This window comes from Podarcis vaucheri (genome assembly GCF_965113315.1).
Source record: "Podarcis vaucheri genome assembly, chromosome: 1".
NCBI lineage: Eukaryota > Metazoa > Chordata > Lepidosauria > Squamata > Lacertidae > Podarcis > Podarcis vaucheri.
This window is the reverse complement of record NC_138759.1, coordinates 9,244,748-9,316,836: the sequence shown is the minus strand read 5'-3', so window position 1 is coordinate 9,316,836 and position 72,089 is coordinate 9,244,748. Positions and strand designations below refer to the sequence as shown.

Below are 72,089 nucleotides of genomic sequence, written 5' to 3'. Positions count from 1 at the left end.
CTAACCACAAATCCCTTTTGTAAGAGCAACACTAGAAAACTGGTTCTGCCAATTGGCTCCTTCAGCATCTCCCTTGATATTTTCAAATATAACTTTTCTCACCTTATATGTGGGGTGGGGCAGAGGACTAGAACAAATGGAAGTCCTCAACTAACTTCAACCCAGGTGGTGTTGATTCTGAATGTACTGTTTTCCAGGTCTTATACTTTCAATCTATAGATTATACACAATATAATTTAAACAAGCTTATCCTGCTCTAGAAAGGTGGGTGGGAAGAGAGACTCCTTTCATTCCTATAACAGTTTGGCTAAGCCAAGCAATTATTTTGCTACTGTGTAATTAAGGCTTGCCAAGCTATCTGCTTTGATTAACAAGACACTCAACATCTGCTCATGGAACCAAGGATTAGTAACCTCGAGACCTTTCCTTACTTGTGTGGTGAATTCAATGTGGGGATGTTCTTAAGGCAGGCTTCTCGAATGGGAAAAACGATATCAAGCAACTGCTTATTCCGGCTGGAAATTTGCAAAGACAGCAACAATAAATTACAATGTTAGGGCCAAACAGCTTTAAAGTGTCAGGATGGCATGATAAGTGAGGGGCAGGGTTCCTAATCCTGACATCCATGTTCTATCTCCACTGTTGGAGGGAGTTATGCTTCTGAATACCAGCTGTCAGAAACCGCAGGAGGTGAGAGTGCTGCTGTGGTCCCTCAAGTCCTGCTTGCAGGCTACCCATGGGCACCTGGTTGGCCACTGTGAAAAGAGAACACTGGACTAGATGGGCCACTGGCCTGATCCAGCAAAGGCTCTTCTTACGTAGGGTGCTTAAATGGTGGGGAGGGAGGGATGATGGCAGTAGACCACTCAAAAGCACAAGGTCTCCTCTGGTTGCATCTCTGGTGCCTCTAGCAAGAAAGAAGCCATGTTGCAGGGATGGGGAAGATTCCTGCCTGAGGCCCTGGAGGTCTGCCTGTCAGAAGAAACAAGAAGGCAGCTTCCTGTGTTCCTAAGTCTCCCCTGCCACGTCTGCCTTTCCATTTGCTTTCCTTCTAGTCCTTACAGACATGCACCTGGAAGCCCTAGCTGGGGCAAACGCCCCTGGAGAATGGGGATGCAGGAAAGATTCCAAACAGGCCAAAGTTTAGAGTACGGTGTGCAGTAAACTGTGGAGCTTGCTACAAGATGTAGTGATGGCCACTAGCTTGGATGGTTTTAAAAGAGAGAAAGGGTGGTCAGAGAGTGTTAGGGAGTGTGCCCTGGGGGAAAGGGGGCTGGAGTCTGACTCGGGAGAAGGGGCGATGGTTTATGGGGACCTGTACCAGCCAGGAGGTGAGAATCAGAGGCAGGGGAAGCTTCGGAGCTGGAGGAAGAGGCAGACCAGGTATGTGAAAGACCAGGTGCTTTCCCAGGCTCTCTTGCACCACTGTCTCCCAGAACCAGGAGGGGATTGGAAAGGGAGGAGCAGAGGGAGTTTCCATGCAGGCCTAGTCTCTGGCTGCATGCATGCAGCCCGTTGGGGGAAGGTACGTAAATTAGAACATGGACCTGGGAATAGCTGCCTAGCCATTAGATTGGTGTGTGTAGATATCCAGAGCTGTAGAAGTAACGGTAAACATTATCTTTGACAATAAATACTGTTATAGATTTGACCAAAAAAATACTAAAAATTAATAAATGGTAGGATTTTGATTAGACAGAGTATTGAAGGGAAGATTGCAAACTAGTGGGAAAATACAGCTTCCTTTCCAAGCCAGGGCTTCACCTGAAAAAAATAGAGGCATTAACATGACAAAAGGTATTGATGAATTCTTTGGCCTCGGCAGACAGAGATTGCCATGGTGGTGGGGTGGGTGTTTGAGGTGTCAGGAAAAGAGAGTCTTTAGAGCAAGGTGTGCTGTGAAGAAGAAAAAGAGGAAAGGGACAGATCCATCTTGGGCAGGCTGGTTGAAGGCTGGCTGGGAGAGACAGGAGCGTAGTGGGGGGGGGGCTAAGGAGGCTGTGACTCCGGGCGCAAAGTCTTGGGGAGGCAAACTAGGCGCACCCTCCATGCCCAGCTCTGCCCCCATCGTTGCTTGGGTGGAGAAAGAGCACAAAGCGTGCTCATCTCCTTCCATGCCCCACCTCCACTCACATGCTGGGGGTGGGGTGGACAGGGCACAGAGAGTCCTCTGTGCAGAGTCAATCTGGCCCCCTCCAGCAGTGGCAGCGGCCTCCGTCCCTACTGGAGAGAGATGCCTTCTTCCACGGCTGAGGGGAACAAGCCCTGCTTGAAATGACCATGTTGTAAGATCTGGACTCCCTCCATGAAGACTGAAGGTGTCAATATGTGAGTAAATCATATTTCTTAAAGCTACAGCCGTCTCTGCCGGGTCTCCAATCCACCAATGGAGCCCAATCCCTGGTTGAGTGCCTGGAAACCCCCTGGGATCTTGATGGGAGGGGTGTCCAACTTCTGGAACACCTTTTAACTCTCCGCCATGTTCATTCATTTGGCCGGGAAGCATCCTTGACAACCATGGCTATCACTTTGGTTGATTGTGTCCTACCCTCCATGGCAGGAGGCCTCTGAATACCAGCAGCTGAGAATCACAGATGGGGAGAGTGTTGGTGCACTTGGTGTGGGCTTCCCATAAGGGTGTCTGGTTCGCCACTGTAAGAGCAGGACTGAGTGGGCCTGATCCAGCAGCGCTGCTCTTCTCGTGTTGAAAACAGCAAAGTAAAACTACCAGATGTTGTTTGTTGCAGGAACAACACTGCCTCTCCCTTGTGAGACATTGAAAAGAATATGGCGTTTAAGCAGAATCTCTCATTAGATCCTCTCCTGCTGGAGGATTCACAAGAGGCAAGAAGCCTCCAAAGCTAATCATACTGATTTTCTCCTCATCTTCTATTGATCCTAAAGACTCTCAGATGGGAGGCAGTGAGATTCGAACGCTAATCCACTTGGATAACGGATATCCCCATATGGTTACTCACCAGCTTTGCCTTAAGCTAATCAATAATTACTCTGATGAAGAAAAACAATGTATTGCCCTTAAAAAAACAGAAAAAAGGGGGGGGGAACTAGGCTGGAAGGTTAACAGTCGATCACTAGATCTTTGACAAATGCTGTTTGTGTGCTGAACGGGTGCTTAATATTTCCCATTTATTGGAGTTTGGAATTGGAGTCTTTAGTACAGAATTCTCTTCCTCCTCCATCTCCATCATGGAGTTTTTGAGAGTGGGGTGGGATGAACATGCCTATGCCCCCAAACAGCTACATTAAAATCTTTGATTTCCGATGCCTATGGGGCGCTCTCTTGTTTCCATCCCTCGGCAGGACTGGCAAACAGAAGCAATTGGCTCAGGCTGTGGGTGGGCAAGGTGATGAATCAGAATCCTGCTCGTGGGCCCACTGTGCCCTGCCTACCTGTCACGCCTCTCTGCCTCTTTCTCCACCTTCTCCCTGCAAATTTAATCCCCTTGTAAGTTTAGGCAGCGTTTTTTGCCAGCTCAGCAAACCATGAGGGCGGTGCAAGTGCTCTCATGGCCCTGCTGCACAGAATGGCTTACTCTCGGGAAGGGCCATGCCCCACTTCAAATGAGGCAGAGAAGGAGGAGATGAAGAAGGAGGAGAGCTCCCTACCAACTCTACACTTCTATGATCTTACAATCTTGTGAGAGTCTTGCTGCTGCTGAAGCAGTGACGAGACCAAGCAAATTAGAATCAGGGAAAGCTGTGTCTGTGTGACTGTGTGTCAGTGGCATAGCGTGGCTTGCCAGTGCTTGGGGCCATGGAGAGATCACTTCCTGGTTTGCATGGAGAAGCTGTTTTCACCGGAGCCCAGTAACAGAAGTGTGCACCTGTATTGAGGCAGCACTGGGTGTTGAAATTTTGCACCCCTTACAATTTTGTACCTGGGGCAACTGCCTCTGTAACTGCCCCTCCACACACCATGCTATGCCACTGGTGTATGTGAGTGAGTGAGTGGAGAAACGATGTTTCCATCAGCAGGGAGGATAAAAGGTGGCAAACTCTTCAACCGACCCTGCTGACGTTTTAAACTTGCTTATCAGTGTGAAGCAGGAAATGACCTGTCCAGACCACGAGATGGTTCATTCTACAGGGCGGTATCCAATCATCACCATTAACAACTTTATTGCACTAGGCAAAGGCCATGGCATCATTCACAAAGGAAATAAAAAGAAAAACAACAATAACCATAAAAACATCAGGCACTGCAAATACAATGAACCACGGTCACGTCTCCTAGAAATTATTTGTTGCATACAATATAATAGCAGGGGGTTCTCAGATAGAATGTGCCAGCTTAAATGTGCAAATCACCTTTGCAATTGACCGCTATTTTATCTAGTTCTTTTCTCCTGATCTTCTTAGCTGCCAATGCATATAGTGCTACTTTATAAGTTACGAAGTCATCAGTATCACTCAGCAGCCATTTCACGCCCTGTTTGAGTGTGCTGCATTCTTGTGCAGGGGTTTTATAAATTGGTCTCTTGGTTGTATATATAGCAGGCATTGCAATAAATAGTGGTACAGGTCCTCTACGCAAGGTTGCCCACACAGACAAAGTCTCTCCTTGGACTGTACCTTGTCGTACCAATGTGTCTTGGAAGTGCAATTGTTTCTGCTTTCACAGTGGGACTTTCCCTGCTCTCTTTCCCTGCAAGCACCCCACACCCACCTAGTGGCGGAGGAAGTCTCTCCAGCACCCGGGGCAGGGCGCCAAGGGGCGGGGCAAACCGTCCAGCGGCGCATCCGCAGCGCCCATACAGACTGCACGTGCGCGGCGCTCGAGTGGCAGCCCATATGGGCACGCCCTGGGTCACTACAGCTGGGGGGAGGCAGCGGGCCATTGTGGCACCCGGGGCGAAACCCCACCCCACCGCTTCATATGCCCCTGTACAAACCCCAGATCTGCTCCACAGGTTCAGGGGAATCCCTAGAACAGATTTCGCTGACGTTTCCCATGAGAGCAGTTCTTAAATTGTGCAGCTTCCTGGTATTGCTACTGGATTTTGTACCAAATGCCAGGGTTTGCATGCTGACTACACTTTCCCTCGAGCATCTTTATTTGAGAACTGACATAACCTGGGGATTTTCAAGGATGGCATTTGTGCCCACTGTGCCAACCAGACCCTGCCTTCTATTTCATGTCCCTTGTCGTGGAACGGTCTCTCTCGGGAGGTTCCTTCCTTGGAGGTTTTTAAGCAGAGTTTGGGTGGCCACCTGTCGTGGATGCTTTAGCTGAGATCTCTGCGTTGCAGGGAGTGATGCCAGTGTGGGGTCTGCACAGCTTTCAGATACCTACCTTGTGCAGCCACATGCGTGGAAATGTAAGCAGTGGAAACCAGACAAGAATCACAAAACTGTAGAGTTGGAAGTCCAACCCCTTGCAATGCAGGAATCTCAAGGCTTTTGCAACAAGATGCCTTGCACAATAGAATGCGCTTATTCTGCCTTGGTGAAGTTCTGGAACAGGAGACGGATGCACTCCCCACAGTCCCTAATTATCTAAATTCCGTTTTTTAAAAAGATGGAAAATGTAGATTTAATAGGATGCCAGTAGACAAGGAGTATCAACTAATTGGCCCATTACACAATAAATGTGTCATCGTCATTAGCCAGAGGGGAAAGAAGTCTAATTGAATGAAGACTCTTGATGGCTTCATTATGTTTCTGCTAAGCCTGGCTCCCTTTCTGGGTCTTGACCAAAGAATGGATGTTTTGCAGAAGGTTTTCCCTCCCCTTTCAAAAGACAGTTAAGACTGTCAGCTGTTTGCTTAGCTGACACTGAAATGATTATTGATAAGCTATTGGGTAGTCTGCTGCCTTTTAAGTGACTAATCAATTATATGTAAATAAACCTGCATATTACCAGAACCTCAGTGTAGGTGCTTTTTAAAAATATACTGAAATGGCTTAAAGTTTAAGTCTTACAGTTTAAGAAACAAAAACAGACACTTTCCAGTAGAAGGAAAGACCCGTAACAAAATAACCTTAAAAAAATAAACAAATGTCACATTTCCCTCTTTTTGCTATTAATTATCTTCAAATGCTTTAAATATTTAACTTGGTGTTTTAAAAATATTTTTAGTATTTCACTGCTTGGAGCTTTTACTACAATCAAGTGGTATATCATTTTTATTAATTAAATGAATAGTAATAAAACTTTTATTGAGGTATCTAAATACATTTTACTAAAATTAAACATAGGCCATGAACTCACAGCTCCACCAAATAAAACTGGGCATCAATGATTTGATTCATCTTCACCCATTATTTACTTCATTTGCCTCCCACCCATCCTCCAAGGAGATCAGGGGTTTCTAAACCAAGGCCCGTGAGCCGGATAAGGCCCAAGGGACTCGTATATCCAGCCCGCAGCTGCCCGCTGCCACCGGTGCTGCGCTGCGCGGCTGCCCACTTCCGGGTTGGAGGAGACCAGAAATAGCTTGTGCGCATGTGCAAGCATTATTTGTGCATGCGCAAGCGTTATTTCCAGTGCACATCCGGGTCGGAGGAGGCACGTGCACATGCACACAAGCGTCGGAATTAGGGTGTGCGCACTTGTATGGGCACACGCTGCTCCACCGCGAGATTGGCGCTGGAGACACAGGCCCGAGGCGCAGTAAGTTTGCTGATCCCAGACATAGATGGTCCTTCCCAGTGGCGTAGCGTGGGGGGTGCCAGGGGTGCCAGCCGCACCGGGCGCAACTTCTGGGGGGGCGCGCTCGCTGCCTCCGGAGTCGCCGAAGAGCCTCGGGCGCAGGCTGTAGTGTCGAGTGCCAGCTCGACATCTGAAGAAATCAGTCTCACACCATGATGGGTTGAAGAAATTTGGCTGCTCTGGCTCCGGCTCTCTTAGAGCTACTGCAGCACAGCCTTTATTGTGTGAAGTCAGAAAGATACAAAATACAAGCAAAGCAATTTGTTCTCAGCCAGCAGATAAGGACCATCGCACTAGACCATGCGAGCATCAGGCCATGCTACGTTAACCAATCATTTGGGACAGCACGAGCTATTCACGCGCTGTTCATGCTCCAAGGATACTTCTAGCTATGAAATCACCCTGCAGTAATAAGAACTTTGCTCATGCTCTCATGTACAAGCGATCATTTTCCCACACTGTAGCTGGCAGCGGCTCTCAGCGCTCGCCGCGGTCCCCGCGCGTCAGGGCCACGGAGGGCGCACCAGGCAGCCCCTCCTCACCGACGGGCAGCGTTCGCCTGCGGGGCTCGGCCAGCGCGCTGGGCTGGCCGCGTAGAGTCGCCGAGGAGCCGCCGCCGCCTGCCATGCCGCCCTGGCTACTTCAACCGCGTCCGACAGCCGGCTCGAGGCTCCTTCCGGCCGGGTCTCCCGACGGGGCGCTGCGGGTGGAGGCTCCGGCACCAAGTGCCACGCCGCCCAGGCTCGGGTCGCTGTCTGGACGCGCGCAGCCTGCCAAACGCGCCATCGGCGGCACTCTAGTGCCTGCGTGCCAAGACCGCCCACCCGCCCCGACGGCCCCCCCCCCGCGCCGGAGGCCGGCCGACGCACTGGCCCCAGAGCCGCCCCCTCCCCGTGCCAGAAAGAAGCCCCCTCCCCGCGCCAGAAAGAAGCCGCATCGGGACTAGCCGGGCCGGGGAGGGAGACTGAGAAGGCTGCGCCGCGACGCCCAAAGACGCGCGTCTTGGCGTATTAATGACCATGGTTAGGTGTTAGGGGGCGCAAATTACTTGCCTTGCCCCGGGTTAGGGGGCGCAAATTACTTGCCCCGGGTGCTGATAACCCACACTACGCCGCTGGTCCTTTCTTGCCCCATTTTCTCTTCACAAGAGCTGCAAGGTAGATTGGGCTGAGAGTGAGGGACTGGCCCAAGGTCACCCAGTGAACTTCACAGCTCAGTGGGAATTTGAACCAGCAACACTATATACCACATGCAACAATACCACATGCTTCTGTTTCCTTGACACACACACACACACACACACAGAGAGAGAGAGAGAGAGGAATTCCCCACATACTCTTTGAGAAACCAACTTGTCTAGGGTTGCATATTTCAAAAAGTAAAAACCAGGAAGACCCAAAAAAAAGCCCCCAAATGCAATTTTTTGATTGACTTGCCTAAGATCCAATGTGTCGACTTTTGGAAATTCCCCCCGTATGTCAATTCCACCTTTTAAATCCCGGTAATGTCTAGGGAAATCTGGATGTATGGCAGCCCTATACTTGTCTAAAACAGCATGGTCATTATCTAGTTTTTTAAAAAACATATCATTTTGTTCTGCTCTTTCAGCTATGTTTCCTGGTAAGAGCCACATAGGAATTTATTTCTGGCTACTTCCGAATAACTATAGTCAGGAGATGGGGTTTTTTTAAGCAGGAACTCGGGGGAACTGAGTTCACATACCTTAAAAAAATTAAATAATATATATTTTTTGTCTGTGGGGGCTGGGACGGATATAGTCACAATGCCTGGGCCAAAGATCCACCTGTATCTGTAATCAATAAAGTTGTGGCCATTTATAATCCAGATCATTGTCTGCTTGAGTTTATTAATCACATCGTACATTTAGCCACCCCACCGCGACTGGGCCAGCAACAAGCGAACAAACTCCGTGGTGAGATCCTCCAGCTTTTCCCCAGAAAAAAAGCACTGACTATAGTTCAATGTTACTTTTAATCACAGAATATATTTTTTGTGTTCTGGAAGACAAGGTGCAACCAAGAAGTGCATCAGCGAGGGCGTCCAAAATCACAAGAACACCACAAGGAGGCTGTAAATGCAGGCAGTTTTTATTAAAAACTTGAGCTAAACCCTAACAAAACGGTTGTGACTGCAAACAACATTTTCCTTTCCAGTTACGGTTTCATACAACTTATATCCACATTTGCTAAGGGCAAAGGTCTCCTCTTGAAAGGTGAAACACTCCTCCTCTCTAATCTTAATTCCTAGGGAAACACCCAATTACTTGCTCTCTGTGTGTTTTATTACCTGTTTTCTCAGGTGGAATTTAATCACACTTCTTGACCTACCTAGTTATTTTAAAGGGGAGTTGGCCTGGGTGGTAATTATCATCTTGGAGTCTTCAGTGTTTAACCTTTTGTATGCCTTAGGTGAACAGAAAACAACGCAAATGTTTAGAAGAGGTTGTGCTTCTTTTTACATTTTTATTTTAGCCAATATAGATAATGTATAAACACATAAAGCATTAAATAGACTATAGCGGGCTTCAGATTTTTAACTGGGTGCTCATTTGTTTCTTCGCCTGGGTGCAATGTCTTGCAATGAGCCACAATGTGTTGTGTGCATCATAGAATCTGTGGGACACTTAAAGGCAAAATTGCCTGGCTCACGTTTCCCCAAACCAGCCATCCCCTCAAATTTACACATTTCTGAGCTTCACAATGCCATTACATACCCTCCAACATACCACGGACCCAAAGTGGATGTCCGTTTTTGGGTCCTGAGCTCTTGCGGGAGGAAGCCAGCTGACTCGCCCCAGAGCACCAGACCCAAAAACGAGACGTGCTGGGATTCAGTCAGAAGCCAGGATGGTGCCTGTAATTCTGGGATGCACCACTTAAATCAGGACAGTTGAGGGGTATGCAAGCAGTGTGTACGAAAATAAATAATCCAGGGGGAAGGGTGCATAACTATGGATATATCTGTGAAAACAGCAAACCCAGATGTGTTCTGTTTGTGGAAAATTGCTTTGTGAAAACTTCTAGATTAGGAAAAACTGTATGCCAAAACATGTGTATTAGTAGAATTCACGCTAAAATGCAGGTGGACTGTTTTATTTTACCAGTTGAAATTGATGTGGAAGTATGCAGAAATGAACATAAGATTGGAAAATCAAGAGGAACTAAAGTGCAGAGATTTGCCCATTTGTTAGTGGGGCGGGGGGTTACCTTTGCCCACCCCCTACCTGTTTTCCATTTGTGACTTGTTTGGAATTACAACCCATGTCCCTGATCTGTAAGGCCATGCAAACTATATTTTCATAGGCTTGGCCTTATTTTCAGGAATCCAGTAAACGTCAGGCAGGAGGGAGTGAACAGGTGTGAGCTCACTGCCTGGCATGTGTTGGTTACGCTCGACGTTGCCAATGTGTGAATAGGACTTGTGATTCTAATTAGATTTTAGGGTGGGCCAACTTACAGAAAAGCTACCGTGGATTATTGGAAAGGCGGTGATTAACAGGGCAGCGAGATCTTTAGCAGACACAAGGGGCATATTGCGACAATCCTATTAGGGCCTCCTCCTCATTAGATATACTTATGTCAATTAGCTGAGCAATGTAGCAGAAAGGTGAACGCAAGACTTGCTTTTTCCGTCTTTTTCTTTTTAATCAGCATAGATTTCGAGCTTTGGCCAACCACCAAGCATCAGGGACCATTAATGAACATTATCTGACACTAATATGGTGTAATTATATTAAGATGTCCAAACTGATTTAATAGTTGTAAGCGCTCCCTAGTTCAGAAGTGAAATACCAGTTTTGATTTGTCTCGTTTGGTTGGGAAAAAAGAGTGGGCGATTCCAAAGAAACGAGGGCTGGGACTTTAAAGAGAGCCAAAAGCGGCGGGAAAACTTTCACTTCTCGTTGGAGAACTTCAAAGGGTGGGGAGCAGGTGGCCCTCAAAACGTTGCTGAACGGCCCTTCCCTGCTGCTGCTCCACTTTGCTTTGACATAAAAAAGGGCTTTGCGTGAGTGGGCAGCGTGCTCTGCCCTCTGTGTGTTGCTTTCAGAGCCCTGCTTTGAAGCATGTGCACATGAAGCAGCTCAGCGCTGCCCCATCAACATTTGGAAGGCAGGGAGGTCAACAGCAGGTGACGCCAGAGCCACGGATAGATGGAGCCAAAAGAATCTCTTTCTGTTCCACTTCCTTGCTGAGTTCTGTAAGTGCTAACCCTGGGACTAAAGAGGAGGAAGCTGGCAGGCAGGGCCTGTTGGAATGCATCCGGGAGACGGGGGCAATTGGCAGGCCCCCAGCTGGCTCCAGCCCACTGGCCGGTTGCCGGGGGAACTCCGGTTTTCCGAACAGCATCAAAAACTGCAACTCAAGCCTCAGAAACCTTTAGAGACTGAGCACACAAGCCAGCAGAGAAATCTTTGCAACAGAAGTAGTGGACAGAGGTATATGTAAGCATATTTACAAGCGTTTATTCAGCATTAGAACAAAGGAAAAACATGTCTGCTTCCCTTCATGTCCAAGCAAACAGCATAGACAAAAGCTATGTACAACGGAAGTTCCCAGCAAACTGTGCTGGAAGTAAACAGACATGTGACATACAACAACTCCACATGCCTGTTCTAAAGGTGGAACGGAACTATATCCTAACAGGGCCAGCCCCCAGGCTAGTTGTAAGTTGGCAGGTAGAGGGTTTGCTGAGGTTGACGAGGTTTGGGGTAGAGGTTCCTGAGCTGCTAAAGTGAGTCCCACTAACAAAAGGGTACAAATCTGCATATACTATTGGTTGAGTCCAGAGAGGGGAAGACTGAAAGGCCCTATGACAGCCATCTTCAAATATCTCAAGGGCCATCCCATGGAGAATGGAGCAAGCTTGTTTTCTCCTGCTCTGGAGGGTAGGACCCAAACCGTTACCCCATAATTAAATACAATATACTCCCACAGAGACTACCTTACACTGCGTTTAAAACCTTTTGTTTTAGATCTTATGATTTACGTGGAAATTGCTTCCATTTGGTTGTGTACTTTTGATGTGTTTTGTTTATTGTTTATGACTTCTGCTATGTTTGTAATTATGTAAATCTTGTCATGCTGTAGGCCGCCTTGAGCATAGTTTCAACTATGGAAAGGCGGCATAAAAATAAAACGATGATGATGGTGGTGGTGGTGGTGGAGGAGAAGGAGGAATCCCTACTTAACAGTGAGGCCTCCTTCTTAAGTGCATCCCTGGTTGTGCCAGAGACGACCTCCATGCTGTTATCTGCATCTTACAGCCCTCATTCACACTGCTTTGTTCTGCTAACTAGAGGAAGCAGGTGTTACGGAAAAGGAGCAATGCGGCCACGAGCTGCTGCTAGCTTGGAAGCAAAACATAATGGGAATGTTGGAACTGTTCCATGGGAAACAAAGGGACAGTCTTTTCACAGTGCAAAGCACCGGAATTAGCTCACAGTGTAATATGAGCTGGACAGGAATTATGGGTGGAGTCTTTCTCTCTGCTGTTGGAGTTTGAAGAGAGCAGACGTGTTTCTCTGTAACGCGGCAAAGACAGAAATAAAGGCATGTAAATACGTTTCTGTCTATCTCTTTCCCCTGCCCCTGGGGGGGGGGCAGGAAAGAGTGGTGTGTCCTCTTCACGCTGGGGAGGATCGCCGATCGTGAGCTTGCCTGGACCTTGCCGGGAATGCAGACAGGGAGGTCAACCGGTGATTCAAGCCGGGTGCCTGGAGAGTGGCCAGTTTATCATGAAGGCAGGCTTGAATCCCGACAGCAGGGACACCTACCCAAACACAACTCCAAGTACTAATGGCCACAGAGTGGCAAAGCAATTTCTGAGTGGGCACGACCTAGTTAAAGGAATCTATAGCAGAAGAGGGCGGCAGACACCGTACGCCTGCCTGTGCAATTTTTGTCCCATAAATAATACAGCATTCTTGTTTGCAGCTTCTATCCCCAGTACATTAAATTTACATCACCCATCTCAAGAACTGCAGTCACACATTGGATGAGTTATTTAACTGTGGAGAGGGAGGAGGAAAAGATGACATATTTCCCTTCTCGGCTGTTGCCCACCCCCCCTACATGAGCACAATATCATTTTACAAACATCATCAAGTGACATCCTCCTCCTCCTCATTTTTTTGTTATTGTTTCGATTTCTACTGCTTTTGCAGTAGTGTGATCGGCACTTTATACAGTGGTACCTCGGTTTACAGACGCTTCAGGTTACAGACTCCGCTAACCCAGAAATAGTACCTCAGGTTAAGAACTTTGCTTCAGGATGAGAACAGAAATCGTGTGGTGGTGGCAGCAGGAGGCCCCATTAGCTAAAGTGGTACCTCAGATTAAGAACAGTTTCAGGTTAAGAACAGACCTCCAGAACGAATTAAGTTCTTAACCTGAGGTACCACTGTACACTTTTTAAAGACCCCCTTCCTCCATCTTTTAGTGTGGTAGGCCCCTCTCTTTGGAACTACCCGCCTCTTGACGTCAGGCAGGTGCCTTCACTGTACAGTATCTGGCGACTTCCAAAAATATTTTTGTTTGGACAAGCCTGCCCAGATGCAGACAGGTCATAGTGAAGAGTTTTGACCAAATGTGATCCACCTGGAGCAGGAACAGGCAAGCCACTCCAGTATCCCTGCCAAGAAAACTCTATGGACAAAGACAACAGGCGTATAAAAGTTATGACGCTGGAAGATGAGCCCCTCAGGTCAGAAGGCGTCCAACATGCTACTGAGGAAGAGCAGAGAACAAGTACAAGTAGATTCAGAGCTGCTGAAGCGGCTGGGCCAAAGCCGAAAGGATGCTCAGTTGCGGATATGCCTTGAAGCGAAAGGAAAGTCCAATGCTGTAAAGAAGAAATGGAGGCAGTGAGAGGTTTTACTTTCTTGGGCTCCATGATCACTGCAGATGGTGACAGCAGCCACGAAATTAAAAGACGCCTGCTCCTTGGGAGAAAAGCAATGACAAACCTAGACAGCATCTTAAAAAGCAGAGACATCACCTTGCCAACAAAGGTCCATATAGTTCAAGCTATGGTTTCCCCAGTAGTGATGTATGGAAGTGAAAGCTGGACCATAAAGAAGGCTGATGGCCAAAGAATGGATGCTTTTGAATTATGGTGCTGGAGGAGACTCTTGAGAGTCCCATGGACTGCAAGAAGATCAAACCTATCCATTCTGAAGGAAATCAGCCCTGAGTGCTCACTGGAAGGACAGATCCTGAAGCTGAGGCTCCAATACTTTGGCCACCTCATGAGAAGAGAAGACTCCCTGGAAAAGACCCTGATGCTGGGAAAGATGGAGGGCACAAGGAGAAGGGGGCGACAGAGGACGAGATGGTGGGACAGTGTTCTCGAAGCTACCAGCATGAGTTTGACCAAACTGTGGGAGGCAGTGGAAGACAGGAGTGCCTGGCGTGCTCTGGTCCAGGGGGTCACAAAGAGTCGGACACGACTAAACAACAACAACACCCAGATGCAGTGGCGGAGGAAGGGGGCAGTCCGCCCCGGGTGTAATCCCTGAGGGGGGTGACATCACCCCCCGCCCCCCTGGGATGCTCGCCGCTGGCAGCTAGCCCCGCTTCCATGGGCTACTAGCCCTGCGCACGGGTGCACAGGTTATGCACCCCTCCAGGTGCCAGAGCAGCAAGCACCTCCTCTGCCCAGATGTTTAGAAAGCTGATGCGAGTTTTAATCTGTTTTTTTAAATCATTTTTATTGATTTTCCAACAAAAAACATCCAATTAATATATCCAATCATAGTAATCCAATTAAAATAAAAAACTAAAATAAAAAGACCAATTTATAATCCAAATTATAATTATTGATTTTTCGGAGCTCCCCACAGTCTGGATCTCTGAAGCATATTTCCACATCTCAGTTCTGCCTCTCCTCGTTGTTTCCATATTTTCCACATCTCAATTTGAACGCTTTAAAATTCTCCATCCCTGGTTCCACGATTCTCAATCATATCAAACATCATATATCCTTTCATCCGTCAAATACAGCTTTATTTGTGTCTGTCTGTCTGTCTGTCTGTCTGTCTGTCTATCTATCTATCTATCTATCTATCTATCTATCTATCTATCTATTTCCAACTGCCTTTTTACCAGCGCAGCTTCCTCTGACTCCATTCCAATCCGGGATGTTGTCCAAGTCTGTTATCTAAAGTTTAATGACGCAGCAACTCCCAGTCATTGATTGTCCAAACCTTCCTTTTGAGCTTTAATGAACCAGTACCTTCCATGTTAAATTGTTGGGCAAAACTGTTTGCAATATTGCAGTGTAAATAAACTGTATTCCACAAATATAAGCCATTTGGCCACTGATCAGTTTTAATCTGTTTTTAAGCTGATTGTTAGTTTAACATTAATAAACTCCAGTCATATTAACGCCTCCCTTGTTCTCTTAGGATGGCGATGGCGCCCAACTGAGAGGTGCCGGCTGGGGGGGGGGAGCCCTGATAAACTCTTAATTTAGACTTGCTAATTTTCCTTATTAATAATGTTATAGCTTTATTTTTAAACAACAACCACCACTTTGATAGTTGGTTTGTTTTCTCAACAAGTGGTGAATAAATTTTATGAAATAAATAAACGTCATTGTTCCCCAAAACAGGCATGTGCAACCCCTAGATGTTGTTAGACTCTAACTCCCATTACCTCACATTGCCAGCCAGGCATGATGGGAGTTGTAGTCCATCAACACCTGCAGGGCTGCGGGTTCCCCATCTCTGCCTTAACTCACCCCTCTCACAAGTTCTTGGGATCCTGGTTGTTGCCAGTACCCAAACAGACATGACAAATGGGCGACCGCATTGAACATTTTGACCTATAAAGACTTATTTATTTTATTCATTAAATTTGCACACTGGCCTTCATCTGTAGATCTCTTGGGCGGTCCACAGCACAGAAATACAATGTGGGTCAGGACCTCCTCTCCCCACGTGAACCACCCTGGACCTAGTGTTTGTCACCTGAGGCTCTCCTCTGCGTGGTCCCTCTGAAGGAGCTGAGAAGAGCGGCAACAGGAAAACGGGGCCTTTTCCGTGGTGGCTCCACATGACTGGAATGTTATCCCCAGGCAAAGGCACATGATGACATCCATTACTGCCAGGAAAAAAAATGTTTCTCTTCAGCCAGGCTTCTGGCCTTTAGCTCAGAGAGTTTTAGACATCGTAACCTCTTTTTAGTAGTTGGGATGTTTTAGACTGCTTTTTTCTTTTTCTTTTTAGTATACAAATGTTTGCAGCTTTTGGATCTTTTTTGTCTTATGTTGGTTTTAATAAATTTAAAGAACATGGGTTGTATGCAAGGAAATTGTCCTCTCCAGACTTTTAGAAGACATCTGAAGGCAGCCCTCTTTAGGGAAGCTTTTAATGCTTAATAGGTTATTGTATTTTAGTGTTCTGTTGGAAGCCGCCCAGAGTGGCTGGGGAAACCCAGCCAGATGGGCGGGGTATAAATAATTCTTCTTCTTCTTCTTCTTCTTCTTCTTCTTCTTATTATTATTATTATTATTATTATTATTATTATTATTATTATCCTCATCAGGACTTTTGCTCATGCCAATCAATTTCCTCTCCTTCTTCTTGCATCCAACCCCATTAAAAATCTGGAGGGAAGTGAAGGGATTAATTGAAATTGTTAAAGATTGGTATAGTATTTAAGGGATTTAAATTTATATAAAGATTCTATAAGGAAAGCAGAAAGCAGCAAGAAATATCAAGTAAAGGTATTGGAGAGGAGATCAGTGTAAATGAAAACACAAGACTTATGGTTTTGTTACATATGATTTTATTTTGGAGTTGTCTGCTTATTTTAGAATTGTTTGTTGTAAAGAATGTACAGTGGTACCTCGGGTTACATACGCTTCAGGTTACAGACTCCGCTAACCCAGAAATAGTGCTTCAGGTTAAGAACTTTGCTTCAGGATGGGAACAGAAATCGTGCTCCGGCGGCGCGGCAGCAGCAGGAGGCCCCATTAGCTAAAGTGGTGCTTCAGGTTAAGAACAGTTTCAGGTTAAGAACGGACGTCCGGAACAAATTAAGTACTTAACCCGAGGTACCACTGTAATTCAGTGGCAGAGCATGTGCCTTGCATACAGAAGCTCCCAGGTTCAATACCTGGCGTCTGCAGATAGAGCTGGGAGAGACTCCCTGTCTGAAACTCTGGACAGTCTCTGGCAGTAAGTTTAGACAATACTGAGCTAGATGGAGCAAGGGTCTGTATAAGGCAGCTTCACGTGTTCATACCTTTCCATTCTACCACAAGCAGATCCAAGGATCAGCTTCTTCACCTACTGTGATTTTCAACAGGATGCTCTTTGTCCCATACACAATGTGATGACAACACGCCATACTGGAAGTTTGAGTTGAGCATCATACAGTGGTACCTCGGGTTACATACATAAGAACAGTTTCAAGTTAAGAACGGACCTCCGGAACGAATTAAGTTCTTAACCCGAGGTACCACTGTATATTATGTGAATTTAAAAAAAATTAATAAATCTGGAGGTTTGGGGGAACCCCTGGGACACATTTGGGAATTGAACAGGGGCAGGAGAAGGACGGGGGAGACGCAATTGCAATTTCACCGGGTGCAACCCTATATGTCCCTCTGCGTGTTTTGAAGATCGCTCTCCGGGGCACCCGGTGAAGAGGGCTCTAATCCACGGAAGCTTATGGCACCGCAGCTTATACCTGGTAGAAGTACAGGAAAACACAGCTGTCCTCATTCAGCCAGAGACAGCTGCGTGCGTCTGTGCGTGTTTGTGTGTGTGCAGGGAGCCAGCAAACCAGGCTGGAGTGTTTCCAGTGTTTACGCCTCTTCGCGACGGGGGATGCGTGCCGGGTGCTGGGAGACCGAAAGAGAGGCCTCAATCAGGCAGCGTTTTAAAAAAGAACATCCTTTTCACTGCGTCGTCAAACTCAATTAGAAGCAAAGGTTTTCTCTGTCAAGCTTCCTCTGCCCACCACCACCCGAGCCTGTCCAGGCCTCCATGCGGCCTTCCCTTTTGTGGCGCGGAGCAGGCCGTCCGTGGGGAGCAGGGCACTGTGTACAGTGGATTCCTGCCTCCTCCATTCTGCCGGCATAATGCGTTTTGTCAGGAGAACAGGACAACATCCTGAGCAGATTTGGCGAATTAAAGAGCGCAGCAGGGGAAGGAAACTTGTTGCTAGGTGACTGACAACCGCTGCATGTCACTCCATTTTGACGCCGCCGGAGGTTCTCCTCTCCCCGCCTCCCCCCGCTTTTATCCTCTTGCTCTCCCAGCTCCAGCCTGGCCTTTTCATCGCCCTCCATAATTAACTCTGTTCAGGCGATTTCTCCATTTGTCTCCCTTCTCCGCCAAGGTCTCGGCTCGGGGGGCTTCCCGGTCGCTGTTACCTCCACCCGGAGATGCAAAAGACGCACTCCAAGGCCTGGCATTCTTGCACGCCCTCGCAGGTGAAGACAGGGAGGCAAATTCATGGAGGAAAGGGGCCATAATAATAATAATAATAATAATAATAATAATAATAATAATAATAATATATTATTATTTATACTCCACCCATCTGGCTGGGCTTCCCCAGCCACTCTGGGCAGCTTCCAACCAAATACAATAACCTATTACCTGACTTTTAGAGGACATCTGAAGGCAGCCCTGTTTAGGGATGCTTTTAATGTTTGATGTATCACAGTTTTTTAATATTCTTTTGGAAGCCGCCCAGAGTGGCTGGGGAAGCCCAGCCAGATGGGCGGGGTATAAATAATAAATTATTATTATTACTACTATTAAACATTAAAAGCTTCCCTAAACAGGGCTGCCTTTAGATGTCTTCAAAACGTTTGGTAGTTATTTTTCTCTTTGACATCTGGTGGGAGGGCGTTCCACAGGGCGGGTGCCGCTACCGAGAAGGCCCTCTGCCTGGTTCCCTGTAACTTGGCTTCTCACAGCGAGGGAACCGCCAGGCGGCCTTTGGCACTGGACCTCAGTGTCCGGGTAGAACGATGGAGGTGGAGACGCTCCTTCAGGTATACAGGACCGAGGCCGTTTAGGGCTTTAAAGGTCAGCACCAACACTTTGAATTGTACTTGGAAATGTACTGGGAGCCAGTGTAGGTCTTTCAAGACCGGGGTTATATGGTCTTGGCGGCCGCTCCCAGTCACCAGTCTAGCTGTCGCAGTCTGGATTAATTGCAGTTTCTGGGTCAGCTTCAAAGGTAGCCCCACATAGAGTGCATTGCAGTAGTCCAAGCGAGAGATAACTAGAGCATGCACCACTCTGGCGAGACAGTCCATGGGCAGGTAGGGTCTCAGCCTGCGTACCAGATGGAGCTGATAAACAGCTGCCCTGGACACAGAATTGACCTGTTCCTCCATGGACAGCTGTGAGTCCAGAATGACTCCCAGGCTGCGCACCTGGTCCTTCAGGGGCACAGTTACCCCATTCAGGATTAGGGAGTCTTCCACACCTACCCGCCTCCTGTCCCCCCAGAAACAGTACTTCTGTCTTGTCAGGATTCAACCTCAATCTGTTAGCTGCCATCCATCCATCCATCCATCCATCCATCCATCCATCCATCCATCCATCCTCCAACCACCTCCAGACACTTAATGGCGGTTTATAGATGCTCTGATTATAGCATATATATATATATATGTGTGTGTGTGTGTGTGTGTGTGTGTGTTTTAACATACCATTTTCAACAATAATTAAACATACTTTTACATCTTATTCAAATTATTTTTACTTCCATCAGTCCTGTCTGAAAATTTTCCAATCTAATCTCTTAGTATGCATTTCTTATTTTCCCTATTACATTTCAAACTCATAACCAATATCTCTATCTTTTTCTACTTTGTAACACTTCGTGTATTTCTCCTTACAAAACTTCTTGTAGTCCTACTAGCGTAATTTGTTGATTACAGTTCCTCTTCAAATAATTCATATACTTCTTCCAATCTTCTGTAAATCTCTGGTCCCGCAGGTTTCGAATCCTTCCTGTCATTTTGTCCAATTCTGCATAGTCCATTAATTTCATCTGCTTTCGTCAGAATTTCTTCTTGCTTCCATTTCTGGGCTAACAATACTCTTGCCGCTGCTGTTGCATATCAGAACAATTTAACATCTTGCCTATTAATGTCTTAGCCTATAATACCAAGTAAAAATGTTTCTGGATTTTCTAAGAACGTATATTTCAACATGCTCTGATTATAGCTCGGTTGGTTTGAGCGTGGTGCTGATAATACCAAGGTTGCAGGTTCGAATCCCCGGGACAGCTGCGTATTCCTGCATCGCAAGGGGTTTAGCTAGATGACCCACAGGGCCCCTTTCCAACTCTACAATTGTATGATTCTAAGAAATAAATTGTCGACTTCCTTAGATGCTCCAATTTGATTTTTAAAAAAATAAAATAACTTGTGGAACTTTTAATTAGCGCATTGCTGCTCCGACCCCACCCTGCGATGAGGTTTCTCAGGGGAGGATTAGCCGACGTTCACTTTTCACCAGTTTTGCTGAAAAGGTTAATAGTTCAGGGAGTGAAGTTAGTAGCAAACAGAATTCCCCATGGCTAATCCCCCCGCCTTGAAAGGCAACGGGGCTTTTGTGCTGACAACCGAGGGTGGAGGTAATGAGACTCTAGTACATTCTTAAAGCTCGCTTCATTCACTCCTCCCTGAACGAGGCCAAGCAAAAATTAGAGCCTATAGGTGTTTTCCGTGGCTCTTTCACAAGCAGGCCTCCTGACACCAATTAAAGAGATTATGTCATCCGCTGAAAAGAAAAGCCGTAACTTTTGTGTGCTAAAGCCCTGATTAGGGGAGACGGGGTCACCGGGCCCAACAGAATAGTGGGTGACCTTAGCTAAATTAACTTCAGAGCTCAATTCCTAATTAACTGTTTTCAATGAAAGAATGTGTAATTTCAGGCAATTGGCCACAACATTAACTGTTTTTCCAAGAAGTTGAGTAACTAAGCAAGCAGGTGGGACTTTGTTTGGACTTCCACGCAATGCAAAAGCTGCAGTCAAGGAGACTGGCAAGACAGGGGGAGGCAAAACAAATGGTTGGGGGAGGTGGGGTGGGGGGAGCAGTACAGGGAACAATTGGAAACGGCGGAACTCCTTGCCACCGGAAGGTAGCCAATTTCAAAAATATTCACCAGGGAAGTAGGTGAACCTGTCTAAATTACGCCCCACAATACATTACTCAAACTAAAATTTGTACTTTTCCGAATTTTGCAGTGCCGTTCTGCAGACATGCAGAAATGCACAGGTAACACGGGTAAATAAATCCATAGATTAGTTAAAGTAACATACAAGATGTATTATAACTGGGGGAAATAGCTTTGCAAAAATGTGCACGTTAGGCAAAATGGCAAAGAAATACATGTGTATTGGGGGAATTTGGTGCTGAAATGCCCTTGAATTTTCACGAGGGCTTAAAAAAATAATGCAAACTGGTGTGGAAATGTGGAGAGCGGACGATTAGAAAATGATAAACTGAAATGGCTAGCTGCACCCCCACCTACAGGGGAGTCAGGGCTCAGTGGTAGAGAATAATAATAATAATAATTTATTATTTGTACCCCGCCCATCTGGCTGGGTTTCCCCAGCCACTCTGGGCGGCTTCCATAGAAACCAAAAATACAGTAAAATATCACAGATTAAAAACTTCCCTGAACAGGGCTGCCTTAAGATGTCTTCTAAATGTCAGGTAGTTATTTATCGCTTTGACATCTGGTGGGAGGGTGTTCCACAGGGCGGGCGCCACTACCGAGAAGGCCCTCTGCCTGGTTCCCTGTAGCTTTGCTTCTGGCAATGAGGGAACCACCAGAAGGCCCTCGGCGCTGGACCTCAGCGTCCGGGCAGAACGATGGGGGTGGAGACGCTCCTTCAGGTATAGAGAAGTTGTTTTGTGTGGATAAAGCCCCCGTTTCAAACTTCCTGCACCTCCCTGCCTGCTTGGCCTGCAGATGGAACTCAGGATCAAGGCCTATGATGTTTCTGGGGAGCGAACCAACCATATTGAATCAGAACAATATCCTGCTCTATTCTTTTATTATTACATTTTTAAAAAAAATTATTCACTTGTTGTTGTTTAGTCGTTTAGTCGTGTCCGACTCTTCGTGATCCCATGGACCAGAGCACGCCAGGCACTCCTGTCTTCCACCGCCTTCCACTGCATCCCACACTGTCCAACCATCTCGTCCTCTGTCGTCCCCTTCTCCTTGTGCCCTCCATCTTTCCCAACATCAGGGTCTTTTCCAGGGAGTCTTCTCTTCTCATGTGGTGGCCAAAGTACTGGAGCCTCAGCTTCAGGATCTGTCCTTCCAGTGAGCACTCAGGGCTGATTTCCTTCAGAATGGATAGGTTTGATCTTCTTGCAGTCCATGGGACTCTCAAGAGTCTCCTCCAGCACCATAATTCAAAAGCATCAATTCTTCGGCGATCAGCCTTCTTGATGGTCCAGCTCTCACTTCCATACATCACTACTGGGAAAACCATGGTTTTAACTATACGGACCTTTGTTGGCAAGGTGATGTCTCTGCTTTTTAAGACGCTGTCTAGGTTTGCCATCGCCTTTCTCCCAAGAAGCAGGCGTCTTTTAATTTCGTGACTGCTATCACCATATTACTTATCACATTTTAATTCATAAAAATGTCTGCCTCGCCCTTCACTGCCAGCGAATCCCAGGGCTAGGTCCATCATAAGCAGATAATAAAATCACTGAGATAATGTCAAATCCCCCATGGAACAACCTAAGAGCTTTCGCTCGCTTAATCTGCTCCATCCTAATAATACAACATGATCTCATATAGTTCCACTTTATTCTGCACTTGTCAGACCTCACCTGGAATTCTGTGTCCAGTTAGGGGCATCACACTATTAGAAGGATACAGTCAAATTGGAATGGATTTAGGTTTACCCGGACCCTGAGATCATCGTCTGAGGCCCTCCTTCATGTGTCTCCTCCATGTGAGGTCCAGAGGGTGGCAACACGAGAACGGGGCCTTCTCTGCAGTGGCTCCCTGTCTGAGGAATGCTCTCCCCAGGGAATTTTGCCTGGTGCCTTCATTATACACCTTTAGGCACCAGGCAAAAGCGTTCCTCTTCAATCAGGCCTTGGGCTGCTTAATATCTTATAACCTTTTAAATGTATTAGTGGGGGAGGTTATTGGTTTGTGGGGGGGTTGTTCTTGGTTTTGTTATGTATTTTGTGTTTTTATCTTGTGTTTTTACGTCAACCACCCTGAGATCTACGGATGAAGGGCGATATACAAATTTAATAATCATTTTGAAAGACAGTCAGGGTATCTATGTATACGTAGGTGTACATAGATGCATACATGCGCCAGTGCCTTACACAGAGTCAGTCCAATCTAGCTCCAGCCACACCTGGAGATTAACTCCAGAACCTTCTGTATGTTTCACTTTTGAGCGACAGCCCCTCCTGTCTCATTTATGGAAGATGGGTTTTTCAATGGATATGAGCCAAAGATGGCTAAATGGAATCTGCATGTACAGGAGAAGCCTACCTCAGAATATCAGGTGCTGGGGAGCTTCCAGAGGCACCAGACTGGCCTTTGTTTCTAACAGATTTCAGGAGTATTTGAAACAATGACCAGTGCACACCTTTGTAATGTTAGAAAGGTCAGACGTTAGTGAGTGAATTGCAAGAGAAGCTCCGGATTTTTACAAGGTGTGCATCTCCTCCGACCCAGTTCCATTTCTCTAGTTGCTTGAGTGTTAATTCCAAGCAGAGCTTCGTAGAACTTAACTCTACAAAGGTATTTAATTTCAGCTTTGAGAGCCATTTTTCCAAGTCCCTGAGACAAGGTATGGGAGCCTCCTAGTGTTCAGTTGCGGTTCAGTATATTAAAACACCGTTCAGATGCTTATAAGCGTCATTCCCCACCAATATTCCTACACAGAGAACTGGCAAATTCAGTGTTGCGGGAGTTTCGAGATCATCAAAGGAAGTGTTATGCCACTCTTTCCAGTGCATTGCATCATAGTTTTCGTTGTCACAAAAAATCCAGCCTTTTGCAAAAGCAGGTTTGTTTCACAAAAGTTGTGGCAAGAGGTCCTATAGGCTGAATGAGCAGAAGAACATAGGAGTGGGATCTTGCTCTAGATGTGATCTTGTTCAACACATGGTTTGATAAGAAGGAGATCCTTAGGGTGGATAATCCTCCCCCCCCCCCCGTTTGCATTTTGCACTTTCGAAATCAAATCTGCACTTCTGAAACCAAGATGCAAACCCCAGCCCTCTAAAAATGCCACAAACCTAGACAGAAGAGTTTGCTGGGCGGGTTAGCACCACCATGCTGGCTTCCTAGCAGGTGAGCCACGGTGGCTTACCAGGAAATGGAGGGATGAAGTGGCAGAGAGGTAGACAGGGTGCAAAAGCCAATTCAGTGTTCCTGCTAGGGCTTTTGCACCACGCTGACCTCCCTGCCTCCTGCTAAGAAACAGTGATGCATTTACCAAAAGGGTTGCACAGTGGCCCCACCCCACCTGCTAAGCTGTTTCTGGCTAAATTAATGGAGGAGGGAGTAAACCAGGGTCGCAAGGTGATTTTGGACTACAACTCCCATCATCCCTAGCTAGCAGTGGTCAGGGATGATAGGAACTGTAGTCCAAAAAGCAGCTGGAGACCCAAGTTTGGGAAACCCTGCTTTAAATGGATAAAACAACCCCACTACTTCTATTTTTTATGCATAATAATAATAATAATAATAATAATAATAATAATGGCTGTTATTGAAATATTTATCCTCTGCCTTGCCATTTTTAAAAAAGTGTTCCAGGTGGCTTTAAAAGTGCTAGTTTATAGCTATTCACATACATTCAGATCTCTCTCGAGGTCATTATCACAGTCATCGTAACCTATTGCAGATAAAAGACGCATCTTTGACTCTCTAACAAACATGTGAGCAGACAAGGTCCTTGCCTTGAACGCCGCACAGTCTAACTCACAGAGACACAATATTGTCTTCGGCGTGGGAACACAGGGAGATGCTCCCGCTCTCTGCCCCTGGGACATAGGCAACCATAATCTTCTTCACAGAGATATGCAGAGGTGCGGATGGGAGATCAGAATCGGTGGCATCGTCAGGGCAGGAAGTCCAGGGCCCTACTCAGCAATGAGCCTCTTAAAGCACCAGAGCAGCTGACCACATTTTGGATAGCTCCGTTGGTTAGAACATGCTGGCGCTGATAATGCCAAGGTTGAATATTTCTGCATTGCAGGGGGTGGGACTCAGCCACTCAGGGTCCCTTCCAACTCTATGAAGAAAATGAAGACATAACCATTCTTATTCTTCTTCCTCCTCCTCCTCCTCTTCTTCTTCAGCGATCTCCTGTAGCCAAGTAAGATTGTCTTCCATAAACATGGTTTTAACAATGAGTCCGTAAGTGACTGTGGGGGCCAATTCTGGATCCACACGTCCTTCCACAGTGGGGACATTGGTTGCCAGGTGGGAGTTGGTCACAGTGTGGATTTTCCACGCGTGCCTTCCTCTTAGCACTTTTCTCCCTTGCGTCCTGAGTTCAAGTGTCTTCAAAGACCATGACACCTTTGGCAAAGGCTGTTCTCCAGCTGGAGCGCTCACAGGCCAGTGTTTTCCAATTGTTGGTGTTTATACTACATTTTAAAAGATTTGCCTTGAGACAGTCTTTAAACCTCTTTTGTTGACCACCAGCATTACGCTTTCCATTTTTAAGTTCGGAATAGAGTAGTTGCTTTGGAAGACGATGATCAGGCATCCGCACACTTGACCAGAGTAAAAAAAAAAATCACTTAACTGCAGCACTGATCCAAATCAAAGAGCTGAGACAATCCTGCATGATGCCAAGCTAATTTTTTTTTTTAAAAGTTGAGGATCTTCACCTACTAGGAAATTGTCTTGCCTGCTCCACGAGGCATCACCAGGGGGTAAGAATTAGAAAAATCCCAACCTATTGGGTCAAAATAATTGAAAGTGCATCTTCAGATTCCCCCTTTCTGCACTGAATTATGGGCACACAGGAAACCGTACCAGATCAGGCAAAAGAAGAAGAAGAAAAAGAACAAAGATCCCAATCCTTGGGGGACTCCACGTCCTATTTCTCTCCAGTTTGGGATTTCTACTCTCCAACCCCTCCGGCCACCCATCTAATTGCCACAGACCAGATAGCCCCAAGCAGATGACGTCGACTTCCTAGGCACTAGAATCCTCCGCTGCCTGGGCTGCCAAGTGCCTCAGATGCTCAGCGACATAATGCGTTGGGTCCAATTGCCACAATGGCACAGCTGAGTCGGAAGTAATAGTTGCTGATCGCGCCTCCGACTGAGCCAGAATCCCTAATAACACATGAAACAACAGCCGTGCGTACGGAAGACGCAGAGGTCAGACAAAGCCAAGGAGATGGGGGCTGGGGAGGTGCGTGACAGAAAGCATTATTCTAATGGCTCTTCCTGATCAGAGCGGAGCAACTGTGTCGCAGTTGCTGTTATTGCGGTTACCTGAATCCGGCCGCTCCATTTGCAACGTGTAACAGGCCCTATTTGTGCTTGCGACGGTTTGCGACAAGCTCGCACGCCCAGCTTACAACACATTTCCATTTACCCCATCGAGTCTAAACACGGCAAGCCTGCTCCCCTGGCAGCTACCCGGTAGGCCTCTCGGAAATCGCAAGCACGGTGCTGACAAGGTTTACCTCTTAGGAGCATCTTTGGAACAAAAGCATTTCTGGCTCGGCCTTGAGTAAAAACACCGCCGTCTTGACAAAAGAGTGTTCAGAGCAGAGGGTTGTTAGGCACAAATGGGTGTCGTTCAGCACTGGTGCGTGAGGACGGGGCGGGGGTAAAAACACAGAAAGAGACATGGATGCGCAAGTAAACTGTCCCCTTTCCCAGCTGCAGCACTCACAGTTTCCTGCTCTTTAGTGGCAGGCGGAACCTTTGACTGTGACGGAAGGTCTTTCCATGCCTTCATAATAGCCAGCCCTACTCTCTCCATTAATCACAGAGTTAAGGCAATAATAATAATATACCACTCTTAATCAAAAGTTCTCAGGGCATGATGAAAGTCTGAAAATTTATCAGGACAGGTTATTTTTTCTGTAAGTAATTTTTTATTTGATTTTCAAAAATATAAACATACAACAAAAACTCAGGGTCCTGAGATTGCTCTGAATCTCCTGGCTCCCCCCCCCCAATCCCTTCCATGGGTCCTATTGGTAATATTTTCATCTGTACAGTGGTACCTCGGGTTAAGTACTTAATTCGTTCTGGAGGTCCGTCTTTAACCTGAAACTGTTCTTAACCTGAAGCACCACTTTAGCCAATGGGGCCTCCCGCTGCTGCTGCACCACTGGAACACAATTTCTGTTCTCATCCTGAAGCAAAGTTCTTAACCCGAGGTACTATTTCTGGGTTAGCGGAGTCTGTAACCTGAAGCGTATGTAACCTGAAGCATATGTAACCTGAAGTACCACTGTATATCAATACTTCTCCGATTTTTTGTCTTTCTAAATTATCCATACGTTCCATTATATTACAAGTGCGGTTAAAATCCTGCCAATGTTTTAATCTGCTTACAATGATCTCGTATATAAATTACAAACTTTTCCCATTCCTTTTTAAAGTTGCTGTCTTCTTGATTTCTGAGCTTCCCTGTTAATTTTGCCATTTTGGCATAGTCCATCAACTTGGTTTGCCATTCTTCTCTAGTCGGTGTTGTCTCTTCCTAAGTTATTTGTTGTTTACTGTTGTAATAATTCTTTTCTCAAAATTTATCTTCTGTACCTTGAAAATAAAAACTATCTATCTATCTATCTATCTATCTATCTATCTATCTATCTACCTATCTGTCTATATCTGGGCAGTTCACAGAATAAAATACAAGATAAAACACCAGTAAATTATTAAACCAAGACAAAAAAACAATACCCCCCACACGTACACTTAAAAGGCTGTAGGATATTAATGAGCCCAAGACCTGGTTAAAGAGAAATGTTTTTGCCTGGCACCTAAAAATATATAAAGGCACCAGGCGAACTCCCTGGGGAGAGCATTCCATAGACAGGGAGCCACTGCAGAGAAGGCCCTGTTCTCGTGTTGAAGCCCTCTGGACCTCACATGGAAGAGGCACACAAAGAAGGACCTCAGAGGATGGAGGCAGAATATGGGATGTATATATAGGAATGCAGGTGGTGCTGTGGGTTAAACCACAGAGCCTAGGACTTGCCAATCAGAAGGTCGGTGGTTCGAATCCCTGCGACGGGGTGAGATCCCGTTGCTCGGTCCCCGCTCCTGCCAACCTAGCAATTTGAAAGCACGTCAAAGTGCAAGTAGATAAATAGGTACCGCTCCGGCGGGAAGGTAAACGGCGTTTCCGTGCGCTGCTCTGGTTTGCCAGAAGCGGCTTAGTCATGCTGGCCACATGACCCGGAAGCTGTACACCGGCTCCCTCAGCCAATAAAGCGAGATGAGCACCGCAACCCCAGAGTCGGCCACGACTGGACCTAACGGTCAGGGGTCCCTTTACCTTTTTTATATAGGGAGAGGCATAACACCAGAGCGGCCCAGGCACTCATCAGCAACAAGATGCAAACTGAGCAATTTTTGTCTGTTGGGATGCGAAGATGATAAAGGAGGATGTATTTATTACAGCGGTACCTCTAGTTACGAACTTAATTCGTTCTAGAGGTCCATTCTTAACCTGAAACTGTTCTTAACTAGAGGCGTACCTTTGCTAATGGGGCCTCTTGCTGCTGCTGCTGCTGCGCCACAGGCACACCATTTCCATTCAGCTCCAAAGATACTAAAGTCTAGCTTAAAATGGAAATGGAAAGAGATGAAAGAGTAAGAATGTGCCCAGGCAGGTAGAAGAATATATAGCTATGCCTTCCCACACCAGGGCACAGTGGGAATGTCTCTCACAGAGTCCTCTCTAGCAAGTTTACAGAAAAACTCTGTGAGTTTCCGCTCCTATCATGTGCCTATCTGGCAAAACATAACTTGTTAGTTTGACTGCATTAAATATCCCACAGAATACCTCAAGGACTGCCTCTCCACGTATGAACCAACCTGGACTTTGCAATTATCATCTGAGGCCCTCCTTTTTGTGGCTGCTCCACCAGAGGTCCGGAGGGCGGCAACATGAAAATAGGCCTTTTCTGTGTTGGCTCCCCGTGTGTAGAATACTCTCTCCAGGAAGATTCGCCTGGCGCCTTCATTACATCTCTTTCAGTGCCAGCCAAAAACGTTTCTCTTCAACCAGGTTTTCGGCTGATTAACATTTTATGGTCTTTTAAATGTATTTGTGGGAGGTGGGGTTATTGGTTTGTTTCTGGTTTAATACAGATTTTGTCTTTTTCTGCTGTGAACCGCTCTGGGCTCTTCAAATGAAGGGAGGTATACAAATTCTGACAGCAGCAACAACAACAACAGGGTCAAAGCTCCAGGACAGCCGCAAGTGCTGCTGATACAACAACAACAACAACAGCAATTCATTTATCACTTTATTTGTAAAAAAAAAGTCTTAAAGCTATCAAATATTTTTAAAAATGCATGAACATAAAATTAATTAAAAAATGAGCAAAACAAAACAAAACAAAACAAAACACCCAATGACAATACGTAGGGCAAGTCCTATACCATCCCACTAAAAGTTCAGCACCACAACAGAGACTACCCACCCCTCAAAGTCTGGATGAATAAAAAAATTATTGGACGGGCACCTAAAAATGGACAACGATGGCACCTAGCCCATTTCCTTGGGAAGAGCCTCTGCAAGTAGGGGGCCACCACTGAAAAAGCCCATTACTGTATAACCACCCTCCACACCTTCTTTGGATGAGGCAAACATGGAAGGGTCTCTGATGAAGACGGCAGATTATAAACCATGAGTGCAGAGGGCAAGAACCCCTTGCCTTTGCGTGTCAAGACCCCGCAACCACCCCCTCGTTGAAATGAAACACACAGGACACCAATATTAGGTTAATGTTATTGGGCAAAATTTGGCCACAACTTTATTGATTACAGAATGTGAGCGGTATTGGCTGGACCCGACTATATCTGACTCCTGCTCATTGTGCAGGGAGTCCGGTAAGGGTAAACCACCAGAAGGGTAAATCACCAACTCGAGCTCCCCCTGGTGTTCCCGTCGGGGGTCGAGTCATGGCCCTAGCCTCCGACCCGCGCTTCGGACAAGATCCACACTCCCAGATTCCTTTAACGGGATACCCTTAAGCTTGGAGGGGCAGGTGATGGCCACGCCGCCCCTCCCCCATCATAGGGTCCAACAATGCCTAACCGCAAAACCTTACAAAGTTGTGACGGTTGCTACCAGGTAGGCGAAAACCAAATGGCCCCATGCCAATTTTGCCAAATGGAAAAATTCCTCCCAGGCCCCTCAACGGCGACCAACCGAGGTCCATAGCAAGGCCAAGAAGAAAAACCTGCAAAATAGGGAGGGAGGGAAGGAGATCGAAGAGGCTCCCGCCTTGGCTTAAATGGTCCCAGCCACGCCCCAACCAGCCAGCGGATTGGCTGGCTGGTCGCTGACGCGGCCGGGATCCCCTGGGCAACGCGGGACTTCATCCCCGCCCCTGGAGGAGAGTGGGTGGCCACACGGTCCACCGCAACTCCTCCCCACGGTGTAGTGGAGCGGACATCCTTGTTTCTAGGGTTATCCTACTGCGGTTCAGAGAAATATCTCCATTTCTGAAGAGCTTGGCGTTTCCACTGTCGCTCAGCTGCACCGTCATTATTTAGTGGGCTGTATTTAAAGGGCTCCCCAAGCATGTTAGCAAAACCAAACACATCTTAGCAATAAATCAGACGCGGGAAATCCTACTTCACCACCGTTAAGTGGGTCCTGCAAAGATAAGGTTCTTTAAAGGTCACGTTTTGAGAACCTCTTTTTCTTCTCCCTCCCCTTGTCGGCGGTGGTTGTTGCTCAGAAAGATCAGCGGTTCCTGACCTTGACAACAATGCCCCCGAGGGTTTGCGACAACCCCTTCTGTATCAATGCACATGGCGAGAGCCTCGTGGGGGGTTGCACGCCTTTGATAGCAGGCAGCCTGGCTTTTCTTGACAACTCTCCGAGCAAAAAGATTTAATCCATCTCTCCCAATGTGAACTGGATCGCACTCCGCTGACATTGGATCCCATGCCCCAGGGAGAACCAAGCTGGGTGCTGTGTGGTTGTATTAGTGTGACTTTAATGGCTAAGCAGGGCAACCGGGCTTGACAAGAACTAAATAATACAAGCAGGGCGGGGGGCGGGGGGAGAGTAACATACCAAAGTCTATGGATTTCCTGGCATGCTAAAATATTGAAAGCCAACAAAAGCAAAAGCTGTGGGTGGGTGAGGTTTCAGCTCCTTGTTAGGATGTAAACAAGAGAAGATCTCCCCCAACCAACTCTTAGTACTGGAGGTGGTTCGCAGACACCAGGAATTATCTTATCCTCCAATAACTGCAATTTGAATTTCAAATGTGAAATGTGATTTCAGTCTGAGCGTTTTAGACATATGGGCATCTCCTGCTTAGTTTGGAAGAGTGAAATCTCCTAAGCTGTCAAAAATTGGCTAGGAAAACATACCGTATTTTTTGCTCTATAAGACTCACTTTTTCCCTCCTAAAACGTCAGGGGATATGTGTGTGCGTCTTATGGAGCGAATGCAGGCTGCACAGCTATCCCAGAAGCCAGAACAGCAAGAGGGATTGCTGCTTTCACTGCGCAGCGATCCCTCTTGCTGTTCTATCTTCTGAGATTCAGAATATTTTTTTTCTTGTTTTCCTCCTCCAAAAACTATGTGCGCCTTATGGTCTGGTGCGTCTTATAGAGCGAAAAATACGGTACTTTGCATGGCATCGATCAGATGCCATCAGATCAGAGTGGCTGCGGAATCCCAGCCAGGCAGGCGGGGTATAAATAATAATAAATAATAATAATAATAAATAATAATAATAATAATAATAATAATAATAATAATAATAATAATAATTGCTTAAGTATGCCATTCCATCCCATGTGCCAGATATCCAATGCCAACAACTGAAAAACTGAATCTCCAATGGTTATTCAAGGATTCGAGAATTCAGAGGTAATTTTAAGGAGTAGATTTGGGAGCAGATTCTAGGTTGCAGCGTACAGATGGAAAAAAAGAGTAGTCTAAAAAGGGAGGGGGGGAGGGCCAGCCTGCTCAAAAGCACAGCAGTGATGGAAGCAAAGTTTTCAGGAGGGGGGTGGAGGGGCTTCTGTTCTTCATCTTCCAACACCCACCAGGTGCAACGCTAAAAAACTGGACAAAAGCAAGGAGATTTCTCAGGAAAGAAGCCAAAAGCCAAATAGTGTTAGTTCAATCAAAAGGAGACTTCCGGGTAGAATCTTTCTTCCTGCTGCATCAGATCTCGTTCCAACACAGTCATGAATAATCACCTGGATTTTTTTGCCCATCTTCGGCTCCCCTTCCCACCGACCCCATTTCAAGGAAGCAATTAAGAGCACCAGGTGCAACTCTTCTGCCTCATCTCTCAGGACTTTCCCATTGTACATGGCTGAGGTCCCCACCTCCAGAATTCCTTTGCAGAAGCCTCTTTCCCTTCGTGTGGCACTTCATCGCCGAGGACCCCAGCACAGTGGGAAAGGAAATTGAATGTGGCCACGTTCACAAAGGAGTTACGCTCCCTGCCTCAAGTTCCCCCTCCCCACCCAGTGGCCCGAGGGCATGATTTGCTTCATCTAGTTGTGCCACAAAGCTGGAGTTCTTTGATTCTTTATTTAAAAGAAAGCAGCAGTGGGAGAAAAGCAGTGTAAACTTGCAGTCGGGTTTAATTCTTGCACTTTGCACAGCCAGGTTCGCTAGCAATGACCACCACGACTAACAGCTGAAATTAAGAAATCAATTTCTTATGTTGAAGGGGATTCTTCTTCTTCACAGGTGCCACAGTGGATCAACATTTTCATCAAATGATCCACTAACCAGTACATTTCCAAGCACAATTCAAAGTGTTGGTGCTGACCTTTAAAGCCCTAAATGGCCTCGGTCCAGTATACCTGAAGGAGCATCTCCACACCCATCGTTCAGCCGGGACACTGAGGTCCAGCTCCGAGGGTTTTCTGGCAGTTCCCTCACTGCGAGAAGTGAGGTTACAGGGAACCAGGCAGAGGGCCTTCTCAGTGGTGGCTCCTGCCCTGTGGAACACCCTCCCATCAGATGTCAAAGAGATAAACAACTACACAACTTTTAGAAGACATCTGAAGGCAGCGCTGAATTGGGAAGTTTTTAATGTTCAACGTTTTATTGTGTTGCTAATATATTGTTGGAAGCCATGAGATGGGAGGATGGAAGAGGCTGTCATTATGTGTCAGGCACTACAGGACTGCAGTGACAGCCTCCTTTGGCAAACTGACCCTTGCCACCCACTCCTCAATTATAAAAATGACATGTAGCTGCCATCATCTAATCATGCTAACCATAAGACTGCTTCACTCTTATTGAAAGAATCCCAGTATCTAGGGAAGAAGCAACATTTTAGTATTGCGTTTGTCTGAGCTGGTGCAGGTTGGTCAAGTGTGAATGAAACAAAGGCACAGATTCTGAATGAAAAATGAAATTTATTTCAGGAAAGCGCAGCTTACTTGGAACTAAAATTTAAAAGACCACTTTTAAAAAATGTAACAGAGAGGCATACAAATAGAATTCCAAAACATTCCTTAGGCCAGTTTTCACCAAACTGGCATCATCCAGATGTTTTTGACTACTACTCCATCCATCCTAGGCAGTTGTGTTATATTCCAAAACCTCTGGAGGGTACCAGCTTTGTAAAGGCTGCTACAAGCATTTCTCCTTTCCGTGTCCATACTTAAATCCTAGCACCTTCACAAAATTCCCAGCATGTTCCCATCTTATTTTATATTCCCCTCCCGTCTTTGAAGTGACCGCACTGGAGATGGGGAATATGGGCTCAGAGATCACACACCTTTCGATACATAACCTCTGAGTCCAGACCCTTCCCCTTGTTGTTGTTTAGTCGTTTAGTCGTGTCCGACTCTTCGTGACCCCCTGGACCAGAGCATGCCAGGCACTCCTGTCTTCCACTGCCTCCCGCAGTTTGGTCAAACTCATACTGGTAGCTTCGAAAACACTATCCAACCATCTCGTCCTCTGTCGTCCCCTTCTACTTGTGCCCTCCATCTTTCCCAATATCAGGGACTTTCCCAGGGAGTCTTCTCTTCTCATGAGGTGGCCAAAGTATTGGAGCCTCAGCTTCACGATCTGTCCTTCCAGTGAGCACTCAGGGCTGATTTCCTTCAGAATGGATAGGTTTGATCTTCTTGCAGTCCATGGGACTCTCAAGAGTCTCCTCTGGCACCATAATTCAAAAGCATCAATTCTTCGACGATCAGCCTTCTTGATGGTCCAGCTCTCACTTCCATACATCAGTACTGGGAAAACCATAGGTTTAACTATATGGATCCATGAAGGGGGACCCTTCCCCTAATGGTTGTTTAACAGATGAAAGAAAGGCTGAGTCTTCTCCTTGCCCCCGAGGACTCGGGAAAAACTTTTCCCAAGACCTAGTCCCTCTACTCTATTCCAGAATCAATACACTGGAGAGGAAAATGCAGCCACCCGGGTCATCCAATGCACAAGTTACCTTATGAAACTTACCAGTGTCTCTACACAGATGGTTTAGGGTTCTAAAGAGCACTTTGTGCTCATGGCTTTGTTCAAAAGCGGTGGATTTAAGTGGGGAAAATGACCGTTAAAGGCAAAGCATAAAAAGTGCAGCAGGACTGCAGAAGAAGGGAGAAGTTGCAGCCAGATGTTCACCCAGCAGACTTGCAAGTTCTTCATAACATAAAATAACCTGGAGGTCATCTTTTTTCAAATTAAAGCAAAGGCACGTACAGGTAGGGGAAAAACCTAAATAATGTAACCTGCAGATGCAAAGCAAAGTACCATATTTTTCGCTCTGCATGCTTTCTGGCAAGCCGGAAACTGGGTAAGGGACATGGCTACCAGGAAACAAAACTAACCACAACACCAGAAAGAATACGGTTGTGAGATGGAGATTACATGTTAATAGCAATGATTAACTAACATTAAGGGGGGAAGTATATACATCACAACTTAAAAGAGCCGGTCAGGCCTTTGCAAATCTTGCGTGTTTTGGACTACAACTACCATCAGCAAAAGGAAAGCATGGTTGTAGTCCAACAAAACATCTGGACAGCATCAGGTCGGCAAAGGATGGATTAGGGAAAAGTGGAAGCGCTAAATTGTCTCTCTTTCCCTCTTTCTGGAAAGCGGCAGCAGATTATGACTCACGGAGCAGAATGATGCATTTTTCTCTGCATACCTTTTTAAAAAGTATCTTTCTGTGAATGCTGAAAATCCAGGCAAGTGGTCTATAATATCCCTAGGGTGAAACAAGGCCTTAGTGCTCTAGAACAAGGGTCAGCAAACTTATTCAGCAGGGGGACGCTCCACTGTCCCTCAGACCTTGTGGGGGGGCAAACTATATATATTTTTTTGGGGGGAGGGACAAATTCCTATGACCCACAAATAACCCAGAGATGCATTTTAAATAAAAGCACACATTCTACTCATATAAAAACACCAGGCAGGCCGCACTAATAACCCAGAGATGCATTTTAAATAAAAGGACACATTCTACTCATATAAAAACATGCTGATTCCCAGATTGTCCACGGGCCAGATTTAGAAAGTGATTGGGCCGGATTCGGCCCCTGGGCCTTAGTTTGCCTACCCATGCACTAGAACAGTCTTTCTCAACCTTGGGTCCTCGGATGTTGTTGGAGTACAACTCCCATCACCCCCAGCTGACAGGAACCAGTGGTCAGGGACGATGGGAGTTGTAGTCCAACATCATCTGGGGACCCAAGCTTGAGAAAGGCTGCACTAGAAGGAAGCACTACAGCCAGCTCTATGGCACCCCAGAGACATGCCTGGAAGCAGCTACAGCCATTTGGGCCAATGCCCTGTGGAATTAGAAAAAAAACAAACTACTGTTTGTGGGCAGTTTTGCAGAAACGCTAATATTTGCTGATTTGCCGTTCCTGTTTTAAAGGCTTGGCTGAGAAAAAGAGCAGAGTGCATTCTGCTAGGGCATTTTAAATGGCCATCTCAGCAACATTATTTGACAGCTTCCTTAAGAGTGCATCTTGCAGGACAAAGTGTGTCCCCCCACCTATACCCTCAAACACCAGCCATTTCACATCATTTAGCCTTCCTCCACATAGTGCACCATCTCATGCCATCACTGTGGGAGAAATCATGGGGCTGTTTGCTCTTAAGCCACCAGATGTCTTTTTTTAAATATCTCCCTGCCCAGGGCAGTCTGCAAGCCAGTCTCTTGGCAGGCTTAGAATGCAGCACATTCCAAGGGAAGGCTGGACGAAGGACTACCAAAAAATAATTCCCTGCAGAGATATAAAAGGGGCTTCTAATGGTTTAATGTTGTATTTTAATCTTTTTTAAACTGTATTTTAATCAACTTGTTTTTATTATTGGTTGTTAGCCGCCCTGAGCCCGGTCTTGGCTGGCGAGGGTGTGGTATAAATAAAATTATATTATTATTATTATTATTCAAAAAGGATTCACCTATTGCGGGAACTTCTCTCCTGCTTGATCAGTTATTACCAACTCCAAACAATAGCCTGAGATGCAGGTTTTTTTCTTTTCCCCTATGTGAGGATGATGGCTTTTAAACTGAATACAAATCCACCACTGCAAAATATCAAAATGCATGAAAAGGCAGGGACAAGGGAGAATAAAACAGGCCACACTTCACAGTATATAGATCCTCGGGATGCCTCAGCAAACAAAATGCTGTGGCTGAAAAGTTGATTTGGAGAGGCATGCCAATCAGCAATCTCTGTGATGCAGGATCCTTCCTTTAAGGTCAGGTACTGAAGGTTAGCTTTCGAAAATGGTCATGATGCATAAATTTGTACTTCCGTCAGCTTATTCCATGCACCACAGAATCTCAGGTCTAACATGGACTAACAGAAATTGTAACAGCAGCCCAGGGCAGTAAACTGGACTGAGTGTGAAGTCTTGGACGAGTTCAAGCTCCATTCTGCCATGAAGTTTGATGGGTAACTCTAGATAACTGTCATCTGTCCAAAGCTCTTCAAGAAAGAGTAAGATACAAATATTAGAACTGTGCAATGTAAGCTATGTTGCCACCCTGTACTTCAAATTCTATGAAGGAAGCACAGAACACGCTGATCACACATAGAATCATAGAATCATAGAGTTGGAAGAGACCACAAGGGCCATCGAGTCCAACCCCCTGCCAAGCAGGAAACACCATCAGAGCACTCCTGACATATAGAATCATAGAATCATAGAATCATAGAGTTGGAAGAGACCACAAGGGCCATCGAGTCCAACCCCCTGCCAAGCAGGAAACACCATCAGAACACTCCTGACATATGGTAGTCAAGCCTCTGCTTAAAGACCTCCAAAGTAGGAGACTCCACCACACTCCTTGGCAGCAAATTCCACTGTCGAACAGCTCTTACTGTCAGGAAGTTCTTCCTAATGTTTAGGTGGAATCTTCTTTCTTGTAGTTTGGATCCATTGCTCCGTGTCCGCTTCTCTGGAGCAGCAGAAAACAACCTTTCTCCCTCCTCTATGTGACATCCTTTTATATATTTGAACATGGCTATCATATCACCCCTTAACCTCCTCTTCTCCAGGCTAAACATGCCCAGCTCCCTTAGCCGTTCCTCATAAGGCATCGTTTCCAGGCCTTTGACCATTTTGGTTGCATTTCATTTTCTCCAATTCGGATTTCATTGGCTCTAGATTGATTAAAATGACAAAAAGGAAAACAGGACTGCTGCTCTGAGCTAGTTGCACCTCTGTATTAAGCAGATATAACACTGAGTTATACCTTGGTTTTTACAGAGGGTTCTAACTCCTGAGGTTAGAAATATCTAATTCTTCTACGTTGAAGTGTTTGGATGCATGGGGCCTCCTCGCATGATGAAACTACGAATTTCAGGCACTGAACTATTTCAGTAGCTGAAACTCATTGTATACTTTAAAAAAAAAACAACTGCTTAGGTGCACGTCTGAACAAACATTAGCCACAGGGGTGAAATGATGCCTGTAGAAATGAATGAAAACTTGTGCTTCCAGCCCAATTTTGTTTAATGAATAGGTAGAATTGTGTAAAAAGCTACAATATAATAGGAGTTTTATATAGGCCAACGGTATAGGTCAGAACTCATGTTCTGTAAGCCACAAGATGTGGAACCAACTCTAGCACATACTGAATTCAACAATGTGGACTACTGTAAGTGTAGCTTGGTATTATTAATGTTCAGAACTCATTGGTAGATCTAAACTGTAATGGTCAGAAATTTAACGCTGTCCAAAGTTAAGAAAAATATACAGAGCAGTATGGACGTGAAGCAAAAAGCAAAGGAACAAAATATTAACACCTTACAGGTAAATTTGGGACCATCATATTACTTTATTTTGTCAGCAGAGGCATTCACTCCTCCCCTCCAAGTTAGGGAAATAAATAGCACACAATTCTTCAAAATTTTCCTGCGTTGCCCCTGAGGTGTTCTAAAATTTTTTTAGCATTTTTTAAAAGTTGCAAAAACGAAAAGTGCCTTTTTTTGCAGACGAATGAACAAGAGTGAGCAAGCGCCTTTGCTAGAATATGTGGTGCATTGATTATATGGATTTAATCTCATTTTGGTATACATAGAATAGCAGTGTATTTAGCAGGCATAATTAACACAGTGCTTTGACCCCTTCAAAGTGCCAAATGTAAGGGAGGGGGGTTCTACAACTGCTGTGCCTCTTTTTTACCCTGCCTCCCCCCCCTTCAACCCCTTTCTTAGCACTAGTAGAAACAGCAGAAGAATTGTGTTTTTGTAGGTTTAAAGGGTGCACCTGCAGTATGTTTTAAACATACGCTATGTCATTATGACATTTAAATTATGGTTTTAACATATGGCTTTCCACTTGTGATTTATAAAAGATTTTAAACTTTTAAGTTTCCACAGCATAGCCTGAAGTTCTGCAAAAAAAATTATTATTATTATTTTTAAAAAAGAACTGCACTTTAGTTTGCGCAGAAAAAGGAGCAGTTATCTTACCAATCCTGGAACCACTTTAACATTCTTTACTAGCTGACCTTGTAGTATTTTAAATACAGGTCTCTGAAGTAGGTTCTCGTGATCCTATACGTTTGACATCTTTATAGTCTGAACTCAACAAAACTGTACATTTTAACCATTTATTTGTATGTAGGGGGAAGGATTGGTTCTTTAACCCAAAATCGCTATAAATTTATAAATACAAATAGTGCTTATGTTTTTCTTCATGCTTTAACAGGGTACAAACTGATTACAATGATGTCAAGGTTAAGCACCTCACACAAACAAGAGGAATAAAATAAAAGTGTTTGCTGGTATAATGCTATCCTTAGTTGAGACATTATTAAGTTACTTTTTCACTGTTCAACACTGTTCAACACTCCCTAACTCTGCAACAGTTTTAAGGCTATATATACACACAAATGTATATTTCCAAGTTAGGGGGGGAAAGACAGATATAGAAAAACGCATTGTACATTGCTTCCTATAAAAAGGTATATTTTACACCTTTTTAAAAAAAATTCTAGCTACATTGCTACAACCTATTTATATATTTTGTTGATTTTCCTTTGGAGGGGGAATCTGTTGACTGAAAGATTAAAGAAAGCTACATATTGATCATACAATATTCTCAACATAAAAAGGGACAAAATACAAGGTGCACGAAACAGTAGTTCTGCAAACACGGCTGATTTGAAAAGTTACCTTTGAATGTTCAATAGGAGAAAAGTCAAATTAGTTTTATTACTTTTATGATTTTTTAAGAATTAAAATTTAATCTCAACAGTTAAATATTCTGAACATGCTGTATTTCAAATCTCACATACTGTTAAAACACTAGTTTTTGTTCTACGTCAATGGGGCCATATAAAACATACCATAAAAAGTAAGATTGTCAGACTCTGACAAATGAGTTTTCATTAACAAGAGGCAAGTATAACTTCACATGATTCTCTCAAAGCAAAAATCTTGAAAGAAACTCATGGGGGGGGGAATTTTCATTTCTGAAACCATATTACGCCTGCTAACTGGGGGGAAATATCCACCTATGCCTTGGGCAACAGTCAAGAGTTTTTCCCATTTCATAAATGGGCAATTAGTTAATAAAAAATATTTATCCACATGACATCTCATTTACAAGCATTTCAAAAGACAAGGGAGAAAGTAGTTACACATATATTGTTAAATTTTGTTGTTTGTTAAATCAATCTTTATTGATATAATGGAATTCAAAGTATTTTACTTGGAACAGCAGCCAAGCCAGCCAATCAGGATGATAAGAATGCTGCAGGCTTATACTAAATAAAGACATAGCCGCTTACATAACTGAAAATTAACTGAAGGTAAAGATTTTTTTAAAGGTGCAAATAATCAAGGCATTTTAACCCCCATGATCGATATTTCACTGCCATGTTGCAAGGTTGGCAAACCCGTCCCCTTTGTTCACTGAACTTCCCATATATTTCAATAGGATTTTTAGATCCCGCAGGAATTATTTTATTTTTTTAAATCGAACAACTAAAAGTTCGATGGAGAATGAACTGTTTTATCAGTTATTTTCCATACTAGAATCGCAATGATCTGCCTTTATATAAAATAGCCTTTACACAATTTCTATGTACCTCCTGAGTGCTTAGCTGGCGAGGTTACTGCTCCCAGCAATCCAGAACCACAAATGTGAATGGAAAAGGGCTAGATTACTGTTGTTCAAAGCAACAAACCAAGCATTTAATCTAACCTTAATCGATGTAAAGCAGTTCATCATTAAATAAGCATTTTGTACAACCACAATTGCACTTTACAAAACAAAAAATCATACAACATAAAATTGCTTAGAGTCCAATTTACAACATATTGGTTTCAATATCACTTTTACAGAAGTCTGTTTTGCAATAGAAAACGAAAAGGGGAAAAAAAGATCATCAGTTCCTGGGCCAGGTGTTGGGACTGCTGCTTCCAGGTGTCATCACTTTCGCCAACACATCTTTTCCCCTTCAAGTAAGGTGGAAGATGGATGTTAGGAAGGGTCACTGTGGGTAGGGGTGCAATTTCCATCAGGATGGATGTAAACTCCACAGCTTAGATGGCAGTTTTACCACATGTCATCGGTTGATGCAGAGTCCTTAAAGAAAAGAGAAGGAACCCTTTAAAGTCTGGAGCGCCCAAAATTACAGCAGTTTCTGGATAATCCAGACTGAAAAGGGTAGATACAGCGATAATTTTAGGATTCAGGTGTTATTTACGTTCTGAAGAGCTTTACTCTGGGAACAGTAATTTATGAGCATTTAACAAGGTAAGATACCTAGTACACAAAAGCTATTTAGGTCAGCCCTCCCTTGTAAATTGTTTAACATAAAAGCAGACTATTTTCAGGTGTCAAGAGTTAAATTTTCGGCTTCTGCTTTAAACTAAAAGTTATTCACACATGTTCTCCTACAGTTTTTCAGTTTTCCTACCCCATAAGGCAAGCTAGAAAGCAGGTTTCAGTGAAATGAACAGAACATCCTTTGAATTTAAAATCTTGGTACTCTACTCACATAATTAGAAGTATCTTTTTAGATGCTATTAATCTAAAACAGATATTGTCCTACTGTCATTCACCTCTTTTCCTTAGTCATGTTTAAATGCTGAACAAGGCATTTCTGTGCCACATGCCAGTTCTGTGGAGATGAAGAATGGCTTGACTCACCAGATGCAAGACATCACCTGGGTGCTAGAGTAAGCAGCAGCGTCAGGTATTCAGCATCTGATGTAACTCAGCACTTCATAATCACAGTACTGACATGCAGTACTACTGCACTCTTTATTTCTCCAGATAAAGATGGATTTTTCTACTCTGGCATTTGAAAGCAAAGCGTTAAGAGATTTAAGTTTCCTAGAAATGTTGAAAGTAGCTAGGGGAAATGCAAATTTAAAAAACAGAGGCAAGGAATGCTTATTTTCATATAACTTTTAGTATGTTTTACATATAACGATGCAAATTAAATTGCAGAGTTTGATATGTTTGCTGAACCCAAAGGCAGTTCAGCTACATCTGGAGGACCAAAGATTCACCACTCCTGCATACTGCACCCCAATGCAGTCAGCAACTAAGGAAGGGTGGCTATAAGAATAGCCTGGGGCACCCAGCCGTCACTTTCTAAAGAACTAAAGAACATGACTTTCTAAAGAACTAAAGAACATGACTTTCTAAAGAACTAAAGAACATGGCTTTGAACATGCCACTTTCTAAAGAACAAGACTTAGGCTCTTAAATCAGGTGGCATTTTTGTGTTGGTAAAATACGGCATTATTAGTATTTTACATGCATCTACATTTGTCAAGATGTCCTGGCTGAATAATTGTAAGCAATCATTTTGAATGTTGCTGACCTAGAAAAAGGTTATGGTATCATTCCAATTATTAACAGGATTTTCTTTACGTTTCTGAATCTTGAGGTTGCTCACTTTTGATGCTTCTGTATACAGTATACTGATGTTCAAGAGAAGCCAACTGGGAAACTGGAGATTATCTTGCACAGCAGTCAAGTCATTTCAGTTTGGTTGGCATCCTCCATACCAGAAATGACAGAAATATATCTATTTCACCTTTTAAGATATTTAAAAGCCTTGTGTTGGAAGGTGGCAAATTAGAAAGGCTTCTACTATGCATAAAAAGCCCTCCAGTAGCAGACCATCCACCAAGAATCTTCTAGTGGTTTTAAGACGAGTTCTCCAAAATGGCATGTCACTCAAAAGCACAACGCATGACCAGCCCAGCAACCTAATTTCCTCCACTGACTCTATTTTGTCTACCCAGGTAATTTAGCTTGGTGCAAAATGCAGTGAGGTTGCGCTCACCCGTGCAGTCTGAATTCAAGTACTTAATCTAGGACCCTCGTACCTACGGGACCGCCTCTCCTGGTATGCCCCGTGAAAGACCTTAAAGTCCATAAATAGCAACACTCTAGAGGTCCCAGGCCCTAAGGAAGTCAGATTAGCCTCAACCAGGGCCAGGGCCTTCTCAACACTGGCTCCGGCCTGGTGGAACGCTCTGTCTCATGAGACCAGGGCCCTGCAGGATCTGATTTCTTTCCACAGGGCCTGTAAGACAGAGTTATTGCACCTGGCCTTTGGCTTGGAATCAGCCTGATCCCCTCCCCCTCTTTCCTTTTCCTTCTGTGATGGAACCCCTATTTGGGGACTTCCCTGGCTTTTTTCTGGCTCATGTAGGACCAAGTCTGGATAGTTAGCATTGGAGAAGATTTGACGTTTTCTCCCCCCAAACAGTTTTTGATCAGGGCTTCCACTGAAATGAGGCTGCATTTTAAGTTGTATTTTAATCCTGTTTTTAAGTTGTATTTGAATCAATTGTTTTTATACCTGCTGTTAGCCGCCCTGAGCCCGGTCTTGGCCAGGGAGGGTGGGGTATAAATAAAATTTATTACTATTGTTATCGTTATCGTTATCATTATCATCATCATCCTGGATTTGGTTTCTTTGCTGGCTGCCAGCCTCACACCATAAGCTTGTTTCTATTGCTCTGCCCTTTATTCTCCCTTTTCTGCTTTTTCTAGCCTCTGCAAAGTGCACCAAATACAGGGTGATAAGCTACCTTAGTTATACTCAAAGCAGTCTCACTGAAATCAGTGGATTTAAGTAACTGAACCCATCCATTTCAGTGGTTCTATTCCTTGTACAACTTAGCTGAGCATCACCACTGCCATGATACAAAGAAAACCCTTCTGTAGAATTATGTACAAAAGTTATGCACTGCATTAGAAATGTGCTCCTTTGATGTAAAATAAATGAGGACTTTGATGAGACCATGTGTGGCCACAAAAATGAGTCCAAAAAAAAAAGTAGTTCTGAGTATTAGAGACTTCTCAACCTGTCCCCACTACCAGGCAAAACAGGCACAAAAAGTCAACAGTGAAAGGTTAACGATTGTGTAGATGCCACCCATATGCATGAATGCAGAGCTAAAAACGCCTTCCTTTCAACTCCCCAAGAACCTTTCTACAAGTGGGAAGGGTATTGTGCATGTGAGGTGTGCTATGTGCCAAGGAAATAGCAAAAAAAGTGCAAGCACATGTTTGAGACAGAAGATGGGGTGCGTGTGAAAATGAAGCAGAAGAGTTGTGAAAATTAAGTGGTGAAACAAAAATGCCAAGATTTTCAGTGTATTAGTCACATAGCACTCCACACGGAATAATTCAATTATGAGATGGGGGGAAGCTAATGGCTTGTCCACCAATGCTGAAGCCACAGCAAGAACAAACTGGGTAGCCCAACTTGACACAACAGGCACCAATTCCACTTCTGACAGCCAAAATACATTGCCATTCACATGCAACAAAATGTTTCTTTCTGCAAGCGTTTTTACAGCTACAATTCAAATGGAAGGCAGCTGTGCATTGGGACTCCCAATATCAATGATAAACAGGTCTCACAAATCTGGATTTCTTTCTTTGCTTTAATGAACACAATACATTTTAAGCACTGAAAAAGCAATCTTTCAACTAAACTTGTGAAAATGGTCAGTAAGGACAGGCTGACGGGATGACAGGCTGGACAGCACTAATACTCACAGCATCATCATTTCTATAAGGATTCAGTCTGTTATAAACGGCTTCAATCACACTCCGTCTAAAGCAAGCAAGGGGAAAAAAAAAGGTTTTAAAGATCAGCATTTTCCAAAGGACAATTGTCATCTGAAAACAGATTCTCAAAATAGAAATACCTTTAAAAAAGGAAAAAAGGAAAGGAAACCCTTATTTATATATATAAAAAATGTGTGCCATCTTTCTGCAAACTGACATTCAAGGTAGTTTACCAGAATTGCGTAAGACCATCAACACTCATAACAGAAAACACATCATTATACAGAAATAGATAAAAGCAACAGCTCAACCATTTTAGTAGTAGCCAGTTGACTATCAGCAGACCAAACTAGGTAGGACAAGCACAGCGAAACAAAACAAACACTACAGCAAATTGAACCAAACTACTGGAACTACTTACCAAAATCCCAAATAAGGAAAGCAACATTTATTTTAAAAGAATTAATCAAGTACCAGAGAATGTGAGCAGAATGAGAGGGCCAAGGACCAAAGCATAGCACAACTAGTTATCTGCACTCAGTAGGGCTTGAATTCCCAGCAGCCCCAATACAATTATGAAAATCCCATGCTCAAGCAACTGGGCATGTCTTGAAAAAGGGTTTGAATCCCAGTAAAGATGTGGATGAAATTCCCAATAATACCCTTCAGTACAGGAAAAACTGGGGCTTCAGCAAGGGCTCATCCAGACAGAAAATTCCCACAGATGGTTTGGAACTTTACTGCCAAACTAAGATGAACAGAAAGAACGCCTAACAGAGATGCAAGATTTAACACTCTCAATTCATCTCTGGTTCAATTGTAGTCAAAATATCCTGTATCTCCATGCCCAATAGCCTAACATCTAAAATTGTCAGAATGAAGAACGATTTGACATTACAGCCTTGATTATGTTGTAATACTAGACCTTTTTATTTAATTACATTTTAATCCATTTTATCTACCAAAATATAAATTCAAGAAAACTAAGAAATTAAAGACTCCTTGATTTTCTTCCAAATATTAACAGGTTAGGTTCAAAGCTACCAAATTACAAAAAAAAACTAAAATTGTAACAGTTCAAAATGGAGCAGACAACAGCATTTAAACCCCATTTTGAGAAGCAGTGTCTAAGCCGCAGCCTTTTTCAACCTGTGGGTCCCCAGATGTTGTTGAATTACAATTCCCATCACCCCTAGCTAGCAAGGCCAGAGCTCAGGGATGATGGGAATTGTAGTCCAACAACATCTGGGGACCCACAGGTTGAGAACCACTGGGAGAGATAGCTGCTTATTGAAAGGCAAACTTCCTTAGGCAGGCCTTCCACGGCCTCAGTACCAGTACAAAAAAGACCCCCACTATTTGTGTCCACACACACATCTGACAGTGGATGGACAAAGGGCACAGTCTCATCAAATGATCTTATGGATGCAATGGCTTCATGTGAGAAGAAGCAATTCTTAAAGATACTCTGATCCCAAACTATTTAGTCATAAAGCAGTGTTTGAATTGACCCCGGAAGCAGATTGGCAACTGGTGCAGCCTGCATGGTATCAGAAGTTTTGATGCGTTACCATCCAAGAAAGGAAACTATGACCTTGGTGAAAATGCAATACCATAAAAACGAGCATTATACATATCAAATAAAAACTAATTTGTTTAAGCCAGTCAAAACATATAAATATAAATACCTAAACCATTAAAATCACACACTTAGAAAGATTTAAAAGTGGTAAATATTCAAGAACTTCAGTTAAAGGATGAGGCCACTCTTAAAAATAGCCTGACCTTTCTTCAGCTGTGGTATGGCACAGGTTTACTTTTAATTTTAGAATCCACCTCCCAGTCTGCCACAGGGTATCACGCATGCCTTCATTTCCATATTTAATATAATTCCAAATTTGAAAGAAAAGGTTAGGGCTAATAGTCTTAATGCCCCTTTAAAAATATTTTGGTGCCCCTCCCTTTTTAAGAGTGGCCTTATTGAAAGAATTTTAAATCAACAGCAGATTTACGCGGGTGTAAACTCACTTGCTTGCCAATTCACCCCCTGGTGGAAGGTTTGGGATGCTCTCTGTTTGTAAAGTACGCATGACGTGGACTAAGTCTGGCACTCCTTCGCCCTGCTTCTTTATGATCTCTGGGAATCAGAAGTACTTTCTTTGTAAATTCAGTCCAAATGCAATTGAAAAGATTTCAACATTTTACTTTATATAAGACAGACTAAGATTTCAAAACCTTTGTCATATTGAGTATTGTATTTACAGTGTCTCTTGTACCATAACAAAATAAGCAGGCTGGATAAAACAGTTCTGCATTGGCATCTTTGCCGTGTATTTCCTACAATAAAACTTTTGGAAGCATACAATATATTAATCTCATTAGATCATTATCTAAAAATATCAATGATACTCTTGTAGTACATTGTAAGGGAGCTTGCTCTAAAAGAGCACTGAGATCTTACGTGCTTATACTGCCTGAGAAGAAAACAAATTAGTTATAAATTGATTTCACAGAAAAATGCAACAACCATTTTTAGTAAATGAAAATAATACACTCCAACAGACCAATTAAAGAGTTTTATAAACTGAAATATGAAAACATGAGTGACATGATAGGAAACATACTACCTTGAATAAAAATAGAGTTGTGAAACAACAAAAGATGAACTGCATAGCCTCTGTAGGGAAACAATGCTCAAACTAATTTGCGCAATACTTAAACCCCATTGTATGAATTGTTGAAATAATAAAGACTCTGATTTCAGCTGCAGCATCATTTACTTTCAAGCAGTATTTGAACACAGAATATTTGAACACTTCAAACTTCTCAATCCATCTTCAAATCAATTAATAGATAATCTGCATTATTCAGAGAACCAAGATTTAAAAATCTCATTAATGTAACAAATCATAGGTCAGATTTTCAAAAGCGTTTTAGATCACCAACTTAGGTTGTTTGTTGATTTATAAAATATAACTATTAAAACTGACAATATTAGGATATGAATATTTGCCTTTGAACATGTCATTCTTCACTGAAAGTGGCTCTTCAAGGTCTCAAGCTCAGGTTTTTTTCTACTTTGCTTCCTGATAGCATTTAACTGATGACATTAGAGGGATCAAGCTTGGAAACTTTCACTTGCAAAGATTTCATTTTGCAATCCAATAAACACCCATGATTATAATGGATGCTTTATTAGGCATACAATAGCTTTAATTAAAGTAGCAGTTTGGTATACTGGCCAGCACACTTGAAATTTCATGAAAACACCTGTAAAATGAGCTTGATGAGAAGTGCAGTTTTCTCAAAACTGCATGTAATAGCAATGTAGCACCCAAAATAAAATAAGGAATGTTGTGCTACCAAATTTAACTTTTTCAGTCTATAACATCAGGCCACATGCAGACAATATGACACAAGAACACAGCTAGTGGAATAGGAGCACAAAAACAGATTTTCAGTAATCTTGCAGTCCCTGCAAGTTTTAGCTCAATTTGTAGGCTTAATATATAGTAGCCGATAGCAAATAGTCGGGGGGAAGTCTTGACAGCTGTCAAAGTACATAGATATCAAATTTAATTCCCTGTAAATGCTTCTCTCTTTTTTTCCTTTTAAAGAAAGATTAGTGAATAGTGGCCAGGATCTGAAGAGCTGCTTAGGCAAAAGCAAGGGACTTGTCACTAACCCACTGAAACCATCTATTCTCTTCTCCAAGGCCCACACGTCCATCACAAAAGCAGACTTCTTGGGGAGGGGGGACAAGTTCCCTTGATATCACATTGATAGCTGCACAGTTCTATGGATCCTGGACAGTATTTCAAAGCAAATACTTTACTTTTTGTTTTGGCTAAACGTTTTGAAGGTGAAGTACTAAGGCCAGAATCTGTATTTTACCATCAACTATTTATGACAAAGGCTTCTAATACTGAAACCGAATAAAGAGCAAAGATATCAGATTTATTTTGCCAAGTTCTTTTATTGTGAATTGTGAACATCTAGTATAGTCTACATCATTCTAATGCTATGTTATGTTTTGTACAAAAATAAAGGGATTAAAATTTATCTGAACTACACAGTTCAATAACCTAAAGCTACAGTACATTTAAAATACATCTCCACTAAAATACATTTATACTCAATAGAAATATATGTACAATCCACAAATTATTTATGGCACAAATGGAACCAATCCGTTGGCCTTCATCTTGCAATATCTTTTTGTGTCCATGCATATTGTAGCTTCTCATTAACTTAAAACACTTTCTCAAACTGCAGCACAAGAAGATTAATGAAAGACAGATGAATAGTGTTGACTTCAACTGCTCTTATCTAAAAGGAGGCTGTGGTTTTAGAAGTCTGAGAAACACTGTATTTCTATACTTGTGGGAACATGTTCTTGCACCCAAAGATCTACTTACTTCCGTCTTCTAAATGAGAGAAAATATCTATACTGAAACATGTGTTTTACTGAAGATATATAGTCTACACCGAGGTGATCACACTCAATTAATTCATTGAAACACAGACATTTAAACAGTTATAATAGTCGACATACACCTATTACAAAACGTATTTCAAAACAGTTTCCCCGCCCAATCCTTAAAGTGTTGCATCTGTGCAAGATCCACAAAAATTAACAATAGCCAGCACTGATGGAGCAGCTTAAGGATCTTAGTAATGAAAAGTTGAGGGTTTTTGTTTTGAAGAGCTGGGCTAGTCCCACAGGGTTGGATCCAGACCTGCTGTCCCATGAAATGAAGAGCTCCCTTTCATTTGCAGAAGTGAGTTGGGTCCAATGGGGTTTCCTACTCAACAAACTGGACACTCCAATGGGCAGACAGTGGGAAGAAATTTCCATCAATTACCCTTCCCCCCCCCATGCGGCCCCACACACTCTACTGTAGTTTTTTTTGTTTGTTTGTTTGTTTTTTGGCATACCAGAAATCCAATCGGGGCTGGGGGTGGGGCTGGAGATCACCTCTATCTTTTTCTGCCTGCAGGAGCATACAGTGTATGGAACTGAACTCTGTACAACTCCAGATCCAACTCATTGTCTGTAATCTTTGAAGTATTTTTTTTGGAATAAACTTTTCAAATATGTAGTTTATATTGCAAGTTGCAGGTGGGATTAGTATTATTTACTACCCAATTACAGCTGAAATTGTTTGACATTGATATAAAATAGATTAGAACAGACAGCAGAATTCATAACTGCCATATATTTTCTTTTCTAAACTAGTCACCAACATAGCTCCTTCGCAAAAAGAAACAAAATTGAATGGTGAAATTAAGTATTTTTCCTTGTACGTTGGGTCAAAAGTGCAAGCTCTTAAACCTGGTCGGGCTGTAAATTAAAATGTGACCAATCTTCTCACTTGATTTACACCATTTCAGTAGCCATATAATGGTAATACTGTTTCCAGCTACCATTTTTAAAATTTCAATTTGACCTGTACAATGCAAAATTGCTTACAGACAGGCCTGTGCAGAGCTTTTCTGAGGCCTGGGGCTGAAGTCTTGTTAGAATAAAGTTATAAACTCAAACAAAAAATCAGTCAGTCCCTGGTGGGGCCCCCTGGCCAGCTTAGCTCTCACCCAGGGTCCTCCCCCCCCTGCATGGGCCTGCTTACAGATCTTCATTATACAGGTCAATTTTAAAATTATAATTCAAATTTCAAAAACACTAATTTAGGGCATTTTGGGGAGATTGCAGAAACAGGTTATTAAGCACATTTTGAATTATTCAACAGTTACATAGTCAGTTCTATTTTCCTGTGAATTTATTCAACCAAGTAGTTCCGTTAGCGCAAGAACTGTGCAATAGAACTAGCCCCCGTGTCCCCTTCACAGCATGTTCACCCCAACCCTCCAAAACAGTTTGGGAGTCAGTACAGAGGGAGGAGTACGGGGAAGTTCTTTTGTGCAAACGGAAAATCTTACATATATGGAACTACTTTGTTGGATGTTGAACATAAGCAGAAGACACTGGGTTGTAATCCAAAACTGCATGAGAGGAAGAAAACTTGTGCCACGGATCATTCCCTCCCGCCCAAGAGCCTCACTTGAGGGCTGGAGGACCCATCAAATTTTGCAGGCTGTGTCGTGCCCAGGGTAGCAGTATTTGAGGAAGGGGGAATTGCCTGAAAGCTGGTTCCTTTCACTGCAGCTCCAGATACAGCTACCAAAGAGGCTTTCTGGGGGAAGGGGGTACAAGGGGCTGCAGGGGGGAAGAGGTAAAGAGAAAGATGCAACTATAGAGTTGGCAGGGGACTCAAAGTTAGTTTATTCAACACTGACACCGGAAACCCATTACCAGAGAACAATTGCACATGTTGCCTTCCACTCACAGCACACTGAATAGAAACAGGCATGCTTGAAACTTTGACAGTTTCCAGTTCAGAACTGGTCCCAAGAATGCCTAAACTGATCTTTGACACACCTCAGTTTTTAAAAGTAGGATAGGGAAATAATGCAAGAAAGCGTAAATGACAACACTGTATTAACTGGCAGCTCCCTTTAAGACTGATCTTGTGGCAAATCCCCAAACTGCTTTTTGAACTCAGGAAAATTCAAAGAGCAATTCAAGAGTTCCAAAGGGGACTAAAAAGAAAATCTTCAAAATGCTGAGGTATATTCCCACTGCCCTTTGGATCGCAGCTATGGCATCTATTCACAAATTAAAGTCTAGCTAATTCCACTTACACAAAGAAAGAACTGTAAGGTCAAGTTTCATTTACGAACATGGATTTTGTTACACACACACACTCGTCAGTGAAATGGTTTCAGTCATATGGGATGATATCAAAATAAGCTTATGCATACAAAGTGCTTCCACACTTATAGATGAGGACAGATGATTTTCCTTTCTTGCTGTAGCTCCTCCTATCTATCAAATTCTGCTTGGATGCCCAAACCTTCCTAAGCAACTTTTCAGGAGGGGCAAAGAGCTGCAGTAGAACAAGCCTTTTTTTGCAAAATTCTGGTGCAGTTTTGCCACACTTTACTTTGGTTCCCAAGGATGAAAAAGTGTGGACAAACAAGAAAACACAAGTATTATTTTCTAATGCCTCTTCTCATTTAATCTATTAAATATTGATGAACATCTTACTAGGTCATTACAAACGTAACATTCCTTGCCCCAAGTTACCTTCTGAATACTACATATGCCACAATTTGTAACATTCATGGAAAGTGACTCCAAAACATGAGTATCAGTGGCCACTAACTGCAATTCTCCCAGTGTAAAGAGAATGTGCTATAATAGGAGCATAATAAAATTACATCACTACCACTACTGAGGATTTGAATAAAACTTTCAAGAGTTCAAAGTGCTTAACATTCATAATCTTGCTGTATTTCTTACAACCACCCCAAAATATTGCTCAATATTATGATCCCTCTAGTTAAAATGTAAGGGAAAGGGGGTCAAGAGTAGTAAATTCAAGGCCAAAATGAGATTGAATCAGAGACTTCCTAATATGTAGCTCTGTCTCTTAGGTACCACATGACACCAACTCTCAGTAAACAAGCCATTGAATCAACTCAAGATGACAAAATATTAAATAAACAACATTTATGTTCAGGACAGTTAAGCGTCTACAGAATAAAAAAATAAAGTGCAAGAGATTTTTTAAAACTCATTCATTAATATGGCAGGCGTACAAATATTTCATGTTAGTGCATGGGACTTACGACTTCAGAGCCTTTAAGGTGTAATCACCTTATGTTTAGGTCCATTACACTATATTATTATTATTATTATTATTATTATTATTATTATTATTACCACCACCATAATCAAATTTATTGGTCACTTTTTTGCCACAGGCACTCAGCAAATTCAGTTTTTTAAAATCTAATTTTTACTTAACTCAACATTCACAATAAAATGGTTTCTTTATTTTGGAAATAAACATATATTACAACTTATAGTTTCAATACATACTTACTAAGTCCTGTTGAACATACTGGAACATCTAAGGAAACATGCACAGGATTGCACTGCACATGTTCAAAGGCACTATAATACAGTGTGAAACACCTTTCAAATTCATGCTTTAAACCAGAACCAGTTTTGAACCATATGGCACAAAATTATATGAAACGCAAAATACCAGATTAAATTATCTATGACAGTACTGATTTCAAATTTACTATTACACAAGCATAACAGATATTAATAAACTATTAATTTAAATTTGATCGTATTATGATGGCTAACTGTCTACTCAGCAACCAGGATCAAAAATTGCTTACAGTCTAGAATTATTGCTGGCAAAATAAATGTTATACTCAAATCTTTCTCCAGTGTAAGAAGAATTGTCAAGGACACCTATTTTGACAGGACATACTACACATATCCAAAAAGGCAAGAAAATAACCTTTTTGTGAGGTGTAATGCTGAATGGCACTTAAGAATTTAAGAAAACGCTTATAGATGCTTAGGACTTAGCTGTTGGGCATTTGTTTAGAAATAAAATTACTTATTTTTTTTTAAATGAGCCACCTTCTACTCTGCTTTCCAGGAACTTGTCCAGCTCTGCTTCTCTCTTCACTGCCTCTGGTAATACCTTTGGTGCATTTGGGAAACAGATCAATATCACACTCATGTTGTCTCGGCTTCCCTGGAGTGGGAGGGGTGGAGAAAAAGAAAAGAGTTTGATGAAGTTCTATTTTCCAGCATAATATTCACACAAGTCTGACAACTTTCTTTACATTAATACAAGAAAATGCTAATGATCATAACTTTCACCAATTTCTTACTCCAACACTGAATGTAAGCAAGTATCCATTTGCTTCTATAACTCTTGTTCAACGAAGTCACTTTGTTCAAAGCTTACATGAGTTATTCTGGCTCCCCTTTTGGCAAAATACAGATTGCAACTGCAATACTAGTAACACAACAAAGCACAATGAGTGATAATATTAAAGGCATAGTCTCCAACTTCTTGCATACTTTTTATGAAAGTGAAGGTTAATGAAACAAATGAGGAATGAGTAGTTTAGCTAACCTACAAAATAGAAGAGGAAACAATTTTTCAATAAAAGGCCTATTTGGCCTAAACTAGATACAACAGCTGTTGCATGTATCTTTTGACCTGCTGCCACCAAACCTCCATGATACTAATTTTAAGAAAAGTGTGGTGGTGGAGAAATATTAGTAAGTAAAGTTAGAGCTGATGTCCAATTTGGCTATGTGAGATCTTAGCTTAAAATAATTTACCAATGCACATGTTTTTCTCCAAAGAATGTGGAAAGCTGCCTTATATAATTAGATGATTGGTCCATCTAGCCTAGTATTGTTCACACTGATTGGCAGCAGCTTTCCAGGTTTTCAGACAGGAGTCGTTTGCAGCCCTACCTGGAGATGCTGAGGATTGAACCTTGGACCTCTGGATTGCAAAATGTTAACTGCCAATGAACTACAGTCTTTTCCCTACATACAAAATCCAGCAACCTAGTAGCAAAGCAAGTTAGATTTAAGCATGTGTGTTCAATATTGGTCCCAGGGAGTCAAAAGCCAGCTAAAATTGTGACTGACAAGGTACCACTTTCAACATCAGCCATATCCATCGTTTGCCAACACTACAACTAATAATACACATTTCAATATATCCTACGTAAAACTTCTGGCTACCTTATACAAGCAGGTGTCGACTATCTCATTGCAAACTCTTTCAAGGTCATCAGTGACTTCAAGCCTTGATCTGACAAATTCACACAGCTCTTCATTTCCCATAACATCCCAGATGCCATCACAGGCCAGTATGATGAACTGATCATCATCTTCTGATCTCTCAATTTCATAAACTTCAGGCTCAGGTGAGACAAGCTGCTCTGTAGGGCCTTTCCCATGGACACATTTGTAATCAAAGTCTCCAAGTGCTCTAGACACAGCGAGGGAGCCATTCACACGCTGAATCATGACTGAACCACCTGCATTCTGTATACGTTCCTTCTCCAGTGGATTATTTGGTTTGTGATCTTGCGTAAAGAAATAAACCTTTCTGTTTCTACAAAGTAATCCTCTAGAATCTCCACAGTTGATAAAATAAGTGTGCTGAGGAGAGATGAGGACTCCCACAGCTGTTGACCCGCTTCTGTCCGCACCATGCTTCTTCTCAGAAAGTAGCCTCATTTGTTCATCAATTTGCAGAAAACCTGTTCTGATTCCTGTCTTTACACTCTCCACGGATGGGGAAGCTCCACGGGCTTTAAAATCATGATTGCTTGTGATGTGATCTAATAAATGCTCGCAGCAGTATTTGGCAACTTGGGATCCAGCGTGTCCATCATACACAGCAAAAAAAGACCACCCGTCAAGTCCATTTGGTAAGCCAATTACAGCTGTATGCGCATCCTCCATCTCAACTCGCCAACCTTGCATGCTACTTAGCCCATAACGTAGTCCATTGCCCTGCCCTTGGGCATTGTGCTTCTCCATCTTTGGCTTATCTAAAAATGCTCCCATGATGTCTTGTCCTTTAAGATCTGCAGAGACAAAAAGATCTGCTGTTAAGCTATTTTTAAGACAGTTAGAAGTTTAATCATATGCTGAACATGTTGCTTAAAGAAAACACGAACCTGAACTGCAGTGCTTACTGTACAAAACAGGCAGAATATGTTTACTTAACGGGGAGCTGAACTGTTCAGCTTGTGGCTTTGTGAACTTCACTCTTGGGAATAGTTTGTGTATTATTATAAATATTTAAATTGTTACTATGCAAGAGAATGGCTTGCACTTTATTAATGTGGCTTTTATCAAAACATCTGCAGTAAGTGTAAATAAATCAAACCACAGCTCAGACTCTTAAGAAATAAACAAAGCTCAGTGGATTCTTGGTTGCACTGTACCGTAATATTTTCTGTCACCCATTTGTATACCAACACACCAAACCCAGATTTAACTAGATCCATCTTGTCATGCACTTGGCCAGTAGCCGTCATGGAAGCTACCTGGAATGGAACATCCCCAACTGGAAAGCAAAGATCTGGACACTATACTTTCTGTTGATGCAACCTAGAATTGCATTAGCTTTTATTGCTGCTGCTTCACACTGTTGACTCATGTTGAACTTGTGGTTTACTAAGAACCCCTAGATCCTTTTCACATGTAAGCCAGGTATCCCTCATCTTCTATTTGTGCAGCTGGTTATTCCTGCCTAATTTGTACCGCTACATCAACAACTAATGTGCTCCGATGGGAAAATAAGAGGACAAAATTGACTGAACTGGGCTATGGACATAGTTGTGACAGAAGACTGTAAATCATACTTGCATCTGCTTAGCAACATTAATTTTTAGGTTTTTGTGGGTTTTGTTTGAAAGAGCACAGCTTGTATTAATCACAACAGGTAAATGGTAATGGCACACTCTTCCAGTATATTATACATCTTTAAACGATGTTTTTCTTCGTAGATTCTCATTGTTTATTCTACCTGAACCCATTTTAGAAACAAAATCTGTATTCATGCCATAATTACTGAAGATGAATAGTTATTGAAAAAGTTTTCCAAAGAAATCTTACATCTATTTAAAAAAGAATGTATCTTATTCTTAACACATAAAGAAGTCTTTAAGCAATCATACAAATTCCACATTATATACAATACCCTAAAGTGCTATAGTGAAATAAAAGTATCCAACTATGTTTCAGTCATCTGTAAATGGGGACGTGCATACAATTTCAACTAACAACTGTACTGGATTGCTTTGAAGCCTTTAAAATATTCTGAGTAAAGTTCACACCTTTTAGAAAAGTAAGAGTTTCGTACAAGATGGCAAAATCTGTAGCTCTCCCCTCAGAAAAAAACTCCTGAATGCAATGCATCAAATATTCAATCAACCAGGCTGCCAAACATCTGCAAAACCACAATATACAGTACACTGCATTCAGCCTTAAGATCATATGTTGTGCATGCATGGCATGATCTCCCACACAGTGGAATATGAATGATCTTTGGATTTAACCGTTCTATATAGATTTCAGGCCAGTTGTCTACACAATTAGGAAGTAACCCTGCTTGCTGGACAGAGGTAAGAACCAGAAGAATAATTGGCCACAGACCTGGGTTCGGGGATGAGAACATAGAAGAGCCCTGCTGGAGCAGGGCAAAGGCCTGTCTAGTCCAGCATCCTATTCTCACAGTGGCTAACCAGCTGTGTATGTAAAGCCTTTATTATTGCAACAGGAAACACTGGCTGTAGCACAGTGAGGGTCATTAAGGGGCACTACTGTCATAAAGATGGAAGAACAGGAAATAGAAGAGAGAGAGAGAGAGAGAGATGAAGCAGAAATCTCTGGGGACAACAGGTTTAGACAGGGGAAAGAACAAGTACAAGAGCAGGAAATGCTGCCTGAATATGCTGTCTTTTTTATTATTATTCCTGCATTAGATAGCAGAGTGATTCTATTTGAAGAATCTTTTGTAAGCAGCTTTGAAGAGCTTCTCGGGGCTATAAAGCAGGATGTAACTATTCTGAATAATGAATATATAATAACAGCAAAATACATATGACTCTTAAGACCTGAATTTATCTATTCTGAATTGTGGAGAAAAAAAGTATGTAATTGCTCACAGACTGTTGAAGAATTTATTATTATTATTATTATTATTATTATTATTATTATTATTATACCCCACCCATCTGGCTGGGTAAAAGATTTTTGATAGGTTCTTATCAAGACCCCTTTCTTTTATACCCCTCTCCTTTTTAAGGAGTCAGAAAACATATTTTAAATCTCTAAGAACCAAGCCTAGACAAGGCTGATAGAGCATCAGAAATTGCAGAATTTTGGAGATGCACAAGCCACCAAGCCTAGCACTTCCCTGTCCAGAGACAAGACTGCAACTTCCAAGCAAATCATTCCCTCAGTATTCCCTCATATCAACTCTTTCTCATACCCAAGACTGAAACATGGCTCCATAACTAGATATTGTATATCATAATAGCCAGGAACATGAGCTGTGAACAGTCTCAGTTGAATTATCACCTACCTTAGAAAAGTTTTAAGCATTACCAAAATATGAGAAGAGCAATGAATACTGAAAGAAACCATATAAACATTCATAAAACCACAAAGCACAAAGGGAAATCTTATAAAAATATGCCTCAATCCCTTATTAGCTAATATATTTATCTGTCTTTTAGCTAAACAAATATGTTGAAACTGTCATTGCATTGCCGTTCACTTCCTTCCCAAAAGGCTAAAGTGGTTATCATATGAATGCAATTCCTCCAAATACAAGGGCTGGGATGCAGGTCAAATAATACAGTGGTACCTCGGGTTAAGTACTTAATTTGTTCCGGAGGTCCGTTCTTAACCTAAAGACCACTTTAGCTAATGGGGCCTCCTGCTGCCGCCGCTGCACGATTTCTGATCTCATCCTGAAGCAAAGTTCTTAACCTGAGGTACTATTTCTGGGTTAGCGGAGTCTTTAACTTGAAGCATATGTAACCTGAAGCATATGTAACCCGAGGTACCACTGTACATGAAGTCAGGAATTCATACATGGCAGTCTCCTTTTATATCATCATGGGATTATTCAAGAATGAAGGCCTTGTGCTTCACAGACCTGCAAGACTCAGAGAGAAAGTCAGGTCTGTGCATAGACAAGCCCACACACTCCTCATTTTGCAACAGGCATCCTGCAATCCTTGGGTGAATATGCTCTGCTCCCCTGCCCCAAATCAATTACATGTCCTAGTTTCTCCTATGGGTTACACGCTGTACTTACATGTATCCTTAAGCATGATCATGAGGTTCAAGTGGAAACATGAGGCAAACACATAAATGGTCAACACAATGGCACAATTCACTTGTTTCCAGGAGTCACAATTACAACCAAGTCCACCACATATATTTTATGAAAGAGGGGCTTCCATCTGATCTGGTATGGTGTTCCAGAAAAGAATGATGTCATCTAGAGATTTATTTATTTGTTTTTAGGATTTTCTCTAACACTTCAATAAATGTTTCTAGTTTACAGGAGATGAGTTAGTTGCTGCACTCCTCAGGGTGACTATTCTCCAGTCTTGGGGCCAAAAATATTTGAATTAGCAAAATATGGTTTACACTTGCCATGCAAACGAAGTGTGTAAACAAGAATCTGACCTGGTCTGCAGGGCAAACAAACCACACCTTGCTGTTCAGATTTAACAGAAAACTATGATTTCCTACAAACCAAGAAGCAGCAAATGAAGTGGAACATTGAGGAGTATTCTTTTGTGCGAGCAGAGGGCCTGTTCCAATTAACACAAGGATGGGAATCTTTCCTCCTGGGATGGCTGCATCCGTTCAGGCATAAAATGTGTCAGGGGCCACATACCAGTGATGAAAGGGAGTGCCACTCCGCAGCCACACACCCCATTCCATCAAGTCATGCTCACATGCAAGCACACCCATTCATTCATTCTCTTTCACACATACCATCTATTCAATTCACACACAAGCCCCTCACTACAATTTGCACTGAGAAATAGGCTCCTATTTGTTCCAATGGATCCCCACCCCCCACCCCCACCAAGCAGGGGGTTGATCCAGATAGAAACGTTTTCTGGGGGAGTGTAAGAGGGACTTTTATCTTTTGCCCCTTGCTATGGCACAATGTAATCCAACATGGTCCCAACATTCACTCCAATGGATCATTTCTTGACAAAGCAAACTGCAAATACCAATCCTGATCAAAGCCACATCAAGGTGCATAGAGTTAAAGACCCACTACATCCCCATGCCAGAGTCCCAATCCAAATTGGCCCACTGTGCTCAGCATTTGCTACTTTTCTGTTGCTGGTTGAGGATGAAAAGAGAGCAGTAGGGATCTCAAGGAGCGGAACCACTGTCAGGCACTATACATACTGTCTCCACAGAATATTGCTTTTAACTTCAACAATATTTTTTCATAGGTTTTTGAACTTTGTGTATCTAATAGATTGTATAGTAGTGATCCCTTACTATCATGTTTTGTTATATATTGGGGTCAGTGATTCTGCATGCAAGTTAGTCTGAACATTATATATTATCACCAGCTAAACCAGGGCGGCCCAACTTTTCATACCAAGTGGTTGCAAAAGCTCTTCGGCATGGAACCTGGAGGCTGCACACAACTTGTTTTTTTGGGGGGAGGCCAAAATCTGACGTCCCCCCCCCAAGCCCTCACGCTGCCTTCCGAAGTATAGCTACGGTAACTGAAATGCCGTTCTTTGGGAATGATGTGCAAGGCTCTGGCAGGTTCTTAAGAGCCCTCCAACCTCCTTCCAAAAGCTGGAAAAGTGCTAACTAGGCTTTGGAGAGGTAGGAGGACTCTAGGACCCTGTCAAAGCTTCCATGCCTCCTTCTCAAAGCCCAGAACCTCACTTACCCACAAGGCTTTGGGATAACAGCACAGGGGCTGAGGGTCAAATGTTGTTGAGGGCCACCAAAAAGGCCTTGAGGGCTGCATGTGGACCTTGGACCACGAGTTGAACCACCCACGGCTAAACTATGACTGTTGCCTACTGCCTGCCCACAGGCAACCACCATATTACTCTTAATATTTCGAGTATATGTGGAATAGTACCAGAGTATATGGGGGCTTGCAGACAGATTGCCTGCCTTAGGGGGCTTACATTAAAAATATTTATTGTGGGGAAGATAGCAAAGAAACGGAAAAGAGAAACAAGGTTCAGAAGGGATGATGTGAACAATGGAGTTATTCAATATTTTTAAGACTCAAAAGAGTTTATAAACTTATCTTGATACATGTTGCAACAAAATTATGTGGTGATTTCAGAGTGTTTATATGGATTGCTTGTATTTGTATATAATGATATTCACTACTTTAGTATTTTATAGAAGTAGGCCGTAAAGTTAAAACTGCTTTCACGAAATTAGTCTTAAACAAGAACTTTAATTATATGCAAGGAATGTTTGACCTGTGTAGGGTGGGCTAATCTTTTATGTGCAGTCTAGTAACTTTTTTGCCAAGGTGATTTGCAAGGCTAGGGTAAGTCAAACGCATCATACTATCCACAAGTCACCTATAGTTCCTGCTCAACTTGACCAAATAGAAATGATATATTAAAGTGCATCACCTCTAATTATCATTAGTACTATCATGAAAATGCATCTCATTCTACTGTTGTGGTAGCAAGGTGGACTAAGTGCTTTGGGTCTATGTTCTCAGATCAAAGAACTCCTGTTCCGCATATCAGAATAATACTGACTTTCCCAGCAGTTGCCTTTCAGCTAAGAAGTGTACACCAAGTTCTTCACAAGAAAGTGCATATGTTCTCTTCCAAAACAATTTACTGCTTATTTCTGGGTAAATGCCAAACAAGTGGGTACATGAATGACATGAATGAGAAATACTTTCTGGATATACAGCAGCGGGAAAAGCTTTCAAAGTAGCAGAGTGTGTTTTCAGAAACCATGTTTCCCCCATGACAAACCACATAACGTTTCCAAAGTTAACATCTGTTTGTTTATGACAACAGTTCACATGCTCTTTTAATGTAGTGCTAATGATGTCAGCGCTCAGCATTTTGACTCATACACAAATCTCCAGAAATTATTCCAGAGAGCAGGCCTCTTGAATACAGAAAAGTAACTATGTTTTGCTAATTTATTAGCACTCTCATGATGGATAAAGTACCCAACAAGTACCACCAACGGTATTGAAATGTATATGACAGAGACCCAAATATTTTCAGTGTTGCACACCATGCTATAAAGTGAAGTGATGACAAACTGTTATAAAGGGTATAGCAATGACTGCATGCATGCTTTCTGGAGGCACCCAACATCAAAAGCATAAATATAGCCCTCTAAAAGCATACTAAGACAGGAAAGCGTAGGAATAGATTGTCAATGTCATCACAGTACAAGATCAACAGGATGTCTTAACAACTTTGTTCAAGTGCAAAAGTGTAAATATATAATAAACATCTAGATAAGTGGCAACAAAGTGGCAAAAATTAGATTCTGAACTAGCTAGCAAGTTCTGAAAACTCAAATGTCAGTTGACTATCTGAAGCAAACTTATATATTCTGGGTATGTGGTAGTCATGTTTGTAGCCTCTCAAGGAGCAAGATATGCATCTTGGGGATACTTCTGGATCCGTTACTATCGCTTGAGACTTAGGTGGCCTTGGTGGCCCAGAGTGCCTTCCATCAGCTTCAACTGGTGGCCCATCTGCACCCCTATCTGGACAGGGAAAGCCTAACTTCTATCATCTATGCTCTGGTAACCTCTAGGTTAGATTACTGCAATGTGTTATACGTGGGGCTGCCTCTAATCACGGTTTGGAAACTAGGTGGTGCAAAATTCAGTTGCCAAGCTGCTCACCAGGACAAGTCAAGTCGAACACATAACATCAATTCTGGCCCAACTGCATTGGCTGCCAATTAGTGACAATTAGTTTCTGGGCCCAATTCAGATTGCTGGTTTTGACCTTTGTTGTTGTTTTAGTCGTTTAGTCGTGTCCGACTCTTTGTGACCCCATGGATCAGAGCACGCCAGGTTTTGACCTATAAAGCCTTAAATGGCTGAGGACCACAATACCTCAAAGACCAGCCTGGACACTGTGATCATCATCTGAGGCCCTCCTTCACGAGGTGATGAGGGTGGCAACATGAGAGCCGGTCTTTTTTGCGGTGGCTCCCTGCTTGTGGAAGCCTCTCCCTCTCCCGCTAGGCAAAAATGAACTTTTAAATTGTAAACCACTCTGTGATCCGCAGATGAAGGGTGGCACAGAAATTTAGTGAGTAGGTAAGTAGCCTCCCTAGCCTCCAGGAGTGGGGATGGTAGAAATTAATTGATTGACTGACTGACAGTCTGTGTTGGGAAACATGTCCTGATGCTCTATAGATTTTTAAAAAGCAAGGGCTCCAATGTTTTCTTGCTACCTCAAGCATGGTAAACCTTAGGATAGGGGGAACTTAACGTATTCTTCCCAAAGTTCTGGTGGTTTCCTGCCTCTTAGAATGGAAGAATAGTGCTTCCTGCCCTGACATTATCATGTTCTCATACCACTTACAGAGTCCTGCATGCTTTCCTAACTGCAGCCCCTTTCCCCCTTTGCTTACAAATAGAAGGGACTTGAATTATGAAGTAACATACCTACTCCCACCAAGGCGCCTAGCAAAGGAATAGAATTTAAATGTGTAGATACAGATACCAAGGGTAAACAAGTGAAGGCGGCCTTCTCTTCTGGATATACACTTCTTCAAGTTTGGATATACACTTCTTCAAGTTCTCTTCAACATTGTGTTGTTTGCTATCTGCATCATAAGGCCTGCTGTCAATTTTAGATCGTCCACCCACTACAAGAGTGGCCATCACCTAGATTTTTTTAAAATTGTATGGTCTGCACAGTAGCATTCCTATGTTCCATCAGCCTGAGAAATCTTTCAGCACATGTCCTGCAGATGTGCCTTTTAACTTCAGACTTTTATGATTGCTTTTTGTCTTAAGCATAATCTTCAACCTGCTCTATTTCTCTAACTTGTCTTAGCTTAATTCATCTTCAGTCCTACCATTTCAATTCTTAATTTAGTTTAGTTAATTTAGTGGACACCGGTCCCGCCCCTGGGGCAGATCGGACTGAACCCAAGGGGGCGCTAAGTTGTTGTTTTTTCCTGAAAAGGGGGTGGTAGGCCAAATAAGTTTGGGAACCTCTGGTTTAGTTCTTCCAGGATTTATTTTAGCTATTGTGACTGTATCATCAACATATCGTAGATCCTCTGTTAACATTAATTCCCCTTTCTGGCCAATAAAGCTTTTAAAACACATCTTTCAAGGCAAGAGTAAATTAGCTCAGGTGATAAGTTATCTCCTTGTCTTATGCCTCTTTTCAAATGTACTGGATTGGTATTTATATGGAGATGATAAGTTGCTGCTGCCTTGTCTGCTATTTCTTGTAGTAGCTGGTTGCAACTGATATCAATTCTGTAATTTTGTAATGGCCACTGTAATGCCCAGGTTTCAATAGTATCAAAGTCTTTGTCCTAGTCAATGAATCCAAACATATATAGAGATAGTCGTCACATTTTTCTATCAACATTTTCATGGTTAATAGATTATCTGCTGTAGAATACGCTGCCAAACTCAGTGTTCAAAACTCCCGTTGCTCTAGGCCAGGCATAGGCAAACTTGGCCCTCCAGACGTTTTGGGACTATAACTCCCACCATCCCTGACCACTGGTCCTGTTAGCTAGGGATGATGGGAGTTGTAGTCCCAAAACATCTGGAGGGCCGAGTTTGGGGGTGCCTGTTCTAGACACGTTTTGCGACAGGGAATTTCATTAGCATGAGCAGTTTCTGAGCTCTGGGCACAATACTACGCCTAAGATTTCAGATTTAAACTGCAGAGTAGAAGAAAAGAAGGACCTTTTTCTGCCTCCCTACTTCCAGCTACTCTTTGAAGACTGGAGAAGAGACCCTCTTAAGAATATTAGGGGGTGGGCAGGGGAAGGACAAGACCATGTGAAAAATGAACATAATATTTAGCTGCAGTTCATTCATTTTCAGCTTTGCATTCTTGTTATTTAAAAAAATGTCTAGACATTCCGTAGTTGGGCCCATAACCTAGGTTTAAGGTGCCATTTAGCTCCTAGCTTTCATACTTCAGTTTCTAACACTGCTTTCACTAGAGCAGGAGTAAGAAACCTTCCAGATGTACTTAAGACTCGCAACTCCATTTAGTCCCAGCCAACTTGGTCAATCATCAGAAGATGATGGGAGTTACTGCCTAGCAACATCTGGAGGGCTATAGGCTCCCCATCCCTACATTGGAGTTTAGAACAGGTAGTTCATCCAATAAGATATTAATCTATGTTAAGACATTTTTAAACAAAATACTGACATCACATTACTGGTCATGATATAAACAAATCGTGTTTTCTGTTGTAGAGTTTAGTTTTCTAGTCTAGTAGTTTGTTGTTTTTTGCGGGGGGGAATTACCTTGAAACAAATATAACATTCTGATATAAATGTGAATCACTGTGTTTTGTAGTTATTGGTCCAGAAAGGCATATAATACCAGTCTTTTGTGTACTTAAGTCAGTGCAACTTCTCACATGTGTAACAGTTAAAATATGTGCAGCAATACTTGGATGAAAGCCAAAGCTGCTTATGTAAAAGCATGAAAACACATTTGCTGAGTTTTGCAAAGCAAACATAAAGGAGATAAAGAAGTAATATATTACTATACCTAGCTTGGCTCAATCTTATCCAACTGAGGAAAGTTTCATAGACTCGTAGAATTGTAGAGATGGAAGGGACCCTTATCCAATCCAACCCAATGCAAAGCAAGAACCTCAACTAAAGCATCCATGACAGATGGCCATCCAATCTCTGCTTTAAAACCTCCAGTGTTGATATTTGATATTTAACCAAATTGTAGGTGCTGACAGATACTCAAATTCATTTTAATTTATACTACCTTTTTATTTAGACATTTCAATTTCAAACTGATCTTATAACCACAAGGAGGTACTTTTGTTCAATGTTTATTAAACTAGCGTTCTCTGTTCCAAAGAATCTTTTATCTGTTCATATTTGACACCACATTTCATTTCCAAAGTATCTTTTGAATACTAGCCTTTGTAAAAATTCAGATGCAAAGCAAAGTATAGGCTCAAGGAATCAGGGGGAATAAATGGGAGATGTGGGGAGGAAAAACGATCAGCATTAAAGGCAAAGACCAAAGATGGAGGATGTGTCCCTAGTTTGCAATCAACGTTCGAGTGATATTTCTGATTGACTGCTTTAAGGGGTCAGGGAAATCCTTTTTTGGTGAAGCAGGGCTCAAGCTGGCAAGTCTTCTCTCATGTCTGGGTTAAAGCTACAGCTACTGATTACCTTGGGATGCTCAGGTGCCCTTTAGATGTAGCAATGTGGTTAGCTACTTTCCCATGAAGTGATCCCACATGGATGGGATAATGCAACCATATACTAATGATAGGGCTAATCATTGAGTCTTCACCACAGCACTGAATTCCAAGACCCACATGATAAGCCACACTGCCATATCATTCAGACACAGCTCCTAGATATCATGTCACCTAAAGGAGAAACAGCCCCAGATACTCTGTGTAGACTTGAAATAGAGACAAAAGCTTACTAAAATTCAAAAGCAAGCACCAATTACCGAAAAGAACAAAGGCTGTGGGATCCATCTGCTTTTCACAAATGTGCTACTTAAGTTATCAGTGTTATACTGTCTTGCTTAATTTAGTATTCCAGAAACAGAAATATGAGAGGTCTGACCTTATGACTATTTTGCTAAACAATTAGGATCACTGTACTGGCATCAAGAAACAAATGCTTTAATTCATTGGGATAATGAACATACCCAGGACATCAGGTCATGCAACTGGGTGAGAAACAATGATCATCATTAACATGTTGCTTTCTAAGCAGTAGTACCGACTAAATAGGAGTGGCAGATAAAACTGATGGAATGAGCGGACTGAATAATAGAAGCAGGAAAATGAATTAAAATGAAATTATAGGGGGAATTTAAAGGGGGATTGAGCTTTTTGAATATGCAGTTAGATAAAGAAAACTAAAATGAACCATGGAAAAAGGGGAACGGAAGTAACGAAATGCTCTTATGTAATCTGTTGTTTGTTGTAAAAGAGAAAATGATAAATAAAATACTATTTAAAATATTGCTTTCTAGCCATCATGGAGCCAGCTACATCAAAAGAAACCTAAGTTGTTATAGGTGTCAGTACCCACTCAGAATGGCATAACAAAGCACAAAACAGACATACAACCCTACTTACCTCCCACACAGCACATTGTGGTAGCTACAGCAGCACACCATTATTGCAAGTTTTTACATCAAGAAAACTCAATTTAAGTGGTGTTTCCCCCCCAAAAAAACCTGAACAATGCAATGCATGCGACACCACCCCAAAAAGTACCCACAACTGCCTTTTCTTATGAAAGCTGCCACCCTATTTTTACCTGTCCCAGTGAAGTTCACCTTAGTTCATATGTATAGGTTTGCACTGTAAAGCAGGAAACATTTCTGTACTGCATTCTTTGCTGCCAAAGCTGTGTCCAAAGCAGTGAACATATAAAAATAATTAGTGTGATTACATCAGTAAAATAATTTAAAACACCATCAACAGCAATTAAAAAAGTTTAAAAAAAGGATCCACAACAGCATCCATAATGTGAGCCACTGTGGTATACACCAGAGAACTGGACTTTGGTCAGAGTGTTTTAGGTTCATATCCCTACTCAGATAAGAAATTTCCTGGGTGACCTTAAATTATCTCTCAGCCTAACATATCTCATATCTCACTGGCCTAACATATCTCATTGGCCAGATATAAGATCTTATTTATTATTTAAAGTACATTGTTTGGACTCAATATGAGGCAGCTCACAAAAGATCCAAAACACAAAAAAAAATTACAAAAGAAAATATTAATAACTAAAACAGCAGCAGAAATAGACATCCAATCACTAGTTAGCACTAAATAGCCTTCCGAAGGTCAAAGACTCTAAACCAACCATTAAAACACCAGAGAAATGGTCAAAGACACTGCCCAGAGATAAAGATGTCAGGCCATCACACTAAAGCAAGAAGCTGTGACAAAAGTGATGATGATGCCAAAGCTAGATAAGACCGTGACTATGTAAGGGCTTCTTAAAGCAACCAACGCTTTGAACTCTGTCCAGATTTAGGCAACCAATGAAGCTGAGCCAAAGAGCAAAACACTCTACGCAGCTTGCTCTTCACTGCATTCTGCAACAGCTTCCAGACCAACATTTTACAGCTTGCATGTTTAAAATTGTTTTTCAAAAATTAATTACCGTATTTTTCGCTCTATAACACGAACCAGACCATAACACGCACGTAGTTTTTAGAGGAGGAAAACAAGAAAAAAAATATTCTAAACGAAAAAGTGGATATATGATTTTTGTGGTTCATGCTGTGGCCACAGACATGTGATTTTTGTGGTTCATGCTGTGGCCACAGACATGTGATCTGACAGTGAGTTTGGAGTAGCCCAATGCAATAATCCTGAGGATCCATGTGGATCCATGCTTTGTAACCACAGAGGAGGGAAGGAAGGGGAACCATGGATCCTCTGCTCACGACTGCAGCAGATCCCACCCGCAGGCATTCGCTCCATAACACGCACAGACATTTCCCCTTACTTTCTAGGAGGAAAAAAGTGAGTGTTATGGTGCAAAAAATACGGTATTTGGGATATATCAAATGAACAGAGGAAGCTTATAGAGAGTCTAATAACTGGTGCATGTAGTACAGTACTATCTACAGTACTATCACATATATATTGCGTTACACCAGAATGAACAATGACCTACCTCACAGGACTGCTGAGAGTAGATGTGAAATTAGCCACTCTCCTAGAACAAGTAATTCATTCTAGACAAGTAGTTAACCGGATCTATGGGCCATTTGGATATATACCAGCTAAGAAAAGATAACAATTCTCAGGAAATGGATTCTAGACCACAAAATATTACATTATAATTAATTTGTTTTAAGGTGTAAAAAAAGGGGAGGTGCTGCAACCAACTAACATAGTGACCCCTCTAGAACTTTTTACCATGACACATGTACACACAGATGGGTAGACTCACTGTTAAACTTTGAACTAATCTGAAGGCTAGTGGAGAAGATGAATGAGGACAAAGCCCAAAGAATGAATAAAAATGAGCGCCATTAGAGCAGCGTTTCTCCAACTTAGGTCTCCAGCTGTTGTTGAACAACTCCTATCATCCCTGACCACTGGTCCTGCTAGCTGGGGATGATGGGAGTTGTGATCCATCAACAGCTTGAGACCCAAATTTGAGAAACACTGCACTAGGGTTGGTCTTAGACCTGAAAAAGAGGAGTCCCCACAGCAGTGTCACGATGTGGCTTTCAATATAGTCACTATCTTAGTTCCTCAACCACAAAATGGAAAGATTTTACTAACGCAGGTAGTTCCTTAAGCACACTAGAGAATGTGAGGACTCTTTGCAGTAAAACGTGGGGTGGAATTCTATGCAGTGCTAAATGGAGTATGTGTCCAGGGAACAAGTACACTTGTGCAACGGGACTTTCTTCTCTATCCTCCCCCTGTGCACCTCCTAAAGCTGTTCTCGGGGTTCTGCCAACCCTCCAGAGCAGGCTTAGAAGGCATAAGGGGAGGAGAGGGGAGATAGTTCTGCTGCAGGACTGGACCTTGTTCCACAAACACAACAATTTAGCCCAAGACAATTATCACTTAATCCTTAATATAGTATATGGAAGAGAAGTCAGTAGGATTTGATTGCGATACAGTTGCTTTATAACAGGGAGTGAAAAGCATATGAGCTTTCAACCGGAATAAGCAAAGGCTCTCACAGGGGTTCCGGCAATAAGCCCAGCTCCAGTGGGTGGAAAGTGGTATGATGAGAGTTCTCAAACTATTTTGCCATGTTTAGTATTAGTCTCTAGCTGTCATCTGCATGTATAAATATTCCACCCATCTGGCTCTTGAAAGAAAGCAGAGCCCCAGAGGAAGATTACCTGGCTACGCTATATCCTCACATATTCCCTATATTCTGCCAAACTGTGCTTCTAAGCACAGTACTCATTTCTACTATTTACACAGCTTTATAAAGGGAAAGGAAATCTGACAGCTCAACTACTTCCATTAGGGCTCTTCTGAGGGACTCTTAGGGACTGACAACGCCTTCAACAGCACAAGCACTGCAGCACTGTCTGCAGACTAAGGGAAAATATGCTAGGTCACATTTTTAAACATCATTATAACAGTAGTAATTGAAGAGAGTCTTTTCAACTTCTTTTTCAACCTGAGAACTCAAAACACATGTGAGGAAAATGTGTGTCTACTAGGTCATGGTAATAAGCAGTGCTTTTTTTCTGGGGGGACGCAGGGGTATGCATACCCCTAAACATTTTGTGAATCTAAGTTTGGCCTCATTGAGGGGTAGTATTTCAATATGAGTAGAAAAATGAGTACCCCTAAGCATTTTTTTAGAGAAAAAGCACTGGTAATAAGAAACTGTTCTCTCCATGTTCCAATATAGATACCTGCTTTAACAAAACACATGTTTGCAGTGATTCCTCAATAAGCTGAAGAGAATCAATTCTTGTTTGTGAGGAAATCACATACTCTAACTAGTACATCATAAGATGGACAATCATCACACTGAAGTAACTAAGCAACTTGCTGTTTTCTACAACAAAATCTGAATCCTAAACCCCAAATCTGTGTTTTAAAAATTATCCCCTTTTATAGAATTATAAAACAATCTGTATTTTAAACTACAAGCACCAGAAATGTGTATTATCATCAAATTACTTAAACGCAAGACTGCATAATGGATCCAAAACTTAACCAAGTCACAGCTTTTGTGGCTTCCCCCCCCCCCCTTTATAGCTAAGAAATGTCTCATGAAATCTGGGGGTGAGAAGGCTAAGCAAAATTTACACTGATCAGGAGTTGGGCTTCTGTGCCATATATAACTTTATGCCCCTCCCCAACTACTAAAAGCAGAACACAACAAATATATGCAAACCTCCTTGTGTTGCATAATGCGCACACACACAGAGAGGCTACAGAATTCATAGTTGCTTGGTGCAGAATCTGGAATATTTATAGAATGAAATAGACAGAGCCAAAATCATAACATGCGCCATAAATAACTATAGCATCACTGTTCTGTAAAAAAAAAAAATTGCAGAAAAAAATCTAATAAATTACCTTTTGCATTTCAATGGGCAATAGTACAGCCCTCTGAAAACAGCATCTCACACCCACTTCCACTATTCAAAGTATCACAAGAAGTGGCACATTTACATAACCCTTTTTTGTTTGGGTTCATTTCCCTTTCCCACACCTTTTTTTTCTTCTAAAAGAGACAGCAATAGCTGTGTGTGTAGGAAGGCAATCACTGAGGCAGACTACTTCATAAATATTGCACATCTGAAAGTATATACCTAGCAAAGTGGATGATGCAGCAGGGTGGGGCACTTTATAAATAGACTCATTTATTAATGGTTCTCTGTGAATGATAGCAGAATGCTTTGCAGGAGGAGGAGAATGTGTGCTTATAACCATTATTAATAAATCCTGGCAGACAGCAAGCTTTTTCGCCCACCACCATCCCTCCAGGGGAAGATACAGACATCCAGCTACGTCATCACCGGATTGGGTTGGCATGAACAATGAACACAGAGGAATCAAATCCCAAACATTTGGCCGCCTTCTACACACACACACACACACACACACACACACCTAAAACCTCTCTCTCAGTTTCAGATTGCGGTGCTAAATAAATAAGTTCTGCCAAAATCAAAGAGTCTTCTTCCCTCCCACAAGGAAACACGTAAAGACTTGCCTGTCAGATTTAGCGCCCTGTATATACTAAAGGCTCAGCATATTAGGGTGTTTAAAATAAACTGAATAAAAGAGCATGGTTTTTGCTTAGGATTAACAGAATCAGAGTTGGAAGGGCCTCCGAGGGCCACCTAGTCCAACCCTCTGCAATGCAGGAATCTTCAGCCCAACCTGGGGCTCGAACCAACGACTCAGAGAGCAAGAGTCTCTTTGCACTAGGAACTGACTTACTTTTAAGGCCTCCCATTTCACACCCACCCACATACATACATATACCAGTAAGGAAAAGTGGGGGTGGAATTAACTCGCCAACACCAGGAACTGAAGGCATTTAAGTGTCTCTCAGCTACCCTGGTTCCTTTCCCCCTCTGCTGCCGCCCTTCCCCCCACTCCCAAGCCCCCCTGCAGGATTTCCGACTGTAAGCTCCTAGGGGCAGATCCGTGCACGGAAACATCCGATTCCCAGAGCCAGTTTGCCACCGTCTCTGCCCCACCCCCCAGCAGCTCGTGTTTTAAAATGCCAGCTGCTGGCGGCGGGGGGGGGGGGGCGGGTCCGGGTCCGGCGGATCTTTTGAGGAGGATTACAACACAGAGAGACGCCTCATCCTCGACGACACGCAGGCCGGGCGCCTCCTCGCCCTTCCTCCCCACTGGCTTCCAGGCCCAAGATCCAGGCGGCGGCGATGGCGGCCTCCTCCTCCTCCTGCTACTGGGCCTTTCTCTCTCCCTCCACCCAGGCGCACCGGAGGCCTCCCCTCAGCCACCCTCGGGGCCTCCACTTACCCTACGGGAGAGGGGGCTCTGAGTGGGCGCTCCGAAGCGGCGCAGGGAGGAGGCCTGGGCCAGACCGGGCCGAGCCGAGCCGGCGAAAGCGGCCTCTCTCGCCTCAGTTCATTCAGACGGGGCGAGACGATGGCGGCGGTGGCGGCGACTGCGGCGAAGGCAGCCGCGGCCGCTGTTTGTGCTGCTGCTGCTGCTCCTCCTGGCTGGCCCTAGCGGGGAGCCGAGCGCTCATCTCGCCCGGCCTCCCCGTCGCCCACCCCTCCCCTCCCGCGCCGCACGCGGGTCTCCCCTCCTCCCCTCGCGGCAACGGCGCCTCACGCGCTTCCCCGTCCGCCACCCCACCAGCACCCGCCTCAACTCCGCTTCAATTCCCTCAGGCGGGCGGGCGGGCAACCGAAGCAAGCGAGCGAGCAAAGGGTCGCGCACGCGCAAAGAGAACCACCCAGCGCGCGAGGGAGAGAGGGGAGGAGGACGACGTAAGCGCGGAGCGGAGAAGACGCCGAAAGCGCGAGCTCGCCTCGCCACGCCGCGCG

General features: G+C 43.1%; 1 protein-coding gene across 3 annotated transcripts; it reads right to left on the bottom strand.

Annotated features, from left to right (window-relative positions):
- Positions 1-38,170: 38,170 nt before the first annotated feature.
- On the bottom strand, positions 38,171-71,848 carry PPM1A (protein phosphatase, Mg2+/Mn2+ dependent 1A). 3 transcript variants are annotated; one of them, XM_082218928.1, is made up of 6 exons: positions 71,557-71,838; positions 54,046-54,899; positions 52,915-53,032; positions 46,437-46,545; positions 44,397-44,454; positions 38,171-41,021 (listed from the first exon to the last, which is right to left on the bottom strand). In XM_082218928.1, the coding sequence occupies exons 2-6, from the start codon at positions 54,877-54,879 to the stop codon at positions 40,974-40,976; spliced, it is 1,167 nt and encodes a 388-aa protein (XP_082075054.1). In that variant the 5' UTR covers positions 54,880-54,899; positions 71,557-71,838; the 3' UTR covers positions 38,171-40,973. The 3 variants fall into 3 exon arrangements, with proteins under 3 accessions (XP_082075054.1, XP_082075055.1, XP_082075056.1); XM_082218929.1 differs by having other exon boundaries at positions 38,171-40,949; positions 71,557-71,818; XM_082218930.1 differs by lacking the exons at positions 38,171-41,021; positions 44,397-44,454; positions 46,437-46,545 and adding an exon at positions 48,360-48,835 and having other exon boundaries at positions 71,557-71,848.
- Between the last annotated feature and the right edge of the window lie 241 nt (positions 71,849-72,089).

Excerpts from the sequence above, each read along its gene's own strand:
- PPM1A (XM_082218928.1), bottom strand. The coding sequence starts at position 54,879 with ATGGGAGCATTTTTAGATAAGCCAAAGATGGAGAAGCACAATGCCCAA. Across the intron at positions 46,546-52,914 it reads CCTGGAAAGCAGAGTAGAAG|AGATCATAAAGAAGCAGGGC; the intron begins GTGGCTCATTTA and ends TCTGATTCCCAG. Across the intron at positions 44,455-46,436 it reads GGGGGTGAATTGGCAAGCAA|ACGGAGTGTGATTGAAGCCG; the intron begins GTGAGTTTACAC and ends TGCTTGCTTTAG.